This window comes from Bactrocera dorsalis, chromosome 1, assembly GCF_023373825.1.
Source record: "Bactrocera dorsalis isolate Fly_Bdor chromosome 1, ASM2337382v1, whole genome shotgun sequence".
Lineage (NCBI taxonomy): Eukaryota > Metazoa > Arthropoda > Insecta > Diptera > Tephritidae > Bactrocera > Bactrocera dorsalis.
The window spans coordinates 84,323,543-84,395,631 of NC_064303.1; the positions used below are offsets into that span (position 1 = coordinate 84,323,543).

General features: G+C 38.5%; 2 protein-coding genes across 2 annotated transcripts; one reads left to right on the forward strand and one right to left on the reverse strand.

The window, feature by feature from the left end:
• Window positions 1-19,823: 19,823 nt before the first annotated feature.
• Window positions 19,824-45,265, forward strand: LOC105233015 (cytoplasmic dynein 2 heavy chain 1). Its single transcript, XM_049461311.1, has 34 exons — window positions 19,824-19,980; window positions 20,312-20,658; window positions 21,106-21,190; window positions 21,332-21,461; window positions 23,781-23,914; window positions 23,979-24,305; window positions 24,370-24,731; window positions 24,805-24,971; window positions 25,040-25,463; window positions 25,532-25,764; window positions 26,080-26,433; window positions 26,492-26,738; window positions 26,796-27,871; window positions 28,038-28,254; window positions 28,327-28,578; window positions 28,700-29,350; window positions 29,510-29,692; window positions 31,717-32,684; window positions 37,174-37,299; window positions 37,360-37,491; window positions 37,559-38,060; window positions 38,117-38,551; window positions 38,619-38,735; window positions 38,801-38,914; window positions 38,994-39,096; window positions 39,161-39,393; window positions 39,456-39,678; window positions 39,737-40,080; window positions 40,152-41,125; window positions 41,186-42,507; window positions 42,584-43,764; window positions 43,821-44,039; window positions 44,090-44,398; window positions 44,851-45,265. Exons 1-34 carry the CDS (start codon window positions 19,926-19,928, stop codon window positions 45,127-45,129), a joined length of 12,825 nt encoding a protein of 4,274 aa, XP_049317268.1. The 5' UTR covers window positions 19,824-19,925; the 3' UTR covers window positions 45,130-45,265.
• Window positions 35,426-44,565, reverse strand: LOC125779976 (uncharacterized). The gene is made up of 2 exons (XM_049461347.1): window positions 44,515-44,565; window positions 35,426-37,065 (listed from the first exon to the last, which is right to left on the reverse strand). Exons 1-2 carry the CDS (start codon window positions 44,530-44,532, stop codon window positions 36,040-36,042), a joined length of 1,044 nt encoding a protein of 347 aa, XP_049317304.1. The 5' UTR covers window positions 44,533-44,565; the 3' UTR covers window positions 35,426-36,039.
• Window positions 45,266-72,089: the final 26,824 nt, after the last annotated feature.

Here is a 72,089-nt window from a genome sequence, read left to right on the forward strand (position 1 = left end):
CCTTCAAACGGATAGTTTTTGGAATCATTTCCTGCCACTCCCAAGTGAATGCGGCTCAGAAAACTTTCATCACTTGCGTGAACTTCTGCTCATGGCTCCATCCTCCACATCGTGGTAAACTAACTATATATGGCGTTTATGAATTAGCATAATAATAAAAATATTCCGCTCGGCCGATTTTTGTATATTTTTGTAATATGAATATTTAAGTTGGCTTGATTACTATTACCTTGGAGACAACCAGTTTTCGCATCGAAGTTACCAAACCTTTTCACATTCCGTTCCTAATTTAACGGAAAAACAAAGATCCTGCATCGCATCAATAACAGCCAAATTTGTTGGTTGGAAATTCAAGCCACATCCTTTATTATCCGAAAGTTATTCATAAAAATTTGTAAATAATGGAATTGGAAGTATTGACTCATACATTGCTTATTTCAATGGACTATTCATTAACCGGTACAAACAACGAAATGTGAGATCCAAAGTATACACCAAAAGTAGATCTTGTATCCGATGTTAAGTTAGGTTAGATTACGTCGTAGGGTTAATACAAAATGATTGAACTCATCGCACAGATTTTCATTATTTTTGTCACTCAAACAATTACTAAAATTGAAAACCAGATTATCATAGATCGAGAGACGTTTTGAGCTAACTGCATTATTAAGAAGGTTAATATCAGTCCCAGCCATTTCCCTGGCTTAGACAACCGTTCTACCGAGATATTTCAATCTCAGCCTGGCAAAAACAGGGTAGTGGAGGAAAATGTCAGAAGGTGTTCCAACTCGCCTTCTTCTACCTCGTCTTCTTGTATCAACTATAGCACAGAGCGTCCGACAAAATATTTAATCGCACCGCCTGTAAACCCATTGGACAGTGTTCAGTTAGAACACCTACAATTTTGACGAGATTGAATTTGCTAATTCAACGGTCATGGTTCACCTTGGGCCAGAATGATCACACAGTCGCACACATTCTAGTTGTTAACCAGGGCTTGCCGAACTCATTGTAGATCCGGATGAAGTTGGGGTAAGCATGTTCATTGGCTTTGCAATTTCTGGCGACTCCACAATGATGAGAAGAAAACTGGAAGAAACATGAAGCTTTTGCTAATGAGTTCATGTCCTCCTTGGCAAATTTTGACCGCACAGTCAGCGAGCTCAAAGTCAGTCTAACCGCTCGGCTATCGGAATGAATGCACACATCTATATGGAAGCTGCACTTTGAAACACTACAGCTACTGCTATCCTGATGCCAGCCACCTCCGCTTGAAAGACGCCACAGTGGTTGGCACTTTGAAGCTAGATGCGATGGACGGATTGAAACGAATGCTATAGGAATAGTGGTGAGTGGTAGTTTCAGTTTATTCTAATAGTAAATAAATATAGCTCAGTTTCGTTTGGATTTATGGCTAATCCTTTTCAATCTACTCATTTGGTCCACACTTACTTTTAGATAGCCTTGGGTAATCTCATAAACGGGGCTTAAGAATTTTCCCTCTATTAAATCAGCTATATCTAAATGTACTGCGGCAACCACCTAGTGGCCTCGTTCTGCAAGTTTCTTTAAAAGAGCGTTCAATACTTTCCGAAGTGCCCGTTCACTTCACCTCTCCGCCACAACCATTCTGTCGCAAAAGAGACCATAGATAGTATGCTTGAGATTAATTTCAACTTCAAAACTATTAAGAGTACCAATAACGGTCATACACCATAAAGATAGACACAGATACTATACCTATAGATACCTACTTAAAATCTACTCAATTTGGTTATGCTTTGTTCTTTCTTTCTAAAATAAATTGAGGTGATATTCACACCCTTACAAAGACAGAATTAAATGGATCATAAGAAACATTACTCACTGTGACAGATTCATATTTTATTTGAAATTTGTGTCAACATTCAAGGTCATAATATTCTTAATTTAATATTCTATGGTTATGAGATTTAATGTGAAATTAAATAAATATGCCTCCCATTATTTAAATTGTCACAAACACTAATGACGGAGCGTGGTATGACAGATACTCGGTGATGCTTTGTGATCTCATGTAATTTAGTATTTGGTTTATTTAGTCGTATGTACACACAACTACATATTAACAAAAAGCGAATTTTTACATGTTCTTTCCAGATTTTCTTTAAGGAAGCAGAAATTTACTTCTCAGGCAAAGGAAACTGCTCTTTCAAATGTAGATACACCCATTAAAATGTTTATATTAATTCGCTGAATTATGTCAATGTCATCGTATAACTCGTACAGCTCATCGTTCCATCGAATGCAATAATCGCCGTTGCCATTGCTCAAACATAAAAAAAAAATCTTCCGCAAAACCTTTCTCCCGAAAACTGGTAAGACCGACTCATCAGATGTTGTCATCGTCTATGCCTCTGCACCATATCGCAGGAAGGGTATGACGAGTGACTTGTAGAGTTTGGTTTTTGTTTGTCGAGAGAGGACTTTGCTTCTCAGTTGCCTACTCAGTCCGAAGTAGCACCTGTTGGCAAGAGTTATTCTGCGTTGGATTTGGAGGCTGACTTTGTTAGTTTTAATGCTATCTGTTAGTTTTAATATATCTGCTATTTACTATAATCTAATACAGATCCTCAGGTTTGCCTACAAATTAAAATAAATACATAAACTTCTTCAAAAGGAAGGCGGTGGTATTCAAAACCCATTTTACACAATAAAATTCAAAATATCATAATTTACAATAAAGGTTGAGTAAATGTTGAAAAATAATTCCACATATTCTCTTCTGCCAATTACGCTTCGATATTAACTAGATAAATGTCTCCCAGCGTGGCTCTGTGTACTAGATCACACAAAAATGTCGTTTAGCAGCACGCCAGCCATAAACCGACCCCGAAATCTACACAATTCAGCCACTCCCTGCAACATAAATTTCCATTTGAAGGCCAAAGCTCGTAAAATTGACCACCCATGGTGATACACAAAAAGAATTTAGCCAGCGGCTGCAAGAATTCAAAAGACAAAACAAACACAAAATAAGTTCAAATGCACGCTCATTGCAAGCAAGTTGAGGGTGAATGTGTGTGTGTGAAATGCGCACTGAGGAAGGCAGGTCAATTTTATTGCATTTCGAGTTAATAAAAGCAAATAATACGATGGTAATAAGTAATCGAGAAATAACTAAGGCCAAGCGAGCATCGCCCAAAAACACATACATACGCAAATTCAAGCCAGAGCTTCTCCCAGCCCCCCGAATATTATATTGCTCTATGGGCTTACTTTGCTTAGCCTTTTGTAGTGTTGTTAGCAATATTTTCTCGCCATTCAAAGCGCTTAAAGTGATGTGAATTATGTGTTGAAAGTTGTCAACCGCCTAAATGTATGCCACACCACACAAGCACACACACAAGTCAACTAAAACAGATACTTTTATGCCCTTTAGGTTAAGCGATTTATTTATTTTCGCCACATTCATTGCGCGTTTTTACTAATGCTCGTAAATATGCATAGGCCTTGGGGTGAATGGGGTGAAAGTGAAAGCGATATGAAATGGGTTGCCATAACACAAAAATTTCTACGGAAAAATAAATAAATAAATCCCCTGCAGTTGAAATTAGATGTGGAGCAGATATTAATTAAATTTGAGAGTTCGACTTCATTCAATTTTTCTAAATTCTAAGAATATATGTATGTATATTCGAAAACGTTGCAAAGTCTATGCAGAATACTATAAAATGGCTGTGTGCTCCCAGATAAGTCGCACTGAAGTTAAGATAGAGAGGTCTTGAAAATCAAGTAACCACATTTAAATGATAATCCATTTCGAGGTAAATAAACTTCATATTTAACGGGAACTGGAAAAAACATTTTTTAGCATTTTTTCTTGAAAATCTTCGAAAATTGGATTAATCGGGAGGACCATCTGAGACATAGCCGCGGCTAACATTCCTTCAAATTACTCATTCGAGCATTTCGACTGGTAACTGGGCTGAATCGAGGGGGGATTGTCCGCATAGATTTTAGACTTTACATATCCCTACAGGGAAAAGTCCAACGGTGTGATATTACATGATTTTGGTGGCCAATCGACCGGCCCAAAACGTGAAATTGTCTGGTCACCTAAGTGTTCTCTCAATAAATCCATTGATTGATGCTACATATGTGTGGGAAGGGGCGTCGTCTTGTTGAAATCAAATGTAACCGAGGTCACGAGCTTTAATTTCAGGCATCAAATAGTCGAATATCATGGCGCGATAACGGTCGCCATTGACGATTACATATGATTTCACCGCCTCACAAACTACAGCAAACCGTTGTTTTTTTCGAATAAAACGGCAGCTATTGAATCTCTTCAGATGTCTTTTTGTCCCAAATGAGGCAATTTTGCTTGTTTACATACCCATTGAGCCAGAAATGAGAATCGTCACTCAACAAAATTTTCTTGAAAACGACGGATCTTCTTGGAACTTTTCAAGGGCTCATAGACCGAAGCGATGCCGCTTGGGAAGATCAAGAGGTTTTAGTTCTTACACAAGCTGTATTTTATACGCTTTCAATTTAAAGTCTCTACGTAAAATGTGCCAAGTCGTTCCATACGTCAGTCTGTTTTGCTGGAAACGGCGCAGAAGCGACTCTCCACGGTCTTCGTGTACACTCTCAGTTACGGTTGCTTTATTTTCGTTCAGCTCTCTCCATAACCAAATTAAGCTTCTAAAATGTTCGACTGATAGTAGAGGAAGCTTCTCTTTCCTATTATTGATAGGTTAGATGAGGAGAGAATTGGACTACTGTTGTACTGCTGTGAACTTGGCTTACGTCGATTAGGTGACTGTAAAAGTGCGAACAAAAGTTAACATCACAATGTGACAGTATCTTAAATCAAAGAATATTCTTGAACTGTGGATCCGTAATCCATACTTTGTCAAATAAGAGAGAAATGTTCCTCATTGCTATGAATTTAAACCGATGAAAGTACAAATGTATTTTTATAAATGCCCTGCGAAGATCTTTTTAGAGTATGCATTCATATATTAGATGAAATATCATCATTTATTGCTAGCATACACATTTTGTAAACAAATGGCCAGCTCTTAGAATTAGCGAATCCTCCCTATAGGTTGTCAGACAGCCACTCTACCTACTGGGTCAATATCCACGCACTAAGCCCTAATAAAATGCTTTCCCTCAGTCAAAATAAATTCTTATGCCGTCGTGTATTATTTTTCTTCTGTCTGTTCATTCTTTGCTAAATTAACGCCTTTTGTTTCAGTTGGCAACTTTGTTTTAGATTTATTTATTTTTGTATTTCTTTATCTGCATATAGATATATTTAACTATCATTATCGATATGTACAAGTGAGTACATTGGCCTTCGATTGGATTTTTATTGTCGACGATTACAAGCAAATGAATGACAAAAACAAAAGTTATGGATTATCGCTTGCCGTTGGCCTTTCTTTTATACTTGCCCATTCCCGACCGACATTAAATACATATTTACTGCTAGTACCATTGTTGTTGTGCGCTGTTTAGGCTTTGTTGTTTGGTGACGATTTTCATGCGTTAAAGTATTTATGAATATACATTAATATTTCCGGAAACATTTATGGTACATCTCACAATGTGATTGAGTGTGACTTAGCGTTGGTGTCAAATACTTTCTTATTAGTTACTACATATTATGATAGGGCCCATCTAAGAATTGAATTTTTGAAGAATACATATTTAGTCTCATTTATCATTTTAAGCTTATTCCTACGTTTATTCCACTTTTTGCATTGAAAAATAACAGATGAAGAGTCGCTTTGGAACAAAATGGTTTTTCGTTTGGAAATTTGAAATTATGAATGACAAATAATAATGTTCAACAGAGGGATGTCAGCTTACTAGTTAAAAAATTTGCGGAACGGAATTACCCCTTGGGTGGTGTATTCCAATATATAAGTTTTAAGCATTACAAATACATTATTACATTATTTGTTTTTGATACAAAACAGTTGTTTGTTTACTGGTTTTGTTATGGGGAAATTTATAGCTCAAACATATATAAACGGGCAAACAAAGAATTTATTAAGACGGCGCTCAGACGAGGACTCCTTTGTCGCTCATTATCTTCGAATTCGTACGAGAGACACAAGTGAATTTTCTGCAAACCTATAAAGTACCATAACTAAGGACTAAATAAAGATTATAATTCCGCATCTCCTATGCGCGCAAGCATAATTCATCATTCACACGTTTTATCACAGATTCACACCGCTATATATATTTTATAACAAAAAAAAAATTCATTTACTTTACCTGCATTATTTAAAATAAAGATTCCCACTTACAATCACTCGGGCATTAGCACTTCAGTTGCAATTAGTTGGCAAACACTACCGACCACTAACAGCATGTTGGCCGTAACACTTAACCCACTTTCCTCATCCAATGCATCGATCGATGGTTTTTGCATTTGCCCCATTCAATTAGCATGAGTTGGCTTTTTTATGATATTCAAACCTTTTTTCGCGTTGCTTCTTAATAAATGTTGCATACTAAGCCGCAACATTGTCCTTTACTGGCCGCCAATAATAAAAACAATTTTGTTATTTTCAATTTTTAGTTTATTGAGTTTATGTATGCTGCTCTAGTACAGGTAAGGTTCAATATCTCCCAATTATCCGATTAACACATTTTTTTTATTAAAGACAATATATATGATATATTATAAATGAGTGTTACATACATACGTATTGAACCTGTTTTCACCATTACCATTATTAATCTGGTAATTGATACGATAGCAATTGAAGGTTTCAATTCGTTAATGAAATTGGATTTAATAAAATGTTTTATGCACCATATAGCAGGACGGGGACGATGGGTGACTTGTAGAGTTTGGTTTTTGTTCGTTGAGTGAAGACTTTACTTTTCAATTGCCTACTCAGTCCGTAATAACACCTGTTAGCAAGTGTGTGGATTTCGAGACTGACGTTGTTGTTGGTATTAATGCTGGTTCCAAGATATACCAAATTATCTAGGACTTCGAAGTTATGACTGTCAACAGTGACGGGGGAGCCAAGTCGCGGATGATACGACTGTTTGTTTGCTGACATGAGATATTTCGTTCACTACAAGACCCATTTGCTTCGTTTCTTCGTTCAACCAAGAAAGCAGAACAGATCATTGTTATGGCCAGTGATATCGATTTTATCCGTGTGTGCCAGCAGCTGTACACTCATGTAGAAGTTTGTGTTGAAGATTGAAGTAATTGCACGATACGGAGTCGCCTTGTCTGAAACCTCGTTTGATATCGAACGGCTCTGAGAGGGGTTTTTGATGAACAGTTTATCCAGCCGTATTAGTTTTGCGAGTATACCATCATAATTTCAATTAACTCACTGAATTTAATTATACGGTCGCTGAACTCAATTTCATGATTTTTCACAATTTTTTAGGTATTGCTTTCAAGCTAAGAGAAAAATAGTCATTAGCTGCAGCGGCCTTTGACGCCTGTCTTATGAGTAAGTTTAATACTAATACAAATTGATTGAAGAATCTAAGTTGTTCTATAAATAAATTAGATCAATATTTTTGAGTTAAACTGCTTTAAGCAATCTGCAGGGTTGATTTTTTTTTTTTTTTTGTAGTAGATTAATCTGATTCTCGCCAAGATGGGAAAGGCCTTCGGTGATAATTGTTTGTCGCCAGCAAGTTTTTTTGATTGTTACAAATAATTCGAAGAGGGTCGAAAACGCGTTGACGACGAACCACGTTCAGGACAGCCATCAACATCAACTGATGATCAACACGTCAGTAAGATAAAGATGCTTAAAAACGGATGTCATTGAACATATTAGTACTGGCGATAAGTCTTGAATACTACATGCTTACACGATCGGCACGATGAATCGGCCGAATATCGTTGCAAAGGTGAGCCGAGGTCGAAAAAACCCGTCAAAGCAGAGCAAAAATCAAAGTTATGTTAACATTTTTTTTTTCGATTATCGAGTTGTGGTGTATTTCGAGTTCCTTTCGACCGGTTAAACTGTCAACGAGTAGTAACGGGTGATTTTTTTGAGGTTAGGATTTTCATGCATTAGTATTTGACAGATCACGTGGGATTTCAGACATGGTGTCAAAGAGAAAGATGCTCAGTATGCTTTGACATTTCATCATGAATAGACTTACTAACGAGCAACGCTTGCAAATCATTGAATTTTATTACCAAAATCAGTGTTCGGTTCTTTTCTTTTTTATCGACAAATTTTGTTCAGCGATGAGGCTCATTTCTGGTTGAATGGCTACGTAAATAAGCAAAATTGTCGCATTTGGGGTGAAGAGCAACCAGAAGCCGTTCAAGAACTGCCCATGCATCCCGAAAAATGCACTGTTTGGTGTGGTTTGTACGCTGGTGGAATCATTGGACCGTATTTTTTCAAAGATGCTGTTGGACGCAACGTTACGGTGAATGGCGATCGCTATCGTTCGATGCTAACAAACTTTTTGTTGCCAAAAATGGAAGAACTGAACTTGGTTGACATGTGGTTTCAACAAGATGGCGCTACATGCCACACAGCTCGCGATTCTATGGCCATTTTGAGGGAAAACTTCGGACAACAATTCATCTCAAGAAATGGACCCGTAAGTTGGCCACCAAGATCATGCGATTTAACGCCTTTAGACTATTTTTTGTGGGGCTACGTCAAGTCTAAAGTCTACAGAAATAAGCCAGCAACTATTCCAGCTTTGGAAGACAACATTTCCGAAGAAATTCGGGCTATTCCGGCCGAAATGCTCGAAAAAGTTGCCCAAAATTGGACTTTCCGAATGGACCACCTAAGACGCAGCCGCGGTCAACATTTAAATGAAATTATCTTCAAAAAGTAAATGTCATGAACCAATCTAACGTTTCAAATAAAGAACCGATGAGATTTTGCAAATTTTATGCGTTTTTTTTTTAAAAAAAGTTATCAAGCTCTTAAAAACTCACCCTTTACAATTTGAGTGTTATGCGTCGCTTGGGGGAAGTTAATCGTAAAAGAAACCGGAATTATGGGTCGAAAACTGTTGCTTATAATGCACCGAAGCATACAGCATTTATTCTCCTTAATAAAGAACGTGTCGCAACCACAGTATTCGCCTGATGTAGAGCCGTGTAAATTCTGGGTATTCCTTAAGGAAACCGTTTTGAGTCAATTGAAGACATTAAACGTGAATCGCTACGCACATTGAAGGCTATTTCGGAAATTGATTTTAACAACTGTTTTGAGGATTGGAAAAAACTTTGGTTCAAGTGTATTGTGCCAAGGGGTATTATCTTGATGGGGACGAAATAAATTTTGAAGAATAAATTAAGAATTTTAAAATTATGAACAAAGTCTTACTATTTTTTGCTCATAATAGTAAGCTGAAGTAAAATGTTTTGATTTTAGTTCTGGTACATTGTTGGGAAAGGGCGCTTAAAATGTGCCTTTGATATTATTTAAGGATTCATGTAGTTTTCACGTGTTGGTTTTCAGGAACTTTTTGGCCACCTCTTTACTTTTGAAAAGCATGAAGAGACTTCCATCGCATAGCGTAACTAAGAAAATTATTTACTAACTAGCGTGCTGCATTGTTCTGCGAACGACATAGCATGAGCACGAGTTATATATTTTGGGTTTTGTGTTTGCACGACGAGCAGATCTAGGAATTCAATGGGAGTTTTTTTATTGAAGCACATATTCAAAATTCATATAAGTCGACATAAAGTTTGTCCCTCAAATTGGTTAAAATGTTTTAAAAAGAAATTCTTTAAACTTTTTCACCTTTATTATCCAAAATTGGCGAAACACATATATTCTTTCCTTAAATTTTATTGCTTCACAATTCCTCTCCCTCTCTCAAATATTCAGTTGTTATTTTCTTGTTGTACTTCTAAGTCCTCTCAAAAGTAAACTTTTGTTATTTAACTACATACCTGCCCAATAAAAGTTGACTAAAACTCCAGTCTTCTTTGACACACTTCCTGCTAAGGCCAAAAATTAAATAAAAATGCTAAATGTGTGCAGGCGCTCATCTATGTACAATATCAAATCTCGTTAAGCCAACAAATCCCATAAATAAGCACAAATCAGATTAGAACGCAGAATATCTTCATAAATGTCAAACAACAATAATAACAACGCAATGGCAAGTTTTTGTTTGGAAAATAGACCTGTTGTAAAAAAGAGCACAGAGAATAGAGGCGGTTGTCGAATAAAAGTGTGCATGCGTTGGGAAAATAATACAAAAGCGAGTAAAAGTGTGAATGAAAAAAGAAAGTTGCCTGCTGTTAGGCGCTGTGGCCGTTCGCAATCGCCCACGCACGGCGCCTTAAGCAACGACATGCATCAGATCTTTGTGTCGATGGAAAGTGCAAAAGAGTCACGTAGCACTTAGCACTCGACACTTTTTTGCGGCGGTTGGTGTCAGCGTCGCTTTCGGATTTTTTCGGATGTTCGCTCTGCTTTCCTGTTGATTGTCGCTGTCACCCTGAAAGTTCTACGCAAGCTGACTTAAAAGTCATATTTCTTTAGGGAAATGAAAACGGGAAACGACAATTGCAGAAAATCAGGAAAAATGCTTGGTGAAACTAACATTTTTCCTTCGGTTAACAGTATTGGTCAAGGGGGGTTTCCTATTTATGCCGGATCTTACGCTTTTTGGAAATTTTACTATTTAATAACGCATGTGACCTTCTCGTTTATATTCGTTTTTTATGAGGATATATTAAAGTCTAAAGAAAGAGACTTCCAGTTATAATATTCCAGAAAGTGGCGCCGGTATGAAACGCAACAATCTTTTTGATAGTATCTCTCTTCTCTATGGTGGTCAATATTTGTAAGTTTAAGGTTATTTTAATCGTTGATATTATCGATAATTCTGATATGACTAGCACTAAGGTATACCCTAATCACGGTAAGACAAGACGACAATTGAATCTTTCAAATAGTTTTCTCTCACCTATACCCTTAAGAAAGAGAGAGCACATGTATAAAACTATAATAAATGTTTAGAGTCGGCATTTCCAGCCTCCAAGAGGACACTTATGGTATCAATCTGAGGCTGAGATGGAATGGAACCATGGGTAGAAGTTCACGCAAGTGAGTAAAGTTCTCTGAGCGCCATTCATTATGGAGTAGCAAGAAACGATTCTTTTACATATGGCTCAGCCAGCTCACGACTTCCGGTTCATCCAAATGGATGAAAACACTCCAGCTCTGAGTCTACGCCAATAAAAAACGAAGAAGAATACAAGGCCATGTCACGCTGCTTGCGTTCTCATAAACTGAAAAGAAAATTATATAGCTTAGTGGAGAGAATGAAATTCTCAACTCACTGACTCTGAGGAGGGAAGCCAAAAGTGAATAGTAAGAGAGGTCTTTCGGTGATGAATCAAATTTTGTGCCTATTTGCAGGTTATGAAACGATTATGTTTAGAAAAAGTAGTATTTAAAGCTGTAAATTAAAATACTTGTATTAATACATAGTTTCAGGAAGAAGCGTGTGTTGTCAATTTTCGAAGCTGATGAAGTATTTAAATTGGTTAGAACAACGTTTTATGTAATTTATTCAGACATGTGTTTGCTATTCATCACTCAAATTTAAGGTTTTATTGTAAAACTTTTCCCTGTCCTTAATTCCTTGCTATTTTCATATAAAAACCCATCCTTACTGACACAGACACATTTCGCCTTAATTGTATCCGGAATTTATCTATTTGTTCTGCTAAACTTTTAATACACAAACACGCCTCCGGCCATTCAACCAAACTTTACTTTATTTGGTATATTCGAATGTGCATTATGTATTCATACAAATGCACAAAGCGAAACGATAGCTCATAGTCAACTTTTTTTGGCCAAAGGTAATGAAGCTAATTTGATTAAATTCGTGCCTGGGAACAGGTTTGCTCTTCTGCATGCTTAGTTACTGCGCTTTCCATTGCAGCAATCGAATACAAAAGTATTGTGGATTTAATGAAAAACGTGTAGCGTTTGTTTGATGTACATACTACTGTCCTATATACATTTATGTATATGACTATGTTCCACACAATATTTATATATAGTACTCGTACTATATTAAGTTTTTGCGGCTGTCTGATTTATTATTTGCATTCAAGGAACAAAATATATATTTCAGTGCGTATTCATTTTAGCAGCCAGGCGATATTGATTACCCCAGAGTACTAAGTAGAGTTTGAAGAACTTATTTGAAGAAAATGTACCGCAAATTTATAGAATAAACTAGCTAAATATCATCACAATCACAAATATATACTAAAATAATCCATCCTAAGCAAAAGTATTTTTCAAAATAGCGGTATGAAATATTACTTCCATACACTAAATACAGGGATTTTTGCATAGATGTAAGATATTTTGCAGGGTGTAAAAAAATCGCAATAACTTTTTTTCTGTGTAAGTAATCAACTTACTTTTTATTTGGCAGGTTGTTATTGAAATTGTTTTAAAAATGCATCAAAGATATACAATTTTACAACTGAGATGACCCAAAAGGACTTATACATTAAATACATTACCTAAAATACCACTCGAACTTCATCATAGTCGTGCAAGGCAACAAATGGATAAATTTTCCGTTGATATCGATTGGTGAATCGGGTTCCCTCTATAACATCAGTATGCTCTGAACCACCTTGGGTTCTACAAGAGTATATTCCGGTCTTAAAACCTTCCGCTTCTTTTCGTAGAATTTTCGAGCATTACCGGCCGGCATTGTCGGCCAGCTTCTCAAGCTCTTTATATTTACGTCTGCAAACGCATCTCGCTTCCTTCTTCAACTCTTGGTATCTATCCCATCCTGCTTGATTTCGATTGCAGCTGTTTAAAATGCCGTCCCACCGTCCCCTTCAAGTGCAAGCGTAAGTCGAACAGAAAACTGTTTCGCTGTCAGTTGTGATAGTAACTTCTCAGCGCCGTACTTTCCCTGTGTTTGTTGACGGACGTGCTTTGACGTACAATATAGTGGTCCGAGACACGCGTCAAGGACACGGGAGTCATGTCAAACAACAATCGATCTAGTTTTGAACTTTCGATCCGAAGACAGCCAAGCGTTTGATGAATTTTCTTGTGCTGAAATCTAGTACCACAGACAACTATACTTCGGGCCTGAGCGGTGTGGATCAGCCTCAACCCATTTGGAGAGGTTTTGCTATGGTGACTGAATTTTACAAATGTTTTATCGAAGATACCTTATTTACCACTCTGGTGTTAAAATCGTTATGCACAATTTTTACATCGTGGTGAGGGCAGTCGCCATAAGCCGCTCTTATAAGGCATTTTTAGTTATACGAGTATCGACCTTCTCTTCCGTCAGGGAAAATTTTGCTGTGATGTGAATTGTAGCTAGATGCTTATCCACCAGAATTCTAGGACTTGACGACTGAGTCTTTCTCCCATAACAAATCTTAACACAATTTGAGTTCCTTTACCATATTTGAGGCTATATTTAATGTGAAAAATACCTACTCGAACTACTGGTTACCTTTATACCGTATATATCGGTCAATATGTAAGACATCTTAGATACCGAAATTAACGTTACTTATTATATTAGATGTACCATAGTTTAAAGCCAAAAATATATTAAATTGCTTCAAGAATTTAACAAACTGTCACATAAATGGTTTTCGTTATTTTAACAAACCGAATATGTCGGTCAGTATTTGACCGACATAAGATGATAAAGAAAGTAAGTAAATATAAGCAGATCGAAAATTAAGTTTTCAATCTAACACTAAACGAAAGTTAAAGAGTACATTCCAATATTGGTTCCACATAACAAAATTGAATTTATGAGTCCCAAAATTTTCAATTGACTTTTCGAGTAAATAAGACTTTTTGTAATCCAATATAATCGATCTAAATATACTTGTCAGAAAATTTTACGAAATATCTTCATGAAATTTGGCACGAATTATTGATCAAGACAACAGTACAATGTCCGCAGAAATTGTTCAAATCGGACGAGTATTCTTTACGGAGTTGTCATACAAACTAACCAATAAAAATCAAGATGAAGATATTTTTGAAACCTTCTTGATTACGAGTATATGTATGAAATGAACCAGCGAAGGGTATTATGGCTTTGATAGAAGTTCAGAATCTAGTGCATTCATGCACACATACACACAAAGTAAAAGCAAAATTATCACGTATACGCAGTGGCGTTGCACAACCTTCACTAATTTATATTTCAAGCTCAAAATACCTGTATACCCTGGGTTTATAACATCGAAAAATTTAAGGTACATTTCATTATCAATAAATATGTATAAAGTGTGCATTCCCTGCCCTCTTAACCGTTATAACCTCAAAAGCTTTTACTGCATTTGTAGGTATGTAACTAAACTAACGTTCATTCGACATTATACGGTTAGAAAATTTATATTGCATTACAGCACATATGAGAGAATTTATGTTGTTGTTTCTGGCTGAAATTGGTGCACTACCACAACCCAAACCATTGCAACCGAATTTCGCACTACTTTTAAGGCCGAATATCGCTGGCTGCCTATGCCATGCAGGGCTTTGTGCACAATATCGAAATATTTTGTTGAGCTGACACTGTATTTACTTTCACAAGCTTAGTTGGAAGTCCACGCCACAGGTGCGGCATTCGTTTATGCAGCAATTTACGATTATCTTCGAATTTTGTTTATACGCCAATTTTACCACTTCAACTGGGGCAGCCACCATTCAAAGAGTGCATGCTCAGTGCATTATAGTAACCGTGAAAGGTCTAAAATTGATACAAAATTTTCTAATTTGTGAACTGTTTTTCCAACTTTAACCATAGCTCACTGATTTGTTGCATAGATTGTAGCACTTGTTAGATCTTTGTGTTAATGAAGTTGAAACGAATGTATTAAAAAAATATTTCAAACGATGAATCCCTCGAACGAACTATGAAACAGCGTAAACTTCTTTCGTTTATTTTAGAAAATGTCTTTAGAAGTAGTGAAATCCTTCTCAAAAGATTAAACGTAGTACAGAAGGATCTTGAAAAATCATATATCATCCAACTAAAAAGATATTTCCTTTCCAGGTTTCCTATGATCAAGATGAGGTTAGGTTATATCGGCCGTCTATCATGCCATATATAGACCTACTGGTCATTAGTTAGGTTCAGTTTAATTGTCCTTTAAACTCCGAAGCTCCTAGGTACTTGAGTCGATTTCTAGATAGCGCTGAACAAAGGCAAAGTAGGTGTTCCAGCGTGTTAAATTCTCTGCACTTTCTGCATGTATCGTTATTACTCATACTCACCCGACTTGCATGTGATGACAGTAGGTTGTAACCAGTCAAGAGGCTAACAGCCGTCCGACAGTTCTTTCGAGACCGTGTGAGTAAGAAGTGAGCGAGTTTTCCTAAGGGTATATTGCAAATGATGTTGGCGGTCCTGCATGTACTTAAGGCGTTCCATCTCACTTTTATTCGCCTGTTTTTAGTGGCTTTCGTATTTCATATACTTGTTTGGCGGCCAAACGGATGGCAGTTTTGGCAATGTCATAAGCTGTTTCGTTTCCAGGAACTCCTTTATGGCCTAGAACCCAGAACATATGCAGACACTTTCCTTCTAAGGACATTTTCTGACGTAATGCGATGTGGTATATCGCTGGCTTCTGTGCTATCCATTTTTCTTTAGTGGGACTTGCAGCCTTCTTTCCCAAATAAAAAGGGTGGGTATGTGGTCTAATTTGACCACCAACCCCCCGTTTATAGAGCTATGCTCGAAGGTCTTTGCAAAAAGCTCATCTTATACCGCTAATATTGCAGCTGATTTTGCCATAGAACTTTCTACTGTAATGTCGATTTGTGGTAGGTTGAGTAACCTTTCCATTGCCGCCGTTGGGGTGGTTTTTGGAACTCCTGTTATGCAGAGAACAGCGAGTAATTGTACCCGTTTTATCGATTTCTTATACGAAATTTTGTTCATAGCGGTCCACCAGAGCACCATAAAGTGACTACCGCTATATAACACAAAGATTGAGGCCAGATGATAACCCCAAGTAGACTCTAGCATTTTCATACATGGATATAGGACACCATGGGTATTTTTTACTCTCTCCTCCACATCGAGTTTCCACATCATCTTGCTGTCAAAAACTACTTCCAGCTCTTTGGTATGCTCCTTAATTGTTAATTTAACTCCATTGCGGCTCGGGAGTTTCCAAGGCGAGATTTTGTATCTCCGAGGAAATAATACCATATCTGTCTTATCAGCATATACCTCTAGGTTATCACCCATCGGTGTATGACCCCTAGAGCTCTCTCCATCACATTACGAGTACTTATTGTATTTAGGAATTTCCCTGTCTGCATAGGCTATTAGTTTGGGTGCTTTTCTTACAAATTTTTCCAAAAGTTCCATGATGACAATACTGATTGATGAAGAAATATTGTCAAATAAAAAAATTATCCTTACAAAGATTAGATTATGAAAAGACTGTTTGTATGACAGCTACATGCTATAAACGTTCTATATCGGCAGTTCCAACAAATGAGTAGCTGTTTTGGGAAAAAGGATATGTTCGAAATTACAAAGTGATATCTCAAACAGGGACTAGTTCGTATATATAATGTATAGACAGAACGACGGACGAATATGGTTAAAGCAACTCAACTCGTCACTGTGATCATTTATATACATATGTATATATTTTAAGGTATCCGACGATTCTTTCGAGGTTTTACAAACTCTGTGGCATACTTAATATATCTTGTTCAGGGCAAACAATTTAAATATTTATTAAAAGAAGTGACACTCACTTTAATTATAAGGTATAGAAATTTACGAGCTCGTAGCTAATTTGATTTTAAAGTATACACACGAAAAATCAGAAAATGAAAGCTTAGAAACAATAAAGATGTGTTTTTAAAGGCACGATACATAAGTAGCCAACAATTGTCGGAGCTTATTGGTAGCCTAATTGCACTTCTTCTCGTTCCACCCGCGAGTATGTGCACACAAGCTGACGAAAGTGGAAAACCGTGTTGCTTGCCAAAAGTTATCGTGCCATCTAACTGACAGTCTATGTATGTACATATATAATAATTTTGTGATTAGTTTAAAAGTCGAAAGATTTTAGTTTACCAATTAACTTTGCTTATTATTTAATGTCTGCACCAAATTGAAAAACTAGCTTATAAATATATTTCGCTTTCGAAAAAGAACTTTATTGTTGAGAACATTACGAACACTAAGTATTCTTCTAATATGGAATATTAAGTCAAATATATTTCAAGATTGTAATCTAAGAAGTTATTAAATCTTTTTCGGTAAGGAACTTGTCTACATTTAGCTGTATAATTTGAACTAATTGTTTGCAATTATGGACATAGTTTCATATGTAAATACTGCTGAAACCGGGTTGTGATCAGGAAGACTCCTAGGATGAGGAGCAAAGTATATTAAAATCTTAGAAATCAATTTGTGTCTGTATGTTTAAATTTCCTTAAGTTTGAACCAGGCTAAATTAGCAGATTATTTCTAGAGACGGAGCTACTATAAAGTGACTAGTGTGAATACTACGAACTCTGCGATGAAGTAATCATATCATAAGTAGTTTGGCAAATTCAGTTGAGCCAGTGACATAGGTTCCACTATTAAAATAAACTTCGGCCTTCTTAATCGAATCGAGTAAATGATAATTCAAAGAAATATATTTTGCTAAATTGGTTGGACTGTCCTCTTACTATGCCAAATATGAGCGCGATCTGTCAACCAATTTCTTTACAACAGCTGCTAAAGTCGTTACAGCTCAGTAGTGCGCTGCGATTTTTACAATGGATAAAATTATCGAAGAAAGAATTTGTCTCAAAGTTTGTATTTCTAACCGAATTTCGGATGCAGAATCATTGCGAATGTTGGGAACGGCTTACGGTGATTTAGTTTTATCAAAAACACAAGCCTATGAGCGGTACAAAGCCTTCAAAGACGGTTGAGAGATCGTTGAAGACATGCCTCGTTCTGGACGACCTTCGACCTCTTCAACTGATGAAAATATTAAAAAAGTGAAGGATATGGTGCTTGAAAATCATCAGGCAAGTGTTAGAGAGATGGCAAGAGAGCTCGACATCTCTTGTGGGTCCATTTGAATGATTTTGGTGGATATTTTGGATATGAAACGCGTACTTGCTCGTCTCGTCCCGATAAAGCTGAGTTTTTTTTTAAACGAGTGCTGTGAACAGGTGTCTTTGGACATGCTTGAGCGTGATCCCAGATTCATTGAGAGCAGTATAACTGCCGATGAGATATGGGTTTATAAGTTTGACATGCAAACAAGTCGACAATCATTCGAATGGAACCCGTTTTCCGTCGATCGAAGAGATAAAACAAAATTCGCCGAAGGGAAGGGAAGCTAATCCCAAAAAAATGGTTATGGAAAGTGTTTCGAGACTATATTTTGGTCATAATATATATATGTATATGTACATAGTTTAGAGAAACCTTGCCGTATATAAGGGCACAATTGTCATTTTCACAAATTTAAAACAAGTAAATCGAAGGCTGCTTGGTTTTCAAACAGTTTTCATTTATTTCAAAACTCGCAGCGGAGCAACTATTCGAATTTTCCTTACAAACCGATTATTCGAACAATTGGCTTTCAGATTATTCGAATAATTTTAAGAATACTATGGTATACCATAGCTAGTACAGTTCTACTAGTTTTATTATAGTAGCTGTCTTCGATTCGCTTTTTCTCAGCTCGTTATCTTTACGCACTGCTCTCTTGTCAAAAAAGAACAGAAGTAAAAGCAACAACAAAATTAACGAGTTGAATTCGCACAAGAGAGTAAACGGATACGAGTACCTCATTAAAGTGGTATAACCGTTCTCTTCAAATCCGACCAATTTTGTTTTGTGTATTTTAGTCCAGTTCGACCATTATGAATGGCTTAAATGACAAATTATTGACAATAATTATTACAAAAGCATTTTTTTGTCTTTAAATACTTATGACTAAGTACATTTTTTTTTTTTTTAATATGACTAAGAAGGAAATTAAACATTTCTTTACGCGGAAAGTAGATTTTTTCCACTAAAGGTGTGATCGCAACATAAGCTACAGCAAAATAAGCAATGGCTTACCACCTTCCACTTAAATTGAATTTACTTTAATTTATGAACTCGATAAATGACAATATTAAATTTAACCTTTTTTACAAGTTTTGTGAAAAATTTATGTGAAGTCTAAATTATACGCAGTTGAACAGCAAGCCTTATGTAAATTAAGATCCCCTATTTATTTTGCTCCAAATAGTATGAACTCATTCATCATACAAAAACTTTTTTACACTCTCAAATCCTTGTACAATAAAACCCGAAAGAGAGAACATTTTATTTTAGCCTTACTTCTAAAAGAAAAAATTAAATTTATATAATTCTTTAGGCAAGACTAGCTTACGTCCTTAACAAATTAATTACAATACGATTGTGCTAATAGAACCAGATGTGTTTCTGTCATACTTATAGGTCTTACTGTTGCCCTGCTCAATCCGGACAACATAAACCACCCCCAAAAGTGTTGATCAAAACAAACAAGCTAAGCAAACAACCTGTATACTCGTAGCTTCAGCAAGGACTGCGTACTGTTATTTTTGAAGTAGCTATCGCCTAAAAATTACACTATTTGTTTACAGTGTCACGTTTTTTAGGCGGAGGACAACAGGTGTTGTTTACTAACACTAAATTTCACCGGAAAGCGGTCGGCAATACTGTTTGTTTTTCAACACCATGCCAACAACGGTTGCTAGCCGATGCAACCAGGGCAACCTTTAACCATAACAAACAATTGACATTTGTAGTTTCATTAAAATATATTCACTCAAAGCTAACGTGTAGTATTTCGTGCAAAAATTTTATAAAATATCTTAAAGTTTCTCGGAGAAAAGTAACACAATTTCGCAATGAGCAACAACATCCTCAACAGCAATAAGTCGAAGTTCATAATAAACACTTCTGGTGAGTGCTAAGCCAACAAAAAATTCCAAATTAAAATTTCATTATAAAAGCGACTCACCGCACCGTGTGGTAATACGTGGAACACAGTGTGGTACAAATCTAAATTTATCGCCCTCAAAGACTCTGGAGCTAAATTTTGCGGCTACACCAAAGTAAACTGCAGAGTACCAAGTGTAGCAAACCGTTCGCAACAGTCACGTGGAGTAGCGGTTTACAGTATTTTTTTCGTAACTCCTTATTTATAATTAACCCTATTATCTGAACTCCTCACTGCGTTTCTTGGCTTGAATAACCCTACTAAATTTCTCATCCACTATTCAACTATTCACAGTTGAGTATTTTGCGGCTAGCGTAAGCGGTGGCCCGACTGCTGACGAGCATCTGTCTGCCGTACAGGAGTTCCTCGAGAACGATGAACTGACCATCATTGCAGCGGTGCATAACAAATCGGATGGCAGCATAAAATTTCATCATCGCATACCTGGTGACGAGGTTTGCTTGCTATTTTACAAGATACCGCAAGCCGGCGGCGGCAAGAGTGGCGCAGCAAACATTTTAGCAGCGAGCAGTGGAGAGGCATACGACCAACCGCTTGGTATTTTGACGCTCGAGGGCGGATTGGTCAAGTCAATTTACAATTCCGTTTCGCGTGTATTCTCACCGCAAGCTGAAGCCAGGGTAAGTTAACGCTGCAATATGGTCACTTTTATGTGCTTTTACAGAGAATATGTAGAATTTAGTTGTTGGCGGCTAAGCCCGGCTTAGTAGTTCACTCGTACATACATACATACATACATGTACAGTTTTGCACAACTTTGTACATGGATAGCCAGTGGAGTTCTTCTCTTACGTATTTCACTTTACTGCTTGGCTCACCGCTTTCCATGCACTAAGCTAGCGCACTTTTATTTTAATTGACACATAACTAGTTTACGGTTCTGTGCGATATCGCCCGAAGAGATGATATGGGCGTAGAGCAAAGTCGGGCAGATGTATGGTTCTGCTTATAATGTTTCACGGTAGCATGCTCACCACACACACATGCACATTGAGCATTAAAACTTTAGTTCACAACTTCAACTTCTCACAAAGCTTTAACATGTTCCACCTCTTCTCTTTTGCAAGAAAACCGAATACAGTTCCGAGTTGAGCGGTCTGCTTGAAAATTTGCATGTTTCTTTGGGTTCAACTTTGGGTTTACCGCAAAGTGGTGAGTATAAATTAATGCCCATATTTCAGAAACCACATACGTGCATTACTAATTTGAAGTACTATACATTTAGTATATATGTATATACGCCTTTTATAATGTAATGCTTAAAATATGTGAACAACTTTTCTTCTTCCACAGGCATTACATCACTGAAGGATGAAATTAAACATTGGCGACAAAAATTAAATAATAAGTCCAGTTCTCGCATTGACCGTGAAATGTCGCAAGCTTTTATTGGCTTACTTGAGAATATTGACAAACAGATGAGGTAAGCTGCGACCCTTCCGAAATATACCTCGACATACATCGGATGGTATCGAAGATTGGTTAATTACTTTTAGTCTAACGCTTCGCAAAACGTAGTTACCTCGCAGGGCTCTTAAGTCCAGCCCTATTCTTTCAAGAAATAACCAAAAGCATTATACTCGTACTTTACAGTTGACAATTATATAGTTTTGAAAGCTTAGACAGCTTGAATCTACGAAAGCCTTGGAACTCAAAATAATAGATCTGTTTCTTAACTCCCTACTATCATTAGCAAGTCTGCTGGAAAATCTTATCTTAACACAAACAAGCAATAAATCGGCGGTTCTGACAAATTAGGAGCTTATTAGGAAGAAAAGACGTGTGCAGATTTTCCGACCGATATTTCAAAAACTGATGGACACCTTATTAAAAGCGTAAGAAGAAGAGTTAGGTAACGCAGGATCCAACTTAAGCAGCTGTGAATGTCGTTTGTAATGTACAAAGCTCATAGCGATGGATCACTAGGCCCTTATAAACCGACGACGAGTTTTCATTCCACAAAAAATGTCTTATGGTGGTCATGTTCGCCGAAAGTATGGCTATCAGGTTGTTTCAATATTAGTCTAACGGAAGCTCGACAATGGAGAATAAAGTTTCTGGATATTTTCACCTGGATCTTTACTATAAAATTTTGTCCTCACTGTATGTGAGATGAAAAGTCTTATTTCAAGAAATCTCATCATTATTATTTTATGTTCACCTGAAGAAATATACTACAAAGCACGTAACCAAAGAATGTCATACGTAGGACTCAATTATTTCCGACCTGTTAGTGTGACCAAAATTAGGAATATATAACCGGAGGTCGCGGCGAACACTTAATTCAAACTTTTTAAGTAGTTTCTTAGGATGTCCATTAAGTGAACGCTTAAAGCCGCGTCAAGCACCCGTTTACGCAACACGCGAATTTAAGCTCGTGTCAGCTTTGAGCGTTGTTGTTGTTGTAAGAGGTTCCTAATCCCCGATAGGATGGTAAGGATTAGCTATGATGTCGTCGACGTCATCCAATGATAGGTCCAAGAAACGTGGCCTTTCGACCACGTCTGACCAAAATTAGAGGGATGTCAGATGAGTAGGGTTAGTGAGGCTTGTAAAGAGGTGGCCAGTGTCATGCGGAGACTCATTACTCGCAGGACATATATTAGATATGTAAGGGCCTATTCTGAATAAGTAGGAGTTTAACCTGCTACAATATCCAGAACGAAGCATCGCAAGGGTCACCCTTGTTTCTTGCGACAACTCGAGCTCTTCGTCTGCAATGGGTGGTGGTTTCACTCCAAGTACGCCATTCACTGAAAGAGAGTCAGTGAAAGTGTTGATGGCTTCTCTGTGAAGCGGTCAGTGCATGTCGGAAGTTAGTTGCGACCGAAGTGTGGTCGCCGTATTGTTTGATGTCCTCTACGTTGTTGAGGAATGACCTCTTGATGCTTCTAGGAGGCGGTTCCGCTCCAAGCAGGTGCGGGGATTATTTATACGAAAACACCTCAGCAGAAACTACTTTGAAGGGAGTTTATTATGCTCCTGGGAACATACGGGTCTCACAATGAAGATTTTCGATAGGAAACATCAAAAGGCATCCTGTCGTAGTTTGGAGTACATGAACCATTTCGTTGAGGCGTAGTTAAAGACCGGCCACCCGATTGCCTTGTAAGTTGCCAAAAACGTTTTTTTGTATATTCCCCATGTGCTGCCGGCTAACGACTTGGGGATTTTGTTGCGGCTTTGTACTTTGGCGTTAATCGCGGTCGTATGATAAGTGAAGGAACACAGACTGTCAAAATTCACAGTAAAATTTTAGGATTATTGACAGTCGGAATCTTGACGCCATCGACTGCAATATTAAGGTAAAGTCTGTACTCCTTCATCCTGTTTGTAATTATGGTCGCTGTGGATTTAGTGGGGAGAGTGTTAAGTTCTGTGCAGCGAGGAAGCGAGAAAAGTCGAAGATATAGCTGTTTACCTTTGAACACATGCCATCGATTCCATTGGTACTGAAGTCTAGCAATCATCAGCGTACGAAGTGATAAAAACTCCCTCTTGGGGTTGTGAGAGTTTCGAGATAAGGAAGTTAAACAATAGGGGCTAGAGGACACCAGCCTGCTAATTCTTCTTAGTGTTGAGTTTTTACTTCGAAATAGTACAGATGATTGACAACCGCTCAGGTAGTTCACGATCCACCTCTTTGAGCTTTGAGCGTCCACTCTGCGGGCACCGTTAAATCAACTATATATATTAGAAATATGCGCCCGAAATGGATTTTTAAATATTTCAATGATTTTAGTTCGATAGATTATACGAACACCGGCACGAGCATTGAAGAGTTCTTAGACAGTTCACACAATCTTCTAGATGAGCTGTGGCGCTTACCATACCAGTATCCACAGGCACGTATGGCTGACTTATTGGATATCATAGGTAATAAATGTTAACACAGTTTCAGAAAGTATTGTTAACGAAATAATTTGCTCTTCGTAAAAAGGTAATCGACTGATAGCAATATGTGCAGAACAACTTGTGATGGAGGATATTTGGAGTTTGAACTCACATCACGTCAACCCGCAAATGAGTCAATGTATAGATACAGCCGAATCCTGGATGCAGCTTTGTGACTCACTAACACGCCTCTTCTGGCCTAATTATGTGCAACATCCATGGGTTGGCGAGCCACACGTATCTAAGCGAGCACAACAGTTTAAAGAACGGATTTTAGAGATAAAGAATATCAGGAATCTCTACAAACAAATTGCCACCTTATTAGATGATGAAGAGATGCAGAGCATGCTATATGAGACTTCGCCATTTAAAGGTAAAGTATTTCTCTTTCCGATTATTTAAAGTCAAATAATGCCACCAATTTATTTGCGCTACAGAAGTCAATATTTTCGATACCACCCCATTGGGTCAATCGAGGTGGAATAAAGCTTTACAAAACTTTGAACAAGTGCTGCAACCCATAGACGAACGCATTGCCTCTGCACTGAAAGCCCAACTTCACAACCATCTCAGTAATCCACGGCAAGTTATATTCATTTTCTCAAAATATGAAACACTCATACAGCGACCAGCTGTGCTAGAGCTATTGACGATCGAACGCGAACAGTTTCTACAGTCCTTGCAATTTCTGCTGCAAGATTTACGCAAAGCAATGTCCGACACGAATATGGAGCCCGATACTGGTCATCTATCGGTGATTTGCAATGAGTGCCGTTGGTTAAAGGTCGTGCAATATCAGGTGATGACGCGGAAATCAGCGTTACATGCAAATAGAGTTGAAATTTTATTACTAAAACATTATTGGTTTACAGATACAGGAAATTGAGACAGTTAGTCATTTGATCAGTGGACGTGAGGGTTTCGACAAGGTTAACAAAGCAGTGCAAGAGATCAAAGAGGAGACAGAGTCTTTACTACGCACCAACTTTGAGATTTGGTGTGGACAGTGTTCCACAAACGTGAAGAGCGGAGAGTTAAGGTACTAGCATTATCCAAGTAATTTCACTTAAGAGTTTCGAAATAACATTCAGCACATTCGTGTTACAGATTGCGAGAAGATCAACCGGTCGTCAAGTTCGAGAAGGAAGGTCGACAGTTAATGCGCGTTACATTCAATCCGAAATTGGTTACTTTCTGTCAAGATGTTCGAGAGTTCGAAAATCTCGGTTACAACGTGCCTTCAGAACTGCGTTCATCAGCTGCACATGCCGCCAAATTCATGAGCTATGCACGACGCCTGCAACAGATCGCAACGTTTCACAATACAATTGGCGATCGCATGATACCATGTGAGAGACCGATCATGTTGAAGAATGCGGTAGAGTTGTCGAAAGTAGTGCAGAGTGAGACGGTAGCCTGGGATGATGAGGAGTCAGTGCAACGGTACATAGATATGCTGCAAAGTGCTGTTTCGAAGCTATCTGCCGATAACACCCTCCTAGTGGGCTACCATGAGCAGGCCAAAAGATCGGTGTGTTGTTACTGTTACTTTTCCGTAACTATTTTAATAAAAATTTATTCTCCCCGTCAAATAATCAGGTAATTAAACTCATGAATACCGATTTATTCACACAAAACCAAGTGTGGAAGGATGAAATGCGGCATCTGCGCGAGCTGGTGGCAACAATGGAGCGTCAAGGATATACCAACTTAGATGCTTTCAAATTACATTGGGACCATCAGCTCTATAAGGTTTTGGAATACCAGTACATCATCGGCCTGGTAGATATGAATAATAAACTGCCCGACATACACATCGATATTTTATTCAGGTATACTTACCGATAACGATTAAAATGTGTGAAATTGTTTCGTCTGATATGAAAGAGCATCTCATGAGCTCACTTCCGTAGTTGGTGTTAGATAAACAGTAAGCTCGGTGTATAGGCAACCGAGAACATTTACGCTGTAAGAGCATTTGATTATTCGCTCCTTCCTCAGTCTGTCTGCCTAATCTACTATTAAACCAAAAATAAGTGGTTAGCATAGTCAACGAAGTATTCAGTTGTTATGATCTCCATAGGCAATACTAGATACTAAATCGGATACCATTTTCAAACACTTATATTTATTCATTTTTGTCTCAGGCAACGTCAGCTTTGTTACCGTCCACCCGAAGAAGAGATACGCGAAAAATACTTCACCCAACTTCGACGCTTTATCGAACGACCCAGTAGTTTTCGTGGACTGTCAGACAACAGTACTGAACTATTCAAAACTATGATTGAAATTAATCGCCGCTATTTCGGACCACTCTTCGAACGTGCCGAGGAACTATTTCGGAAGCTTGAAGAATTCAAAAAGATCTGGTTGCCTTGGGTTGCATTAGGTTGTGTTGATATAGAGGAGTTATCTGATATACACCTAACAACATCGGAGGATTGGGATCGTGAGTTTAGAGCATGCAAAACTTTCAGCCAGAAGATTGCAAAAATACAGAAGTAAGCACGGATGTTGAAAAAATTCAAAACTTTATTAAAAATTTTCCTTACTCTATAGCTCCGAAGAGTCTATTGACTGCATCATTATCAATACTTCGCCTTTGCGTTCGGAAATTGAGTTGATTAGTCGACGATATTGGGAATCATTGACCAATAGCTTGAGAACGGCTATTGTCAATGACGTCACTGTAGTACAAGAGTTTTTGCAGAACTCACTACAGTTCCTGAATAATGTACCCATGGAAGAGACTTCGATAACTGAGTCCGGCATGAAATACGAAAAAATGATGTCGGAACTACCGAAGGTTAGAGCGTATATCTTTACAGTGACCGCTATAAATAATACACATTACTCCTTACAGATATCAGAAACGCTTAATTCGGTAAAAAGTAAAGACGCCTGCCTCGCCGGTTGGTGCAAAGAGCGCGTCACCGCCTTGGCTAACATTCTATTGCAGTGGGAACGGCTACAGCCACTTATTGAAAATCATGCGGTGGTACTTCAACGGCAAGTCGATATGCTGAAGGATCAAGCGCACTCGCAATTGCAGAATTTACAAAATGAAGCCGAGAAATTTCTGCTTCGCTGGGAATCGACCATCAATGAACTAGAGAGCAATGAAAACGCCACCCTAGAACTATTCAAGGAACGTCGTGAGCACTGGCAACAAATAAAGTTGAAGAAAGCGCAATTGCTGGAGGAATGCAGCAAATTTAATATGCAATTTCCAACGGAGTTGCTTGCTCCATTCGAGGAAATTGAAGAAAAAATGCTGGCACAGTCGAAACAGTGGGAAGTTTATGATAACTACCTTACTGAATTGAATAGCATTACCGATGAAGAGTGGGCCATCTACCGTCGACGACCTTACGAGCTGAATGAGTTCATCAACAAGTGGGAGGGTTCAGTGCATGCGTCCATCGATCTGCCTTCCAAGCGCATACGTCAAAGTGTGGAGCGGCTACAGGAGGTTATGCCTATATTACAACAATTGCAATCCGATACTTTAACGGAGCGCCATTGGGCTCGCATTTTTATGCTGTTGAACAAGCCAGATCCAAAACCTATGCACACCCTGCTTTTGCGTGATGTATTAGAAAATTGTGGAGCTCTCCAACAGGCCTCTGCAGAAATCACAAAACTCGTGAAACAAGCAGCTTCGGAGCAAATTGTTCGTCAAGCCTTAACCGAATTGGATCAGTGGTCTGTAACGGCTAACCTAAAGCTGATAAATCACAACGATTCCGACGGCAAATCATTACCGCTTATTAAGGACTACCAGGAGGTGTTAAACAAAATTGGCGACAATCAGTCCCTTTTGCAGTCAGCTAAGAATTCAGCAGCCTTTGAGACATTCTCAGATCAGGCAGACTTATGGGAGAGTCGATTAAATACATTGGATACGCTTCTAACGAGCTTAAGTCAATCGCAAAGGCGGTAAGCTAAGTGTTCAAAGAAAATAGCCCTTGATAATGAAATCGGGTCCTCTGGAATGGTTCTCGAAGTTTTTAGTTTTTATCCTAAATATAGTCTCAATATTATCTTGTATTTACTCATACACATTATTTAACTAATCAAAGCTTTCTGATATTTTCCGAAATAGTTGGGTGTATCTGGAGCCTGTTTTCGGCGCGGGCACCTTACGCAATGAGGAGGCACTTTTTCGTCGCATTGACAAGGATTTTCGCTATGTGATGCGTGAAATTCAGGCAGATCCTCGAGTGATATCACTTACCAAGATTAATAACATATCAACTATTGTCAATTCACTAGAAACGCAGCTAGCGCGTTGTCAAAACAACCTCATGACCTACATTTTGGTAAGCTTGTATGGTAAGCTATTCACTATACCTCTTCTAATATGCGACGTCTTCTTCCCGGCTTATGTGTAGGACAAGCGAAACTCATTTCCACGCTTTTATTTTCTTGGTGATGATGACTTACTCGAGATATTGGGACAGGCCACAAAGGATGCTGAAATTATACAAAAACATATTAAAAAGCTCTTCCCCGGCTGCCATAGCCTGGGCACAGCCAAGTCACTGAGCAATGAACCGACTGTGTACACCATACAATCTGTGCAAAGTGCCGAAGGCGATGTGCTGCAGTTGCAACAAGTCGTGCCTATGAAGGGCCCCATTGAGGTTGGTGTACAAACAAGACTTTGGCAAAGCAGACAAACACAAAGTTTCCACTTACGACTTTGCACTCACCAATCCTTGTTTGACTTTATCCTTCTTCTTCTCGCATGCTACTTTTCGACAGGATTGGCTCAATCACTTAGTTAACTCCATACAGCGTACACTCAAGGATGCAATATTTGAATGCTACACAGTCACAGGGGCCGACAAATTCTCCGAGTCGATGCTGCGAAAATACCCCATCCAAGTATTAAGCACCAGTCGCGCCATCCAATTCACCCACGAAGCCGAGAAAGCCATACAGTCTATGTCGTTGCGAAAACTGCATCAGGCGTTGAACACTGAAATAACACACTTCGCCAATATGAAAAACCAAACAAACGACACACTGCTGCAGATTAAACTGCGCGCACTGCTCTTCGATTTGGTGCACTACGCAACGGTGGTGGAGGGCCTACAGCAGCATAATGTTATGCACAGCAGCGATTGGCATTGGCTGAGCCAGTTGAAGTTCTATTTGGCCGGCACTGACGGACGCTTAGTCGTGATGCGTATGGTTTACGCTGAGTTCGAGTACTCGTACGAATTTCTCGGCAATCCCAATAAGCTGGTGAACACCAAGCTGACGCACAAATGTTATCTCATCCTCACACAAGCGATGCATATGGGCCTGGGTGGCAATCCGTTCGGACCGGCTGGCACTGGCAAAACAGAGTGTGTGAAGGCGTTGGGCGCCATGTTGGGTCGCTTAGTGCTGGTTTTCAATTGCGATGAGGTGAGTAAAGGGTGTTGCGTTATTCACATGGTCTCGGATAAGCAAGATGCTAATACAAGCTTCCTTTTACTATCTTTTCCAACAACAAAACGGCAAAACGGCATACAAATGCAAATTCAAACCGCACATTGTATGGTTGGTTGTGGGCTTTTAAATCAGAATGTGGACACTGAATCGATGAACCTAATTTTAACTGGACTGGCGCGATGCGGCGCTTGGGGCTGCTTTGATGAATTCAATCGTCTGCATGAAGCAACGCTCTCGGCAATTTCTATGCTAATACAACCCATACAGATGGCTTTGAAGGATAAGGCCGATGTGGTGCAAATTGGCGAGAGAAACGTAAGTATCTGTGGTCGGAAGCGCTTGATACACTTAAGCTCCATCAAATGCATTTTACTGGTCGCTTTGAATGGCTTTGAATACTCATACGAACTAATAAGCTAAAATTCTGAAAAATTCTGCTTATCTGAACTATTACGCGAAATACTCAAACAAATGTAGTATTGAGGCTATACGAGTATGTTGCATGTATAATGCAGTCGCCTCTCTATCCGCAGTTAGTGAGTATTTTTGACTTCCAATTATATAATCAGAAGTCAGTGATGCAAATGAACTTCTTAATGTTCCTCACATCATTGAGATAATTTTTTTTGTTGAGGTTATGCCATGAATAGACATAAGAAAGACCCAATGCTCCCTTTAAATACGAGTATATACCAATTACTTAATTCAAAATGTAAGGAACCTCGACGAAGTTGTGAAAACCCTTATCTGTTGCATAGGGATGATAGTGATTGTAACTTCGATTACTCCCAAAACGGATTTTATCTTTCTACATATCGCCATTTTAAATCTGATAGGTGAAGCACCAACAAATAAAATTTAACTGACATCGGTTTATATCCTCCAATAGACCCCGGCTCTGTTCCGTCTCTTAATGTTGTATAAAAATTACAACCCCTATTATGGGTTAAAGCATCAATCGGTGGAATTGAAGTTGAAGCAATTCAACTTCAGTAGTTCACGCAAGTGAGGAAAGTTCTCTGAGCGCCATCGACTTGGGAGTGGCCAGAAACGATTTTTTTACATATGGCTCAAGCGGCTCACGACTTTCGGTCTTGGACGAACCAAGTATCTTCTGGGTAGCCAAAGAACATCCCTATGAGAGCAAGCTGTAGTAAGGAGGCGAACCGTCGCTTCCCAGGGTTATGTGCAGGGTTTGGGACCCTCCACGTAAAAAACGTACCCAATGAAAAGGAAAGAACAGCTTTGGATGTATAACCGCGTAAGCAGTGTTTACACCAATAAAGAACAAAATAAAGTTATGTTAGTTATATTATATAAATTCAAAATCCCTGAGGAGCACATACCACTAATGGGGTGAGGGCATCTTCGACCTGCTGAAAGTGTTAAGTATCTGTCCTTGACAGAAAGATACCATGGAAACCAAACTTAGAGGAACTTTTGCAGGGGAGTCATTGACAAAAGAAGGGCATTCTCACAAAAGTTCCTTGATTCAATGAAACAATATTTAAGCCCGCAATATTCTACGGAAATTTCGTATGATTTACATACCTTCGAGGTGGCCATGGAGAGGACTCGAAAAAGGGAAAGGGTGATGAGATCTTATACGAATGGATCGGAAAATTGCGGGGAAATTTGTGGAGGAGTACACAGTTGGGAACTTTCCATCAACTTCAATTTTACGCAGCCTGATCACTGCATCGTCTTTCAAGCGAATATAGCTGCCAGAGAGGTAGCAGCCTCTTTCAGAGAGGTAGCTATCCTCTCTGATTATAGAGCAGCGACATTAACTTAAAGTTAGCTGACCGTGTTCTCAAGACTAGTGAAATAATTATGATTAGACTGGTTTGGGTGTTTGTCCACAGCGATATTTCAGGAAACTGTGTAGCGGATGATGTTGCTAGGACAGGTATTTTAACCTCAAGAACTGCGGAATGGGAACGGGTAGGAGCTCCGTTGGTTTGCTACTTGACCGCAGGGCCTCAGACCAAGTCAGCAAGCGTTGGTGAGCTCGCACCAGCTGTACAGTCGCAGGATCTTTCAGCCAGGTGCACCTTTCAATGGTTATAAGAGTTCCCCATCGGGATTCCTGCAGCAAGATTGAACATCTTACCAGAAAACAGACGCATCAGCCGTTTGAAATAAGATTAGGTAGAAACACGCACACACACTCGCAGTACCTCCTATACCGACCACTGATGTAGTAAAACACCATCAAAATCTATCGATCTTTGAGACAACACAGTAAACGAATCACAAACTATATTTTAGCTACTTTATAAAACTTGTCGTTTCTAATACTTCCATAAGATTTCTTAACATTTTTCTGCCTTCAATAGGTCAAGCTCAATCAGCATTGCGGTATTTTTGTCACATTAAATCCAGCTGGCGCTGACTATGGAGGCCGCCAAAAGTTACCCGGGAACATACAAGCGCTCTTTCGGCCAATTGTGATGCAACAACCAGAGCCGTTGGAAATATCACGTGTCATGCTATTTGTGGAGGGATTTCAACACGCCAACGAAATTGCCGAACGCATTGTCGAACTTTTCGATTTGTGCACAAAAATGTTATCCGCCCAACGCCACTATGATTGGGGCTTACGCGAGTTGAAAACCATTTTACTAGCTTGCGGCACTGAACTACGTGCTCAGTTAAGCAACAACAAAAAGCTCAAGAGCATTGACATTACAACAGCAGACACTACGGTTAACAGTGTGAATATGGAAATGTCAACTGTAGTATACATGTTACGCATGTCCATTCTATCGAAACTCCATCTACACGATGTGGCGCGGTTCGATATGTTAGTGACAAACGTTTTTCCGGAAATTGAAAAAGTCGTTTTTTGCAAATCTGAACTGCAACAAGCGTTAGTTGAGGCCTTTGGGAAACTCGGACTCTGCGTCAACGACATGCAAATCGGAAAGGCGTTGCAGTTACATGAACAGCTGAACAAGCGTATGGGAGTGGTGGTAGTAGGACCTCCAGGGTGTGGAAAGTCGACTGTAATCACATTGCTAAGACAAGCTTTGATGTCGACTGCCATGCAATTGACAACAACTGCTATGACGGCAATGAGCGCGACACAAATCCGACTACATACAATCAATCCAAAATCGATGAGTCGCGTTCAACTGCTCGGTCGCCTTGACCCAGACACGCGTCAATGGATGGACGGCGTGTTGACCAATACGGCTGTAACGGTGAATGCGGAGCCGTCAAACATTCACTCGTGGATAGTGTGCGATGGCAGTATTGATCCAGAGTGGATTGAAGCTTTGAATTCCGTGCTGGATGATAATAGGTGAGTGAATGAGTATTAAGGTCATAAGAAGTGGTTAAGTGAGTCAATGAAATGTCAGCGAAAGTGGCTTAGCATATAGTCAAGCCAAGTGAGTTAGACAGCTCTTAGCTGTTATGTGGCGGTTGGACACTTAAACTGCGTACCAATACCAAGGGATCTGTAGACAAAGTATGGAAGTACGAAGTTCTGAATGAGTCGGATATAAGGCACTGTTAACAGTTCAGTGCGGAAAATTAATGTAAAGCAAAATATTATCACTCAATTTTATTAAGATATCCCACAGAAGGGAGTCAACGAAAGGAAATCTTAGAACAACCAACGGGAATTAAAAACATCTTACATATAAACTTAAAGGTGACATTAATTGAACACCTGGCAGCCTTTAGTTAACGGATACGGATTTTTCCAGAGGGGATACCATAAAGTTAGTATATGGTACTAAAGTGCAAAGTGAGGGAATCCAAAACATTTTCGAAAGTCTGTCAAATTATCTCTTTAAAATGCCGCACATGCCAGGGTGGGGAAAGCCAGGAAGGTGTTAAATGTTTAGTTTTGTGGTTATTGTTCTAGTAAAGGAATGTTGGCGCTGAACGAAGTTTGATGTTTGACAGATATATATTTAGATTTCTGTGCCTTACGTTGAGTAAGATAGGACGTAGAAACATATGGCTTCAACTCTAGTATCTCCCTCTATAGTCGCGTATTTAGAACAATCTTTACTTTTTTTTATAGGAATCTCAGGTAAAATAAATATTTTGACGGCAACACTGTACATATGTACATATCTTGCCGCTTCAAAATATTAAATTCCACGCTTCAACAAATAACTTGGCAAGTTCTGCTTCTTTTAAATGTAGGCATTTAGGAGCCTCATCGTGAATTCGCCAAGACTAAAACCACTCTATTATTTACCCTCTGTATCACTTCGTGCATCTGATAAAGCTCATCAGTACGAAAAGTTTTATCTCTGCAATCGCCGAGACGTCAGGAAACCCTCGACAGTTAATTGCGATACTTTTCTTATACAAAGTCTTGCATTCGCATAGATGTTTTCCAGGGTTTGTCCGGAAAGTAATAGGGCTGCTTTTCTTCTGCTGCGACTGTATTTCGGAGTATGCGCGCACCGACTGGATTCGGTAGAGGGCATTTCTAGCTAACGAACGAGCGTCAGTTGTCTTTGAGCACCTGGAGTGTCAGAACCAACATTTTCGCGTGACGTGTTTCCGTAAGTGGGACAAGCCAAAAATGCAGCGTTCGTTAGAGCAGAGGTACGAGATTAAATTCTACGTCAGAGACGTTTGATATGATCAAATCCAAAGTGAAAACGATGCTCATTGTCTTTTTTGACATCAACAGCTTCGTTCGCTATGAATTTGTTCCTCCTGGACAAACCGTCAACGCCAAGTTTTACGTAGATGTCCTAGAGAATCAAACGAAGGATCAATCGGGCCCGACAAGACATCGCAGCTTATTGGAAGGTGCACCACGACAACGCCCCGGCTCACACCGCCTTTCTTGTGAACAGCTACCAAACTAACGTCGGAATCCCAACGCTTCCGCAGACACCCTACAGCCCGTATGTGCCACCGGATTTTTTTTTGTTTCCTTGCCTGAAAAGGCCGATGAAAGGCAAGCATTTTAAGACGACAGAGGGGATCTAAGCAGCTCGGCTCTCAAGGCTATTCCGGAGAATGCCTTCCATGACGCCTTTAATGTTTGGAAATCGCACTGGCAGCACTACATCGACGCAGGAGCTTATTTTGAAAGTTTCTAAAGAATTGTAACAATTGGTTCAATAAATTTTTTTAAATCGACTCAGTCCTATTACTTTCCAGACAAACCCTGTTTAGTGTCCTTTTCTACCTCCTTACGACTTTTGCAATAGTCGTTGTATGACGTTCCTAGTCTACTGGAATGTCTGCTAGTGACCTATTAGTACTTCCACTACAGACTTATATCATTCCTTTTAAGTTTTAATAGTCGGCATGTGCGGTCCTTACTATATTCCATTCATGCCACATTTGCCTGCTTGTCGAACAAGACAGAGATTGATTCCACCGAAACTAAGCTATATTTTAACATGTTTGTCGATTAAATATTTGCATTGCAAGTTAATCGCGAAATATGATTTTAGATCCACTAAATGATCAAGGCATTCTTTCACACTAAGAGACTTTAGTAATTTCAAAACCGCCTTGCTATCTGTATATAGATATATCCTTTGTTTTGAGCACACTCTTTTTTAGAATAGGAGGACTTTCTGTGATTGCTGTGATCTGCGCTTGAAAGCCACTGCAGTGGTCTGGTCGAAGGAGGACGCTTTTGGTATCTAGTTTTGCTGAAAAGCCACCACTCTCCACTTGATTATCTAAAACAAGTAACTTTCTGAAGTGTTTTCGTCCATTCTCGTCTCTTAATTCAATCGTCAATGTCGTCGTATATCTCATACAGCTTATGACTTATAGAGTTTGGTTTTTGCTCATCGAGAGAGGACCTTACTTGTCAATTGCCTACTTAGTCCGAAATAGCGCCTGTTGACAAAAGCTATCCTGCATTGGATTTCCAGGCTGACATTGTTGGTGGTGTTCATACTGGTTCCAAGATAGACGAATTATCTACAATTCTAAGAGCTCCACTGATGCAAATACTAACTGTTTTTTTGTATTATTTCCATACGTCTTAAAGACTTTAAACATGAGTTTAAGAAAATTGAACTCGATTAAATTCTGAATAATATATCTTTTGTTTAAATTCAGATTTATTTTAGTAATGATAACTCGACTTTTGGCGAGTTTATATTTATTTTCGTCAAAATAATTCTTCGGATAATTTTAGAATATTTATCCGATGGATAGATTTTTTCGGATTTTAGGATACAATATTATTATAATGAAACACTTATAAACTAAGCTTTAACTTACAATTGAAGGTTATAAAACAAATTATATGTAAAATGATGCGTCGCATATTGCATTTAAATGTTTTAAGCACTAAAGCGTTTTCTCTTTAATACATAAAATATTAAAACTTTACCCTTAAATACGATTTTCGAAATCAACAATATCATTCTTAAACATATTCTCTCCCTCGTGAAAACGGTTAATGTGTATGCGAATCAGCGAATTAGTGAATTCAATTCATCGTAATGAAATGTGAGTTAATGTAATTTTGAGGTTATGTGAATATGAAAATATCAATTTATCGGCAGCGCCTGCTGAACAACAATAAAGAATACTTAATCCTAAGGCTAATTGCAAGTAAAAAAGTTGTTTATAAAACGATTGCATTTGAAGGATTTTGCTTGCTTTTAGCTTAAATTCGCAACGCCACGCTTCTGCTGCTGTCGCCTACGGTACTAAGAGCCTTTGTTGGCCGCATAGTGTTGCATTTGTTGTTGCTGCTGATGGTGCGCATGTGTGGCTGGCAGTGGCGGTGGTAGCGGGGCATGCGTGCGCATCTGTGACATGTGTGCCTGCGGCGCCATGTGCTGGAACATACTGCACTGTTGTTGATGCAAATGATGGGCGTGCGCATGAGCATTCTGGAAGTGGTGTGGCGCAGCAATTATATCGGTGGAAGTGTGTAAAATAATTTCTGGTTCAATTATTGCTAAATCACGATCTTCAGCCACGTTGGTCGGTCGCGGGGCGCGTGGCAACTGAGAGTTCGCGGTAACAGGCGTTGATCTGGCCGAAGTTTCCGCATTATATTCCTGTTTGATCGGATGGTATTCCTGTTTAATGCCATTGGTGGGATACAATGAAGCGCCTAGGTTTTGATGTAAAATCGGATGGCATAATTGTGGCATTAGCGATACACCAGCTATTGGTAGTGGGTGGTGTGCGAAATTCGGTGGTGGATAGAGTAGACCTTTATTCAGTTGCGTCATGCGCGTAACCGGTGGCTGTTGGTGTATATTACCACTCACCGCTGAGGCACTTGACACCGCCGCTGCACTAAGCGCTGCGGTTGTTGTGTTAGCAAGACCGTTAGTTGACGACGTATGGCTGGCATTATGGCTAGGTGTGCTCACCCCAACGTTGACACGTTGACGACTGCTATTTTGGGTGGGAGCGCCGGCATCGGGGGGCAACGGATCCGAAATGATAATCTCCGGTTCAACAGGCACTGGTGGTACATTCGCAAATTCGACCTGCAGCGACTCTTCGCTGATGATACCCTTTTTGCGCTCTTTACGTATCTTATCACGTAATTTCTCCAACTGTCGAAAGGCCTCGTTGGCGCGCCGTGCCTTTTTTCTATCACGATCGCGTTCCTGTTCCATGCGTCGGTACTCGGGGTTGAGACGCTTCATGCGCTTTCGTTCACGATCGCGTTCGCGCATCAACATCTTATTGCGTGCCTCCTCCTCAGGGGTGAGCTGGAAATTAAAATGAGTTAAGAATAGATTTAATTACTAAATTTTGACAAGTGGCTGAAATCCGTCTTCGAAATTCAATTTATATTATTATACATAATTTACTTGCAGATTGCTTACGCTGCCTTCAGGTTGGCGCATACAATTCGGCAACAACGTGAACTTTATTTTCGAGACCGATGACGTACGACACGCTTCGCCAGCGACCATATCGCGTATGGGCATTGTGAACATGAAGTAATAATTTTGAGAATCTCTACTTTTATGTAAATGTATGTATGTTTGCTCTTACAACAGCGCCGCCGACTTTCCACGTACAGAAATACTGGACTCCATGCTAGGCAAGGTCGAGTTTGGCGATTTGCTGCGCAGCTATATTGATGAGCAGTTCAAGCCAGCCGCACAATGGGTCGAAAAGGAGTATCTCTAGTAAGTCTCCCTGAACAAAAATATTTTCAAAGCCATATTTACGTAATCTTACACATAAACCCAACAGCTCTTTACCTGCGCTAAACACATGGAATTTACTAAGCACTCTGCTGCTGATGCTGCGCGACGTACAGAGGCGTGATGAGTTCTGTGTAACATTATGCCGAGCGTTATATGGATTTCTGCCACCCGAACGCCACAACGAACTGGCCAATTATGTATTCGAACGCGCCAATATTTACATCAGCAATCCGAATCATGCTGAACTGGCCTACTTTGAAAACGAACGCGGTGCGATTGAGTTCTATGAGTCAGAGAACCTACCGTTAATGGGACTTAGCGGCGCGGTTCAGCTCATACAAACTGCCGCCGTCAAATCTTATTTGAGTAGCTTACGCAGCTACCTAAGCGCATCCGCCAACACACCTTTTCTGCTTGTGGGCCCCACAGGAGCGGCCAAGACGCTGTTGATGCAACAGGCTGTACAGGAATATGCCGGCTATGATTTAGTTGTCATCAACTGTTCGATGCAACTAACCCCCGCCTACGTTTTGCATTGCTTGAAGCAGGTAGCTTTACTAAATTTTCGACAATTTATACGCTTTTAACGGTTAATATTCTCCAGAACTGTGTGGTTGTGAGCGGCTTGCGTGGCCGCGAATTCAAAGCAAGGCAAACGCGTGTGGTTTTGTTTCTGAAAAATCTGGATCTCTGCTATTTTGACACTTGGGGCACAAGTGATGTTATGGAACTACTACTGCAGTTGGTGCAACGTGCCGGTTTCTACGCAGACAATTTGGAATGGGTACATGTTAGTGGTGTGCAAATATGTGGCTCGGTCTCACAGGCCACGACGTCAGTAATGAGTGGCGGACTGCATAAGCTACCGCCACGTTTTCTGGCGATAAACAAATTCCTGCGCGTCAGTTACCCGACCGATGCAGATATGTTGACAATCGTGCAGAGCCAGTTGGAACCCATAATGGCAAGCGGACACTTTAAAACGGCGGGAGTGAACGTGCAGTATGTGGTTGAAGGACTCTTGGAATTATTTAAGAAAGTAAGCGTGCTTATTACAATATAGTTTATAACGGTAGTTGGATAATATATCATTTCATACCACCCAGGTGCGTGCAACTTTTTCAGCATCGTCCCATGTGTGGGAGCATTACAATTTCAATCCAAAGTTTATAATGAAGTTACTACACAATCTTAAATATTATCCCGCCGAAACTTTCAACGAGGTAACTAAGTTAACATAGAGTCCAAGAAATACGTTTTTATAACTGTACAATTTCAACTAATTTAGGCTTTATGTGCGGAAGTGGTATCCATATTTGAAGATCGCTTGGCCAGTGCGTCAGATGTGCATGAATTTCAGAGCATATTCAGACAGACAATGCGTAAATTCTATGGCAGAGAGGTAACCACACACAAATAAAGATTTCTATAACGGTGCAATTTCCATTTATAAACACGCTAACTCTACTTTAAACACACAGAAGGTATTCTTCGTGCCCAGGTCGACGCAGCACAACGCTGAGCTTCGCGCGCTCGCGCATGATGAGTGGTTAGAAGAGTTGCAGAAGCAGATAACAATATGCAGTAAATTTGAATGAATATTCGCTCATTTATACGCACGTCTGCTAACTTAATTTTCGCTACTTAGATGCCGAGTCCTTCGTGATTGACCAACCGATTACCAGAGAGCTACTTGATTTGACAGCAAAAGTGGCACGAGTGCTAGCGCGTGATGAGACACATCTGCTGATGCTTTCGCGCCCGGGTAGCAGGCATGTGGACGCGCTCTACGCGGCAGCCAATTTGCAGCAAGCCAAAATTTATATCACACAGGGAGGACCTGGATATGGCATACAAGATTTCTACAACGACTTAAAATTGGTAAGATAGTTTGACTAATACTTTGTAATTTCTCACTTATGTAAAACAAAAATCGCACACAGGCCATGCAAACGGCAGCGCTTGAGAATCAGTGCACTATACTGCTCATAGAGCACTGCTGGATCACGTTTACACCCGATATTTTAAAGCCAATTGAAGCGCTGCTTGAGGGCAGCGAAATACTGAACTTATTCGGCGAAGATCTAGAATCTATAGCAAGTTCACTTAAGCATGCTGCACAGTTGGAGGGTTTTCAGGAGTCTATAAGCGCCTACTTTTTGAAAAGTATAGTTATTGCCCGAAGTATTTACTGTTTTTGCTTAAAAATTATTTTTAATTACAGAGGCTAAGAAAAATTTACATCTCATCATCGCGCTGGATCCAGCTAATACCGCGCTTAACGGGTTGTTTAGCAAGTTTCCAACGCTTTACCGTAACATGGAGTTGTATTTCATACGTGCACCCTCCACCGAAACACAAAATCAATTGCCGAAGAAATGTATTGAAATGCTTGGCGAGGCTACGGGCAGCAGAGGCGCTGTGCCCGTATTTTCTTACTTTACCGACGCTGTAGAAAGCTTGGTAATGCAGCAGGCACCGAAGCGTTATTATCAACTGATATGCTCCTACTATTATATTTACACCAATTTTGCAAAGGACATAAACAAGAGGCTGGTCAAATTACAGGTAAATACATCTCCACTAACTTATGCGCTCTAAATAAACTCAAACTGTGCTCCAATTTCACTTCAACACAGCATGGCGTTGACAAACTGGCCGCGGCGCACAACGTTGTAGACACGCTAAAATCGAACGCCAGTCAACAGGAGGAGGCGCTCGCTGATAAACGCAAACTAGCCAACGATGCGCTCGAAATGATTTCAGCAACTATGCGTAGTGCCAACGATCAGAAGACCAACATGCTGGAACTGAAGAAGAAGACACAGGAAAGCAGCGAACAGCTAAAAGAGCGTCAGAAGGAGATACAAAAGGAACTCGCCGAAGTGGAACCCATACTCGCCGAGGCTAGCACGGCAGTGGGTCAAATAAAGTCGGAAGCGCTCTCCGAGATACGCTCCCTACGTGCACCGCCCGATACTATACGTGACATACTTGAGGGCGTCTTGCGGCTGATGGGTATACGTGATACTTCGTGGAATAGCATGAAGACCTTCCTGGCGAAACGTGGTGTAAAAGAAGATATACGCTCATTGGATCCGGCTCATATAAATCCGGATAATTGTGCCGCTGTAGAAAAGTTGTTGGAAGCCAAAGCAGAATCCTTTGAGATGAAGAATGCCAAACGCGCTTCGGCCGCTGCAGCACCACTTGCCGCCTGGGTGAAGGCCAGCGTGCGCTACTCGAAGGTCATACAAAGCATACGTCCACTTGAGCGCGAACAAAACGAACTACAGCGCAACTTAGACGTAGCCGAAGGAGAAATGCAAAGCTTAATGAGCGGCTTAGATGATGTGGACAATCGCGTAAAACAGTTATCAGCTAAGCTGAATGCTTACACACAGGAAGCAGCAGTACTGGAGATTAAGCTGGACGATGCGCGTAAAACCCTGCATGCAGCCGAGGTGCTAATTGAGAAACTTAACTCTGAGTTCCATACATGGAGCATCCAACTGGAAGAATATAAAACATCACATAAAACTCTGGACACCAAATCGCTGTTGATTGCGCTAGCCATCAACTACTTTTCACATCTGACTTTGGAGCGCAGAAGGTAACATTTTATGAATATTTCAGTTGGCAACCACATTTTTACTATTTCAACATATTTCAGCTTCAGTATGGATCGTCTACTTGGCGAACTGCAGTTGAGGCCGTTTGATCTACGTAAGAGCTTACTCACTGAGCAGGAACAAATTATTTGGGAGAGTATGGGTCTCGCATCTGATGCGCAGATAATCGAAAACGCTGCGTTACTACGTCAAATGGTTGACCTGCCTTATGGCAGTTGCCCCATACCTTTGGTGTTAGACCCCACACAGACAGCCATCAAATGGTTGGAGGAATATTTGCGCTCCAAAGCCAAAGCTTACGACATCACTACGCAAAACAATGAACGTTTGGGCTACATGCTTGAACTGGCCGTGCGTTTTGGCAAAGTGCTCGTGGTGCAGGATTGTCAGCAGATACGTCCGCCACTGCTACACTTACTGCTTGGACGCTTTTTCGTCAAGTTCGGCAAGAAACAGGTAGAAGTGGGCTCAAAAATGATAGATCTACACGAACAATTTCAGCTTGTGCTCTTTACGAAAACTAATAAGTTGAACATTCAACCTGAAACTTTGAGCTATTTGACTTGTATACCTTTTACTGTTACCGCGATTGGCCTAGCGGATCAACTCATGTCAAAAGCAATAGTTTTGAAGAATCCAGAACTGGAACGTAAACGTATAGAATTGTTGAAAAATGAAGGTGTGCTCTTGAAGCAACGCATCGAATTAGAGGATAAACTGCTGGAAGAGCTTTCAACGGCGCAAGGTGACATTTTGAAGAATGACATGCTATTGAGCACGCTCAATGAGGTCAAAGAGAGTAGCAATGTCATTGATAAGTCTCTTAAGGAAAGTGCGCGCGTGAAGGAGTCACTTCTTTCAGACTTTACGAATCTACGAGGGCTTTGCACTCAATCAGCGAAATTTTATACGGAACTCACCGTAACGTACGAATTGCCAGCCTTAGCGTACATTCAACTATTTTTGAACTCACTGGAGACTTTTGAAACTCACAACGCCGTTACTTCAAGCGAAAAACGAATCTATGAGCAGTTGGTCGCAGCGACTTTTCAATACTTGGCGCGCGCAATATCGCGTTCCAGCCATTTAACGTTGGCGTTGTATGTATGTAAGTGCGCCTATCCAGAGCGCATACCTGCCGCTGAATGGGAAATGTTCGTCACGAACTTTATGGTCGCAGCTGACGCCAGCATGGGCAGCGCAGATTTGGGCTCAGCACAAATGCCAGATTATATGTCTCAAGAAGCAGTAATTAAACTGAGGATTTTGCTGACACAAGTGCCACAACTAGAAGAGCAATTGCAATTGCAGAAGGATTACGCCTGGCGGAGTTTTATAGTAGATCAGCTGCAGGACATTCCAGGTAATTATTGTGAATTTCGCGTATCAAATTTTGCTTTTATTTCAATGCACAACAAATCTGCTTCTAAATTTTCTAGGGGACATCAAATCCGCTTTTCATCGGGTGCTTATCGTGCAGATATTCCGAGCAGACCTTTTGTTTCTGCAGTTACGCCGCACAGCTGTGGATATATTAGGAATTTCCCCAGATGCTGTGCCACAGCCAACTGTGGATCAACTTGCGGATGAAAACACTGAAAACAAACCCATTCTTGTAATTACACAAACAGAAAATGATCCAGGCACTGAAATTAGGAGCGCTGCGATCAAAAAAATTGGATTGGAAAAATATACAGAACTTTCCGTTGGGCGTGGTATGGAACGTCGAGCACTAGAAGCTGTGCGACAAGCTGCTGAGGTCGGCAAGTGGATTTGCATAAAAAATGTGCATTTGGTGCCAGATTGGTTGTCAGAGCTAGATCGTGAATTTGAGCTTTTGAAGAAACGTGATGGCTTTCGCTTATGGCTTACTTGTGAATCAACTAGTGGCTTCAATGAGACGATTATGTACAAGTTTGTAAAAATATTGTATGAATTTCCAAACGGTATCAAGCAAAAGGTTCGACGTATGTTACAAAACTTTATGTTAAGTGAATACCGCAGCATTTCGAAGGACGCTAAGCTAGTTAAAATACGAATTGTGATTTTCATCGTTGCTGCCGTGCTGCAGGAGCGGCGCAAGTTCATACCACAGGGTTGGTCCAAATACTACGAGTTTGGTGAGGCTGATTTGAAAGCTGCAATGGAAATCCTGTTATGGTTGGATAAAACTATGAGCAGCGGTCGTTGCGATTGGACGATTTTGCAACGTTTGTGTGAAAATGTAGCTTTTGGTGGGCGCATAAGCAATGCACGCGATATAAAAGTGTTGAAACGTTATTTAGAAGAGTTTTGTTCAGCTGAAGTTTTAAGCAATCGTTGGACCCCATTAAATACTAAAGTTATTGTACCTACAAGTTCACAAGTGCTTGATTATATCAGCGCAATTTCGAAATTTCCCGATTCGGATGAACCAGAAGTATTCCACTTGTCAAACTATACAAACATTAATCGTGAAATTGAACATTCTAAGAAAATTATTAACGAGTTACGAGCTTCTTACTACAAGAAAGCCGATAGTGCAGAAGAATCAGCTGAACGTGAACAGGAAAGCACTGACTTAAAGAAATTAGAAAAGCAAATTAAACCGATATTGGCACTTTGGAAGAAACTAGCTGTTGTAAGTTTATACCGAAATTATAATGAATTGAATACACTATTGTCTTTATGCTACAGAAATGTACAATTCAAAAAACTCTCGAGGATATGAATGCTTCTTCGCAACTTGCATCACCATGGCAACTATTCATTGCCACTGAATTAAGAACAGCAGCCAAGTGTTTCCAAGAGGTGCACCATACGCTGTCACTCGTACATAATTGGCTCAAGGCTGGTTCTAAAAATACCAAAACCGCGGTAGACGTTAATTTATTACAAACCCTGGCGGAAAATCAAGTAATTATAAATATTTTATTTTCCACCTGTTATACAATTGTATTTTTCAGATACCAGCCTCTTGGCTACGCTGCTGGTGTGGCCCAACAACAGCAATTGATTACATACGCGGCCTAGTGTTACGTGCACAAGCCGCAGAAGTGCGTTATCGTTCAGACATGCACTTGGAATTTGGCCAGAAAATAGACCTGTCCGCTGTTTTCAATTGCGGCACCTTACTCTCTAGCCTCAAGCTGACAAATTCAGTACAAATGAAAACTTCTTGTAAGGATCTTCAGCTAGTCACCAACGTAGTTAACAGCAGTATGGAACATAGTGGACAAGCAGTCGGTTCTATTATTACCGTAGCACCGCTGAAGGTAATTAAAATTATTCATTTGTCTCAACTCTTGTTTATTTTGTTTTGGCGTAAACAATTAGACGATGGCGTTTTCCTGTTGTAGCGGTTTTACTTTTGTTCTCTTTTTCCACTCACCTTTCCCATTTTGGCCATAAAATGATACTCCACTTTTAAACAGATTATATATTCCTTCTATAAAAGAAAATATATAGTTTTTAGGCTTTTTGCCTTGAAATTCAAAGAATTTGCAAATATTTTAACTGGCAGGCCGTCTAGGTTTTGCTTTTGATTGACAGTTCGGCAAATTGGATGACAATTATTGTAATAGATTGTATTTTTTTTCTTATGTTGCCACACTTGTAAAAATTAAAAATTTTATAAAATCTATTTTCTTTACATATATTTTATTATGCAAAGCATTGCAGAAAATGTAAAACAAAAAATTCAAATATTCCTCTCATAATTTTATAGGTGGATGGTGCAGTTTTCACTTATGGAAAACTTACAATAAAAGCAAATGCAGATAGTCGATCAATGGATTATAGATCTCCTGAAATTTCATTTTCCTTCACACCCTACACCAATAAGAACACCCCGACTATACAAAAACCAGCTGCTGGTTTTCTAACATTACCTTTATACTCAAATGTTAGTCGTGAAAAATTGCTTTGCTTGGTAGACATTCCAACTACTGAAGCTGCGGATTTGGTGTTATTATCTGGAGCAGCACTCATTGTTCCTGATTTCTAAGTAAGCAGGATCAACGAAAGTATTTTTATTTGCTTAATAAATTGCAAATATTTAAGACTAATTTATTGTTAGTGGGCTTATTACGATTAATATAATAAATTTACATTGAAAACTGGTATAAAATATAATTAATTTATATTTCGATAGATTCCTATCGAATGTACTTTTACCATGAAATCAGATTTTACAGTCGTAAGATATATTTTCAAATAAAATGTGTCAAAATGCATGTTACGAATATGTATATACATACATACTTACATATATTATCGGCAACAGTGTAAAAGATTAGAAGTAATCGGAGCTAGCTAATTACTTCCCAATTTTTGATATTTCTAGCTACTTCTAAAACCATCTAACTGTTTATCAAACTTTGGAACCATGGTAGAATTATAGAGTGTTGCCATCTTCTCTACAAAAAATTCTTGCAGTTAACGTGAACGCATTTTCAAATACGTTCTTACGTTCAAATACGATAATAGGAAAGAAGGTTTCCTGACAACAGACACTTTTATAGGGGGAAATACATAACAGAGAACGTTTATCATAGACAGAGAACGTTCATCATATCTCTGGGTTTCCCTATATTTATATGTATTTGAATATTTGTGGTGAATTGTTCAATTTACATACAAACGGTGGGTTCATGTCTTGAATATGATAAAGTTCTCCGTCAATTCACAATGGTGTTGTTTTGTTAGTTCAAATGCAATAACAGACAACGGATTCGTTTGATTTTAAATACAATATAAACAAGGATGTATCGGAAAAGGGAAAACGAAGGTAAAAATTAAAAAAAAAATATATGTATGTATATAATTAAGTTTTGGAAATTGTTGTTGAATAGTTGTTTAAGGAAAAGACTCAGCAAAAATAGTCACATGAGACAAACCTAGAAAAGAAAATTGTATAATTCAATTTGTCAAGTTCCGAGTTATTGTCAAGAACCTGTAGTAATCATTAAGAATAATAGAAAACTTCTACGGTATTAGACCTTACTGTTCTGCTTATCTTTTCAGGCGAATTTTTCTTCATTTGTCAACTCCGATGCAGAGGTTAATCGTAGCTCTAGGGCCAGAGTAGTCTTTGGCAATAAAATTGTTAAAAAAAACAACGTTTGAAACTGTTTAAAAGGGATCAATAATAGTTCCCACAAGAATTCACACTCTCCAATACAAAAAATAAGGTTCCTCTTTTACGATTTTATGTTTTCAACTCACGGAACATGTTGTACATTGTACTTACAAAGCTCTAGAGCTATATTAATGGGTGAAATCGGGGAGACTACGGTATAGGAGCCGGTGTAAAAATTTGACAATGGGCGCAGCACTTTCCGCATTTAAACGAAATTCCAAGCCTCAAGTACAATTTAAGTACATAACATTATCCTGTCCATGTCTAAAAACTGTAAAAATCGGACCATAAAATTTCAGATATACCAGATATCGAATATGTGGACCCCAGTGCCTATTGTTAATTTTTTACCGAAAAATATAAGTCAATCGGCACCGTTGCACCTGAACTTGGTTCTTCCTTACTTGTTCTGTTGCAGTTGGCCTATATTCTTTGTCACATCAAATACTTCTCTGAGTTTGAAGAAGCTTAGTTAAGTTTCGAGACATTTAGATAACTGTATACAAAGAGAGAGCGCGAGAGTGAACTGAGGACTAATAGTTTCTATTACTAACTTGAAGGAATTGGCTGCTTATCTTATCTGCGATGGGAAGATAATAGATTTATGCTTAATTCCGCATTACTATTAAAAACCCGATTTGTAGCCATCTACGTAGCCTTGGGTTTCTTCTCTTGGTTAAAATGATTAAATTGACGTCTTTTACTCTTAGACTGTTGTCGGAGATTCAAAGTGAAATTTAGAGGATAGAGTCATTTGTAGATGACGACCACTGCAAAAGCATTAAAGAATACGATTTAAGGGCTTGTACCTGGAATGTCCGGCTGGTGGTGGGAGAAAAACGCCGTCGCCGAGACTTGGCATTCACCCCGGTGGATGAAGGTCTAGCCATAATGCGCATCAAAACGAAGTCCTTCAACATATCGCTGATTTGCGCCCACGCCTCGATGGAAGGGAAGGACGATGTGAGCAAAGATGTTTTTTATTAGCGTTTGGAGTGCATCTATGAGAGGGTGGGCAGAAAAGAGATCGTTGACCCAACGGACGGTAAATTCAATTTTCATGATGAAACATCTCCAACTTCGCCGGCGCCCGAAATGTTTTTATCTGTTGGCCAGCTCGAGAAAATTCATCAAGCAACCAGACGTGCGTACGTTTCGAGGTCCTAACATTGATTCGGACTACTAGTTATCTTGTTGCAGCCAAGATACGCTCCCGCCTCTGTGAAGCTCGGGAAGCTATAATCATAACAGACATACGGCTTATTTTCTATTCGACTTTCTGCTCTCTGAGAGCGCTCATCAGCAACTTGGTATAAGGGAAATGTGGAACGTCATTTCAAGCTCCTTACGTACAATTGCAATTGAAACCATTGGTTTTCAGGAAGATTCAAAAGAACAGCTGGTAAGATGAAGACTGCCGCGTCGCAGAGGATAGAAAACATACTGCCTACCACGCAAGGTTACAATCGACCACAACACGTGCTGGATGAGATACATACCGAGAGTTGAAGAGAGAACCGAGACGCATTTGCAGACAGAAAAAGAAAGAGGCCGAAATGCGTGAGTATGAAGAGCTTGATAAGCTGGCCGAAAGGTGTAATGCTCGAACACTCTACGAAAAGATGCGGCGACTAACAGAAAGTATCAAGACTGGAGCATATTCTTGTAGAACTTCCAGAGGCGACAATAAAGGGAAATAAGTATGTGACAGACGAATACATAGGCAGAGACTTCGAACCAGGGTCTGCATGTATGATTACGATGGAAGAGGAGGAATGTTGTGAAATGTGTTAGTAATATACACTCAGAGTTAAATTTGAAGTCGCATTTTTTGTATCTAACAGGATTTATAGTTATCCTTTGTAAAGTTCAATATTAAATGAAAATAAATGCAATTTTTGCAAGAAGCTACTAGAAATACTGAATACTCGTATATATATTTAATAGTTATGTATGTATGTATATGCTTGAAACTTTAAATATTTTTAACCCGGAAGCGACCTTAATCCCATTTAATTCTTAATCGATATTTAAATGTATTAACCCACCACAATTATTTTAGATTTCGCTCAGATTAATCGCTTAAACTTCAATGCCAAATACAATTAGGGCCACTTTGACACGGTCAACGGTTTTCCGTGTAGATTAATTTAAATGAGTACCATTAAACTCAGACAGTTGCGTGAAAATCTTCCCACACACAAGCTTAGGCACTCATAACTGTAAATTACAAATATACATATGCAAATTTAACTCCTTCTCTGTGAGCTTACCTAAAGCCGCGTATGATGTTGAATGGAAATGACAATTGGTCTTACTCAACCTCTCAGAATTACAAACTAATGCTTGCACGAAGGAATGTTTTGTTGTAAAGTACATATCACGGCTGAGTTGTGGATTAATCGTTTCGCCTATGCCATCATTGAATTTTAAACGAAATCACTAATTATTGGCGGGTTCGCAATTAAGACGTAATATCAGCATTAAGTTAGCACACCGTAACGGCATATTGCGGACATTGAAGATGGCTTTGGAAACTAGTAATCCATGGAGCAAAACATCACGCATGTCATTACCTAGTTCTCAGTCGAAACGCTCGAACGAGTCATCGAAAATTGGACTCAAGGGATGGACCATTTGAGATGAAGCCGCAGTCAACATTTGAAAGAGAATATCTTCAAAAAATAAATGCCAAAAATGGTATTTCGAATGATAATAAACATTCTCAATTAAATTTGAATTTCTATGTTTTTATGTAGGGAACCTTGAAATAGATAACCCTTTATGACGACCCAAATATTCAAACAAGCAATTTAAACATGAAATCAGCAAGAAGATCTCATTTTATTTTTGCCAAGCATTTTGTAAAAAAAATATCAAGAATGAAAGACGTCAGTATTTTATGCAACATTCCTACATATTCGAACATTCTCTAGAGGGTCTGCTAATAAAATAGCTCTTCAGCTCTCCCCCCGTCGATGAGTGCAAAACTCTGGGCACATTACGCATTAATTCAGCGTCAACACAAACATCAGAACAATATTGCTGAGCTGTCAGTAGCAATCACGCCCGTTAGAGGTGCAAATATGCGCCTACATACACTGTCTACTACAAGTCAACGGTTAGACCGCCATACAATCAAGCCAAGTGACAAACGCATTAAATACAAATTACACATTCAATTGAATCATCAAAGTTTTACAAATATGTTACGCTTGTGTAATTGTTAATTTATGCCAGTGTATTGGCAACAAACATTAAACGTCAGCCAAATAGGTATACGAGTATACTATTTAATAACCCAGCAGGGAACATAAAGTAAATGGAGTTGAAATTAGGCCTAAAATATGAAGGTTAGTAATTAAAATAATATTAGGTAAGTATAAAGCTTTTACTATTCCATCGGTATGTGCGCTCTAAGAAGACCCCGAAGACAGTTAGTTTACATGAGAAGAAACATATCCGTTAAGCTTGGTAGAGTCTAAATTGTCATTCTAAATGAAACCTTTGATATATTAAGAGTATCTGCTATCTACATTAAATTTTTTGAGTTGCTTTTTGCAACCGAAAAAAGTGTTTTTTAAACACAAGTCATTTTTTTATCCACTCTGTTCAAGTGTGGTCCATTCGGAGGCTCCCTACTTTTTCAAAGAAAAAACATAGATACTTCGAATTAAGTGAGGAATGTTTATTATCAATCGAAAGAACATTTTTTAGCATTTATTTTTTGAATATTATTTCTTTCAAATGTTGGTCGCGGCTATGTCTCGGATGGTCCATTCGTTGAGTCCAATTTTCGATGAATCGTTTGGACATTTAGACTAGCAACTGGCGAATGGCACGTTTTGTGCCAAGGCCTGAATCGAAGCGGGATTGTTAGCATATATAATACTTTAAACTTTACATATCTCCACTGGAGAAAGTCTAACCGTCACACGATCTTGGAGGCCAATTGACTGGCCCAAAACATTAAATTATCTGCTCACAGAAGTGTTCTGTCAATAAATCGATTGATTGATGAGATGTGTGGGAAGTAGTGCCGTCTTTTTGAAACTAAATGTTGCCGAGATTTCAGGCATCAAATAATCGGTTATAATGGCTCTGTAATAGTCTCCATTGACGGACACGTTCTCATCGACATAATTATTGTAAAAATATGAAATGAATGATTCTTATGCACCACAAACCACACCAAACCGCTAATAACAGCTGTTGAATCTCTTCAAGTTGCTCTTCGTCTCAAATCTGGCAATTTTGTTTGATTACATACCCATTGAGCCAAAAATGGGTCTTATCACTGAACAAAATTTGGTTCGGAAACGTCGGATCTTTTTTGAACTTTACAACAGACCATAAGACGAAGTGGTGTAACTTAGGAAGATCGAGCAGCTTCAGTTCTTGCACAAGCTATATTTTGTACACTTCAATTTAAGATCTCGACTTAAAATGCACCAAGTTGTTCCATACGTCAGGCCGAGTTACTACGAACAGCGCCGAGACGACCCTCCATGGTCTTCGTATACACTTTAGTTACGGTTGCTATATTTTTTCACTGCGTGCTGGACGAAGTCTATTCAGTCGAATTTTTTCCAATAATGAATACCTGGTTTCAAGTTGGGTTGCGAAAAAAGGACCTCTACTTGAATCACCCATTACATGCGTATACTCAAACATATACGAGATAAACATGCATGATACAACTAATGTTTTGAAATGTGTAGCACTTGTCTGATATTTATATTTAATTATGCCCAACTGTCAGCGACAAATCGGCGAACTCGTGTTTATGGCTTTCTTTAAGGCTCATTCAAATGTAGTCATTAAAAAGTGAATAAGTGAGTAGAGACATAAATAAACAAAAGTTTTGGTAAACCACTGGCGACATTTAATTACTTGTATGAGATGGTTGTTATTCACGGCTTGATGCCGTTATGCTACAGTGGAGCATTTGCTGGTCGTGAATCATAAAAAGTGAGGAATTTGTACAAGTACTACATACTAGTACAGTATAATGACAATAAAGAATATTTGGAATTTGGATTGCGATTTTTGACTGATGTCTAAGATAAGGGTTCAACAAGTTCAAAGATGCACCTAGTAGCCGCCTTAAATGCATTAACATTATTCATCTTTTTTTTAACAGAAATATACATTTGCCAAAAAAAATTTTGTAACAATGAAGAAAAGCCAACGGAGACATGGTGAATATGAGATAGCTTCTTCGAGCATTATTTTCATATACCAAAGTAGTTTCTTCCTTCCCTTCCCTTAATTAAGTAAAGTCTCCCTCGACCACCAAAGACCCAACTCTGCAAGTCACTGCTCATCCCCGACCTGCTATATAGTGCAGAAGCACAACATCTAATAGGTAGGCGTTACGAGTTTTCGAGAGAAAAGTTCTGCGAAAGATTTATGGTACTTTGGTACTTGCTTTATTAATATAAACTTTTTTAAAATGACCTCTGATCATGTACTTCCCCGAAAAGTTTTTAACATTAGAATATTATTGAATGTAATATCGGTTAATTTTTCGACATAATCTCCGTATATGCAATGAATATGTATGTTGAAAGACGGTCACTAACATTTTGATACTGATTCTATGGTGTGTGGTTTCGAGCCTTTTAAAATAGGCGTTTGGTTTCCATCTTGATCTCCTCATTTGAGTGAAAAGTTCGAAAAGAGGAATTGGTCGTTGCCATACCTTTAAGCGCGGTGAGTGATGTACCAGTTTATAGCGAAATTCCTTTGGTCGGTCGCATCACACATTGAATATGCGACGATGTTCAGACTCAATGGCAAATGACTCAATGATCATACAAATTTATTTTCCTCTGAATTTAAAATCTTGACACTTTAAACATTTACTACTATAAGCAAAAAATAGTAAGACTTTGTTCATAATTTTAAAGTTCTTTATTTATTCTTCGAAATCTTCCTCCCCTTCCTCAAAGTAATCCCGATTGACTTAAATACACTCGTGAAACGTTTATTACAATCTTCGTAACAGTGGTTAAAGTCAATTCCGGAATAGTTTTCAATTGACTTAAAGGGGTTTCACGAATACGGTGCTTGTGGCACGATAATGGTTGAAAATTTAGTGAAAAACTCACGAAGAGTCAAAATAGTATGCGACGGTGCATTATCGTGGTGCAAAAACCAAGAGTTGTCAGCCCATAATTGCGGCCTCCTTTTACGAATAGTTTCGCCCAAATGACGCTAGACCCTCAAATAGTATTCATTTTTGATAGATTAGCTGGCAGGTAGGAATTCGGAGTGCACCATACCTCGATAATCAAAGAAAACTGTCAATATAGTCAAATGACTTGCCACGATGTGGTTTTTTCGACTTCGGCTCACTTTTGCTACGATATTCGGCCGATCGATCGCCAGTATCTGCGTCGTAAGCATTGTTTCATGACTCACCGCCAATAGTGCTTTCACTTTTCTGAGGCTTAAATGATCTTTCAAAATGGTTTTCACTGATCCTCAAATATTCCGTCTCACTATTTTTTGCCCACAGTTATAGAAAAGAAAAATAACGTACATAATATAACAATTTTTAACTCCAATTTGTAATTAGTCGCAAATTTTTCCTTCAGATTTGTTGAGAAGTGTGATTTATTCATCAAGAAAAAATCGTAACTCAATTCTGCAGACGTTCGAAGATATTTTAGCGCAGCACAACAAGTACTGTCCGTTGGTTTGAACACCTGGTATTGCTTGTTCGATTCGCTACTTTCTAATCCTTGCCAAATTACTAGCTCACTCAATTTAATTTTACGGTTACCCAACAAAAATTCTTGAATTTTCGCAATATTTTCTGGCAGAACTGTCCCTTGAGGCTGAGCGAACGCCATTATTTGTGCTGACATATACTGAGAAAATTTAATTAACTTGTACTTGACTGTTGAATAAGTTTTACAAGGCAGACTTTTATCAAAACACGAAATTTAATCCGTTCAAAAAAGGACGAGATAACGTCACCGAGGTCAAAGATGAAGAGGAGGGAATGTTATCGAAATTTAGTAGTATTCTTGTCCACATTTGGATAAGTGTAAATATTTTTTATTAGGCGCGTTCTCTTGATAAGGTCAAAGACTTTTTAGATCAGGTAATTTATATAAATTTTATGGGTTCTTAACAGTGTTTTTAAAGTAAAAGTCTTAATGGCGGTGTTTTATAAATTTCTCGCATCTTTTTCAGGTTTATGCCACTGTGATTCGCCAACTCTCCCAACATAAATATGTTAATAAGCAGAACATTAATACAAGTATATATGTATATACTTACATCTTTAGAATACAACAACACAAAACTAATGCTAATATTCCAAGCGTAAAACAAACGTACATTTAAAGAAAGAAAAAGCAAATGGCTAAGTTTCGAGACGCGCTGCCACATGCAAATACCCACACACCCAAACAATCGCACCGACGCTCACATTAACGCAAAAGTATTCCGTTAAATGCAAGCAAGCGTAGATTTTGTTTACATCATTAAACTAATTTTATGCCTTTGTATGAGTGTGTGTATGTGCGGTATGTAAGTACAAGTGTATTTGTGTCAATATGGCTTTTCACTTAAATTACGGAAAATTTCCGTCGAAAAGTTTAGCACTTAGCTGAAAGCATTTAAATGAAATCAAACTTGGCGCACATTATTTGTTTGCTCGAAATCCTTGTTTTGGACCACACATACCCCCACCACCTTGCTGGCGGCTCAACACAGCTCTGCCCATATGATAAAACCTTTTCTAGGCATTTGCGCAATCATACATATTACTTATATTATAATACTTATGTTGCAACGGATGCTTGTGTATGTATGTACATATATACGAGTTAGAGAATTTGAATAAATTTCTAATTTTGAGCTCTTACATGAAGTCCGTCCCTTCAGCGCTCTTTGGGCTTTTGTTTTATGGTTTACTGTACATACAGATGCTTTACATGCATGTATACATGTGTTTGTATTTAGCAGTTAAGTGCTTATTAATTTATAGTGTTTTGTTCTTAACCCTTTGTCCGCCCGTTGGGCCACGCCTTTGCATGTTGGCCATAAGTTGGCTAATTCGATTAATTTTCGTACAAAAGGATTAAGTTTGCTAAAATGTTTCCATGTTAGTGTGCAGTTTGTTTGCCCCTTAAGTACATCCGCCAATTTGCCGAGATTATTGTTTACCTCATTCTGAGTGCATTTTCCGACCGTATCTTAATTATGTTTGATTGCCTTTGTTTCGGAATCCACTCGTTTCTCTGGCATTTTCCTTCAATTACTTACACTTGAGTTCAGGCAAACAAAAATGTGCAGTAGAACTAACCGAATTCCATAAAGGCGAACTCAATTTAGGAATTTAAGCAACACATGAGTAAGTTTGAGATACAACAACATCAAAATAAATAAAGAAATAAAGAAATAACGATAGTTTAGGTAAATATGTATTTAAGCTGCTAATTCGTTCGAAAATAACATGTGATCCCTTGATTGATACAATAAATTTGTCGACAATTGTGATCAAAATCACAGTTAAAGTAAATGATTCTTGCATGTCAACCTCGCATGTTATTATAAATACAGTAACCAAACCTAGTGTTCTGTGAAATTCATATGAAAGAGCGCATCTGCCTTGGAGTAGACTAATAACGCTTGTACGTTGCTGCCCACAATTTGTAAGCAGATTCAGCTCTAAGACTGAGAGAATCCTGACTATTAGTTGCCCGTAATAAGTAGCATTCGAAGATACTTAGTAAGTTGCCGTTTCTACCCAATACCAGGGATTTTCGAAATCCTATAAAATTAAACTTAAATCAGACACATAATAATGCCTTCTCTGCCGAAGAAGGGCGGGAAAGAGATGAGGTAAACAGAGACACAGGGGTAAGTATTTATATGAATGGACCCAAACTAGATAATCGAGTGAGAGGTTGGATCTTTTCAGCAAAATTAGATACCATAATCGCTTCTGGCTTCCAAACCACTGCAGTGTCTTTACAGTGGAGAACACAGTAATTACAGAAAGCTTTGATATCCTTAATATCTAACATCTTATTTCACGATAAACATGCAACGGGGTCCAGTATATAGTAGTATTCCTGGCAATTGTGAAGCCGGAATAGGCACCATCATACAATTCTTCTTCTTTACTGGCGTAGACACCGCTTACGCGATTATAGCCGAGTCAACAACAGCGCGCCAGTCGTTTCTTCTCTTCGCTACGTGGCGCCAATTGGATATTCCAAGCGAAGCCAGGTCCTTCTCCACTTGGTCCTTCCAACGGAGTGGAGGTCTTCCTCTTCCTCTGCTTCCCCCGGCGGGTACAGCGTCGAATACTTTCAGAGCTGGAGTGTTTTCGTCCATTCGGACAACATGACCTAGCCAGCGTAGCCGCTGTCTTTTAATTCGCTGAACTATGTCAATGTCGCCGTATATCTCGTACAGCTCATCGTTCCATCGAATGCGATATTCGCCGTGGCCAACGCGCAAAGGACCATAAATCTTTCGCAGAACTTTTCTCTCGAAAACTCGCAACGTCGACTCATCAGATGTTGTCATCGTCCAAGCCTCTGCACCATATAACAGGACGGGTATTATGAGTGACTTATAGAGTTTGGTTTTTGTTCGTCGAGAGAGGACTTTGCTTCTTAATTGCCTACTTAGTCCGAAGTAGCACCTGTTGGCAAGAGTTATCCTGCGTTGGATTTCTAGGCTGACATTGTTGGTGGTGTTTACGCTGGTTCCAAGATAGACGAAATTATCTACAACTTCAAAGTTATGACTGTCAACAGTGACGTGAGTGCCAAGTCGCGAGTGCGACGACTGTTTGTTTGATGACAGGAGATATTTCGTCTTGCCCTCGTTCACTGCCAGACCCATTCGTTTTGCTTCCTTGTCCAGCCTGGAGAAAGCAGAACTAACGGCGCGGGTGTTGAGGATCATCGGCCTCAATCAATATCATCGGCATACGCCAGCAGCTGTACACTCTTATAAAAGATTGTACCTGCTCGATTAAGTTCTGCAGCTCGAACTATTTTCTCCAGCAGCAGATTGAAGAAATCGCACGATAGGGAGTCGCCTTGTCTGAAACCTCGTTTGGTATCGAACGGCTCGGAGAGGTCCTTCCCGATCCTGACGGAGCTTTTGGTCCCGCTCAATGTCAGTTTACACAGTCGTTTTAATTTTTGTGGGGATACCAAATTCAGACATTGCGGCATAAAGGCAGCTCCTTTTCGTACTGTCGAAAGCAGCTTTAAAATCGACGAAGAGGTGATGTGTGTCGATTCTCCTACAATTAGACTTCGGAAAAGTGGAATTGTGTATGCCTCTGTCTACTTGTAGCTTTTTAATGGACAAACATGTTATAGATATAGCAGAGTCTCGGCGCAGTAGATCCATAACTTGCTCATAAGCAAATGTGGCATGAATAAAATGTGAGCCGAACATGCCGACTATGAAAATTCAAAAGGAATGACATAAGAACTCTAGTACCATACAACGATTATTATAACGGGTGATCCAAATGGAAGTACTTCTTTCACTAGCTTGTTTGAAAGATCACACGTGAATCGTGTTAAGCTGTCATGTTAGTTTTTTAATATTGTTAGGAATTTCTTCATGGAAAGACTGAACAAATTTTACAAATCGCTCAACTTTATTACGAAAATTGCCGTTCTGTAAAGAATGTGCTTCGCTTATGGTTAACGTAATGGGCCTACTGAGCGTACTCTTCACAACACCATCATCCATATTGAGGCTCAGTATCCCTTACTGGATAATATTCGACTGAATAGGTCACGCTCAGCACGCAGTGAAGAAAATATAACGGTCGTAGCTGAGATTGTACACGAAGGCCATGGAGGGTGCACAAAACATAGCTTGTGCAAGAACTGAAGCCATTCGACCATCCCAAGCGACATCGCTTCCATCTAGGAACTCTTGAAAAGTTTCATGAAGATCCAACGTTTTCGAGCCAAATTCTGATCAGCGATGAGGCCTATTTCTGGCTCAATATATAGGTAAATAAGCAAAATGCCACATTTGGGATGAAGAGCAATCTGAAGTGATTCAAGAGTTGCAATCCAGAAAAAACAAAGGTTTGGTGTGGTTTGCGGGCCGGTGAAATCATCTTATTTCGCCCATATTTCCTCAAAAATGATGGCGGGGAAGACGTAACCATCAATGTCGAACGTTATCGCGCTATTATAATTGACTATTTTAAGCTTGAAATTGAAGCTCGTAATCTCGGCGACATTTGGTTTCAACAAGACGGCGCCACTTCCCACACGTCCAATTAATGGATTTCTTAGGAGACCACTTCGATGAGCGATTTAACGTTTTGGGCCGGATTCAATCATCAATGTCTTGTGATACCACACCGTTAGATTTTTTCTTGTGGAGATATGTAAAGGACAATCGGAAAGGACCCTTTTTCTTCAAAAAGTAACCTCGAAATGGATGATCTTTTAGAAGATGTCAAAAGATAGAAGAAGAGACTATGGAACAGCTTGAATGCTAATGCAAGGCTTTGCAAAAATAACACTTTTATTTTGATGAACTTTATCAGGACGCAATAGAGTCATTTTAGCACCGGTGGTTTCACAATGGACCTCTTAAAGTCCCAGTGGCGTCGTCAGACATCCACTCTACTTACTTGAGGTTCAACCTAAGTTCATGTTTTTTGTCGGTAAAGAAAGCCTTGGTGATGCGTAATAATCTGAATAAACAATAACTTGCAGTATATTACTGACAAATAGCTATGACAAGTTTAAAATGCATATATTTTTCATCCGACGGTAGAAGTCTGAAGGTGAAGGCCTTCAAAAAGGCGAGTGTAATATATGAACAACTGATTATGATCTACGTTTAGTTACATGGACGTTATGTAGTTATAGATATTTAGCACCCCAGACAGCTCTTATTACGAATTTGCAAAACCGAATGAGAAGATAGACACCAATCATATTTTCTGAATTTGCTGTGGCGATTTCCAATGACAATGATTCGCATCGGTTGCATATTGAATAGAAGAAAGCACCTATTTAAAGTATTTTGCTCAAAATAATGTTTATATAATTTCTCCCATTTGATGTTGATGACGCGTTATTCACTTTAAAATTTGAGGCGTCAATTTAATTCAAGTTACCTATTGCGGTTAGTATACAGCATAAACCAGTAACGACCCCGATTATTTAAAGGTGTTACAGTAAACTCTCTGTAATATGTTTCAAGAGTATAAAATAACTACTTCCTTAAGGTTAAAGATTAAAACTCCCGGCTTAGAAAAATGTGTACGTATTACACTCGTATATTTTGTTCTGCTTTTTCATATAATTTGAATATACATTATATTACGTATACGTCACGTTGGACCGGTACAATTAGTAAATTGTATTTAATAGTCGTAAATTAAGTAATTGAAGTTGCTGCCTGCTGTTTTGTTATCTTAGTTGTATTCAGTTATAATCTGTTTCTCTGGATTGTGCCCAATTTTTCACTATACTCTGTATGCTTGCTGGAGGATCTTCCAGTCTTCTACATGATACGGCTAAACCTTGAATAGTGTTGTGGTCTGAGTTGATGATTTTATTGTTTTAATTAAAATATCTGAAATTCAAATATGAATATAAGCTTTCAAAAAAACAAAAAAAAAAAGAGTGTCTTGATTAATCTCTACGTGTTATTTAAATATTTGAGTGGAATATGTGTTTTTCGAATTACTCTGCATTGATTTGATGGTGTTAAATAGTGTTTGTTATATTTTAAATTTACAATGGTATTTACTTTGAATAAATACGAATGCGCACATAACAGTGTAAATTGTATTATTGAATTGGTAAAGTAATAACAATAATAAAAACAAAGCAAAGGGGACACTAACTTAATGTTTTATTTGATGTATTCATTGGTGCTTGATACGTATACTGGAAAGTGAAAAAATAGTATGGAATTGAAAATATTGGTTGTAACAAAATTTCGATTTTTCCACTGTAGCATAGGATTGTCAGGAAAATGTTATGGTCCTTAGTTAGTTAAAATTGCTTTCCTTTTCCATTTACACACTGTCGGAGTTGATAACAATAACATTTTTTCTCAGAAAATTTGGTTGATTTGGCTTAAGTGTATCTCTATTTCTTTTTCTCGAGTAGTTTTAGAGGATGCAAACAACCGGTTGGTGAACAAAACTGTTAAACTCTGTAGCAACATGCTACAAGATCAAGATTCGGAGAAATTTCATGCCTCTGCTCGCTATCTTCCGCTCTGCGCTATTGTTAAAAATGAAATTCCATGTAAAAGCAATAACAAAGTTAACCAGTTGAATTCGCATTAGAGGGCATGAGGATACCTCATTTTAAAAATAATTTATTACTTAAAGTACAAAAGGCGTTACTAAAATGTTTTCAACGCGGAAAGAATAATTTCTCTACCAAGAAAAAATTGTAATACAATTGTACATGCGTCAGAACACAGGTTAGCGCTGGTTTATACCATAAGTGCTGACTGCCTTTTCGAATATCTGGTATAGTTTGTTCGATTCTCTACTCTCTAAAACTTAAAAAATCGAAGGCAGCTATTAATTGTATTATTGGCGAGATTAAACTGTGGTTTTACGACCACATGCTAGAATTTCTGTTTAAACACTAAACGAAGCGCATTTGAGAAAAAAATGTTTATACATTTATTACCATATAACTAATTTATATGATTTTATCGTGCTAAGAAAGTTCTGACAAAAATGTGAAATGAATTTATGAGTTTCTCACGGGTGATCTAAGTAAAGCTACCTTTTCCAATAGCCTTTTTTTTTGACAAAGCGCGCGTGAGTCGTGTCAAACTGTCTAATTTTTTTCAGTATTATTTGGCATTTCATAGTGAAAAGGCTTACGTCTGACCATTGTGTTTCGCGCACGAACATAATCGGCCTACTGATCGTACTATTCGCAACGCCATCACCCATGTTAGGACCCAGCATTCATTATTGGATAATATTCGACCGAATCGAACACGCCCAGCACGCAGTGAAGAAAATATAACCGAAGAATTCGATTTGTTAGACTTTTTCCTGTGGGGATATGTAAAGTCCTAAGTCTATGAGGACAATCCCGCTCCGGTTCAGACTTTTGAAAAGAACTTGACGCATGTCATTCGCCAGTCGAAATGTCCGACCGAGTCCTCAAAAATTGAACTCAAAGGACGGACCATCTGCGTACGAGCCGCGGTCAACATTTGAAACAGATGATCTTCAAAAAATAAATGCCAAAGAATGTTTTTCGAATGATTATAAATATTTCCCATTAAATTTTAAGTATCTATGGTTTTCCTTTAAATAGGTAGGGAACCGCGCAATGGATCACCCTTTATTTTACAAAACTATTATAAATAAATTAAATGAAATAAACTGCCGACTTTGGCCAGAGAGCGTAAGACTTTTTAGGAAGTTTTATATAAACTGACTTTAAGAAAAATTTCGATAAAGTAAATCTCTCGCGCATAAACTTGACCTTCTAAACTGTCAGTCAAGATTTCTTCAATGGGTATCTTCTTATCTTTTTAATAGAACGCAAAAAGTGATCTATAATGGCACTCTTTCAGGTGCAATTAGAATCTCTTTATGTACTCGGATATTTTTTTTCCTGTATGTATAGTCTAACAGTTATTAACAGCCTAATCTTAGTTTTAGTCTACATATTAAATGCAAAATAATTTAAAGATCCCTTTGTTACTAAAACTCTTTCCACAAGTTTGGTTAGGCTTGTATAGAAATATGTCTTCGTGGCCGAGAACCCTCCTTTCTTTATTAGTGACATATTTGTTAGTTTCAAAAAAAAATTAAAAATTGAAAATCCAGAATGGAATAGTTTGCAGCTCTTTAGACGTACTGTTCCAATCTTGTAAGCCAAATCGTGAACTAAACGAACCTTTCTGCAGTAGATATTGTGACTTTATTTCTTCTTCCTGTACATTTGATTATCTTACGCACTTGTCAAAATTAAAATATTATTTTGCTTTTTCCTTAATAAATAATACCGTCAGTTTATTATACGGTAATTTAAATCCTATCTTTCAACAGTTTTTGTTTCTGTAGCTCAGTAGTTTTAGATCTCAACGCTGAAAAAACTGTCTTGAATTTCATTACCCGGCTGATGTACTCGTATGTGTGTGGATTGCACCGCTTGCGTCGCTTGGATGGGAGGAGGGTAGTCGTTGGGTTATTATTATAAGGTTGTTGTAATATAATATTTTGTCCTTCCTTTTACGAGGTATATGCTATGCATTAATATTATCATGTATTTATGTTACCAGGAAAAAGTCAAACTTTCCTAAATTTTGACACATTGCCACATTTTTATGCGGCTTACTTACCTAATTGAAAGTATCCGCCTGGTTTATTAGTATTCAGAAAGGGATATAATGTGGTCACAGGATACGTTCGGTTTTTTGCACTTTCTTTAGTTACATATCCGTGTGTGCGTAAATATGACTTACATAATAACGTTATCCAAATTCCATTAAAAATTTACATGCCATTGTATTTCGGGCTTATCTTCCAAAACGTATGCAAATACTGTAACACCGACCAGTAATAACATGAAAGTGTATCCTGTGAGGAAATTCTAGTAGAGAAATGTGCAGTTTGGAAACTGAATGAACGAAATTTTTACAAGTTGGAACCTAACAAATCATATACTTCAAGTATCGAAAATTTCGTTAATTTGAAGATAATAAATGAACTTTTTTTTTTGGATATTATGGAAAAAATGCTATTCATACCGAATGTGTGACTTTGTTTATTGATAAGCGATTTGTATGATCTGTGGTGATCATAGGAGCACCGGCAGACCTCGAACTTTCGAGTATATTACAGACGAAAGCATCAATAAAATGCAGAAAATAATTTGAGATAACTGTAAAGTAGCGTTGATCTAGATTTTTGGCTCTCTAACGGTATGTAGCTAAAGAGTATAGTTCTCGAATATTCGGGTATGTATACAAAGTAAATATCGCGCGAGCTCACAATCAGAATCAATGAAAACGGTCGCGAAACTGCACAAAATTTACTTTCATCGCAAATGTTTTCCGGATACGGCCCTCAGACATTAAAATAAAGCCCACTGCTTAGTAACCGCAGTTCAGAGTTAGTTCTATCTATTACATTTCCCTAGTGGGTCTGCATGTGTTTTGCAACATTTGCGCACTTGTAATGGACCAAGCCACTTTTATGCTACTACTCCTGGTGCTGCTTTGCAACAAGAAACTTTTCTACTATAAATCTATTTACGAGAGCGATAACTTTTCCCTAACACGTTTACTAAAATAGTTTTTTCGGAGAAGGTACTCGTATGTGCTTTTTTCAATCGGCCAAGCTGTGAAGCATATAAAATATTTTAAATTTCATGTTTATCTGGAAGGATAAAATACACAGACATGCATTTTACCTTCATTTGCATATCAATTTTGTAACGGTCACCAAAAGGACTTTATGGAGTGTGAAAAATCTCACCGCAACTTTTTATTTCGAGTCGTTGTGTGTTTTTCCGCAATTCCGATTTTTAGTGTTATTATTATTTTAAAATTTTACACATTCACATTTTGTATGACAAGCTATTTATGTATGTACAATATTGTCAGGCCATGCGTGTTATGAAACCCCAAGCAAAATAAATATGTAGCTCATATACACAAATACGAGCGTGTACTTACTGTATTTATATATGGTATGAGCATGTGTTGTGTATTTTTACGAAAAAAGGAATCCACATCACCAGGCGACTACTCTGGCGATACCACTGACAGCTGCTGACGCCGGTCATGGTACTTGTAGACCAAACACCATGTGTGTTGTTAAATTGAAGTTGACTTTTGGTTGTGGCAAGGTGATATGACAGAGTAAAATGGGCTGTCAGGCAGGTGCTTGAGGTTGACGTGGTCGCTGAGGAAGCGGTCCTCTTGTAGAGTGTGCGATAAAGCTTACAAGTAGAGTGAAGGTTTTGAATTCGCACGAATTCGTATATTAGATGCGTTGGTATTTAAATAAAATATTAAGGAATATCATACATTTTCTCCGAGATATGGTTGATTGGAGATGTTTTTGATCAAAATATCACTTATATTTGAATCTTTCATAGTTTGGGTAGTTGTTTAATCGAAATCCATATTTATCATACAAAAAACGCGATAATAAAAGAGATCTGAGTCCAAACATGCCATATTATTTCATTATTAAGGATTTAACAAAGTAAAGGAATTTGTTTCAGAACATCAAAAAGTCCGAAAAAATGTTATAATCATTGTTTGATCCAATGTGTCTACTTTGATATTTACTGTAATTTATTTTGTGAACTACTCTGGTACGAAAATGGTATGAAAAAGACGCCTTCCAATTCCGCATTTCCAGAAATGACTACTTCAATTAAAACGAAAGGAAAAGTATTCAAACCTTTGACATATGGCATATATTATTCTCTTTTTGTTGTTAAAAGCCGACCACTTATGCCCTAAACATATTAAGTTTGTCACGAAGTTTGTACCACTCAAAAGAGAACGTCGAAAACTCCATAAAGTATATATTGCATAAAGGATGATCCATTTCGTGGTTCCCTACTTTTTTTTAAAGGAAAAACAGAAAAACTTCAAATATAATAGGGAATGTTTATTAACATTCAAAAAAACATTCTTTAGCATTTACTTTCTGAAGATTTTCTCTTTCAATTGTTGGCCGCGGCTACCTCCCAAATGGTCCATCCGTTGAGTTGACTGAAAGACACGCGTAATGTTTTGCTCTAAGCCCTGAATCAAAGCGGGATTGTCCGAATATACTTTATTCTATATCTATCCCCACAAAAAAAAAGTCTAACGGTGTAATATCACACGATCTTGATGGCCACTGAAATTATCTGCTTGCCGAAGTGTTCCTCAATAAAACCATTGATCGATGAGATGTGTGGGAAGTGGGGCCGTCTGGTTGAAAGCAAAAGTCGTCGAGATCACGGGCTTCAACTACAGGCAGCAAATAGTCGGTTATCATGGCGCGATAACGGCCGCCATTGACGGTTACTTTCTCACTGTCATAATTTTTTAAGAAAATTGGGTCGATGATTCCCCCGCTCCACAAACCACACCAATCCGTTGTTTTTTCTGGATGAAATGCCAGCTCTTGAATCCCTTTAAATTATTATTCGTTCCATAATAGACAGATTAGATGAGACGTATACGCTTTTTGAAACACTTATTCCATTAGGACCATATATCTATTTTTGAATCGGACCTGCTGCCCCACGGTGCAGGCATGAGTAAAACGCATCACTAAATGACACTTTAGACCAACGGAAGAGTGAATGAGCGAAGCCTGCGTGTCGGCATAATATTATTTCTTTTTGCTCAATGTATGTGCTTTGATCTGCCAAATATAATTTTGGTACATCGCCCATTTGCATTTGCAATGCCACGAGGGCTGGCGGCAGCGCAGGAAGCACCCCTTTGCTGCTACCGGTGACACCGCCGCTCTCACCTTCGCTTTGCTGGCTGCGAGCGCTTGTGTGCTGTGCCACTTTTTGTTGCGGCCCGTACGTGCTGACGACGCGTTGCAAAGACTTTCAAAATAAATTGCATTTGTTTTGCGGCAATGAATTGCGCACTTTGTTCTTTGTTCTCTGTTTTCTCTTTTTAGCTTTCTTATTTGTTTTACAGTTAGGTAGCTTTTCAATTTTTGTATTTTGCATTTCACTTTTCACGTACACAAATACGGTGTCTAGTCAAGTTGAAGCCGAGTGCCTGTATGTGTTTGTTGGTTGGGAATGCGCATCATTTTATCGCTTTGTGCATTTTGTCATACGAAATGTCACGTTGCAATCAACGGAATTGCAATCAGCTGTTTTTTCTCATTACTTTCCGCAATCAGAATTTTCGCATAAACTTTTATGCAGTTAACTGGAATAACTATACCACACTCACACACATGCGCACCTAAAACGCACCTGCATAATGCATAATGTCATGTCGCCGACTCACGCGTGAGCGCGTGGAGTTTACACAAAATACCGAAATTCGGTTTAATGTAATATTGTGATGTTGAACTATTTTCTTTTAATATATTGTATATACTTATATATCTCATCCTTCCTCATAATGTCATCTGATTTTATGACGAAATATATTTATTGCGTTAATGCGGTATTCCTCGCAATTATTACTACATTTAAAAAGTTTCAGATTCAATTAGCTCCTTCATATCGTCACCTAAAATGCAAAATTACGTAACATCACTTTTCATAATTTTACAGGCGAAGGAAAAACGATATAATAGAAATCACTCATAACTAAACAAAATTTAAGTTTTGGTGATAAAATGGTTATATATTGGTTATTATATTTGACAGCGATTTTCGATATTTTTTTGATGATACGCTGATTTGCATTTTAGATGATATACTCTTTCAGATCGTCCCATACTGACTAATAGAAAAATTGAGTGATAATTTAATATGTGTTCCTCGACACTCTGAGCCTGACAGAATCGGACTGCAATCACGCCTCTAGCCGTTAGTTTTCAAAAACACATAAGGGACTCCAACTTTACAAAGCTAAATGTCCATAAATACAGAGGTAAGAACGATAAGTAATGAGACTATTTCGCGTAAACTATGGATGATTGGGATAATCAACAATTGAACCATAAGACGGTCTTTTGTATGTGAAATATCTCATCACACAAACAACATGGCCGATTCATAATTTTGTTTATTTGCGGTGTTCCAATGTACTATTCAAAATTTTTGCTTTCAAATTCGCGTCACTTCAAAGGTTACAATTGTATTATAAAACGATTTCAGATCTTTTTAGTGACTATGCGACGAACAGATGCATTTCTGGGGATCCAGAGGACATAGCAAATTTGCGATTGGCTCAAAGTGCTGTCGCGATTTATGAGGGTCTTTTGGATAAATTGTATAGTAGTTCTAGGTATCTCAACGGAGCGAGCTATATGCTGTGCAAGTGTAATCCCTGTTAGAACCGACCTTTTAACATAACATAATTAAAGATGATAACCACCCTTACTACTTATCACCATTTTGGGACTTTAGATAACTCAAGCACCAATTAATGTAACTTTAGGCCATATACGAAGTAGTCTCTCCAATCTAAAGAATATTTATTTAACAAGGAAAAACGTTAACTTGGGTTGCACCGAAGCTAATATATCCTTCACAGGTGCATTACTTTTAGTATCTATGTGTTTAAGTAAATTTAAAGACGTAACCGGCCAGTAGTTTTCATCCAAAGGAAAACATTTTACTAGTTCTTTTTAGCCAGATTGTTTGCTAGAAAACTTTAGGTTATTGAGTAAAGAAAGTGGATCTTTTAGACGTTTTGTTTGGCATTATTATCCAACCTGATAAATTTCTTCAAATATTGTAGCGTTGAATTAGAGAATAAACCACTAGGAATTTGCAGAATATATCTAGTTAACTGAAAAAGTCTCCAATGCAAGTATTTGAGTCCGATCATTCAGTTTGTATGACAGTTATATGCTATAGTTAACCGATCTGAACAATCTTTTCGGAGATTACATTGTTGCCTTAGAAAATAATATATACCAAATTTCGTGAATATATCTGGATAAATGTGAAAGTTGTCCATACAAGAACTTGATTCCGATCGTTTAGTTTGTATGGCAGCTATATGTTATAGTGGTCCGATATCGGCCGTTCCGACAAATGAGCAGCTTCTTGAAAAGAAAATGACGTTTGCAAAATTAAAGACTGAGGGACTATATATACAGATGGACAGACAGACGGTCATGGCTAAATCGACTCAGCTCAACATACTGATTATTTAAATATGTAGTATATACTTTATGGGGTATTCGACGCTTCCTTCTGGGTGTTACAAACTAAACTTAATATACTTTGTTCAGTGTATAAAAACCATTTAAAAGTCGAATTTTGAGAACAAGCCAAGCCAAGCGAAACGTTATTTTATATTAACTGCCCTGAGCCTTTTTCTGTAAGCAACTGACAACGAAGTTAACTCCTAAACTGAGGGAATCTTTTCTGGTAGTCATCTGTAATAAGGAGCATTTTAACCTTTAAACGCCTGGCGGTTCCTCCAGGCACCTGATGGTTCCTCAAGGGACCATTTAAATTTTATTTCATAAAATTTAAGTTTAAATTTGTGAACTCTTTCAAGACTTACATCAAATTAAATTGTAATAACGATGAAGAATTCAAATGTTCAGCACTAATTAACTATTATTTCACAACAGTCACTTGAAAATACAAAATTTTCCTTGACATTATTTTGTCGTTGCACTGTTACTCAAGTCAAAACGTAAATGACTGCAAAGCTCACACAAAAGTGGCGACTGAGCTAAAATATAATGGATATATCAAAGCAACGTGTGACGTGATGTAATATTTAAAAATGGACATTCCTACAGGAAAATTTTACAAAAAAGTATTAGTATTGATGAACTTCATCACGACACAGCAACACAGGGTAGTTAAGGAGAAGACATAATAGAGTGAGGCGATTTTAGTCTAGGTGGCTTTAAAATGGGTCTCCTAAAGGCTTAGGTGCAACATCAGACATTCACCCTACCTACCCAGAATTTTAGCACTGACCTCCAGCCCATAAAGGACACAGTGACCTTATTTCCTAAGTAAAAGCTATAAATTACAGCTTTAAATCCAATTCGAATAGTCATACGCATTCATACAAAATCGATGTGTCTCCATTGACGTTTGCTGCCTCAGCTTAATGTCTATATGCATTTTCTCATCAAAATAAGTGAAATTTATTGCTCCACATTATTTACACAGTTTAGAGGCGTAAAATTGTTTATAATTGCAACTGGCGTTAACGAATGCGAGGGCGAGGCTTCAAGCATGAATGTATATATGCATGTATGTATGTACATATGTTTGCGTAGAAATAAAAACCATTTTAAATTAGGTACACAGATTGTGCAAACTCACATAATTTTCAATTGTTTGTGTTTTATCGGTTTATGTTATGTTGATACATTCATGTTTATTGAATTTTCCATTGACCGAAAGGAAAATCACGATGAACTAAAAATTAAACAGTTTTAATGCAAAATATGAGGGTGGAAAAAAATGAAGCGTAGCGCTTTTTTTAAATTATATTTTTTATTTAATAATAACTTTTATATTGTCAATTTTGACAGATATTTGACATTTGATCCATTGGCCTTAGTAGGTAAGGGTTAGTTTGGGTTTTATAGATGGTCTTAGAAATGAAGTTTTAAATAAATAACAGCAGCCAGAAATCCAGTAAAGCGAATATGATCCCTCACTCTGCGAATAAGATCTCTCAAATCAACTCAAATGTTTTATTTCGATTCCAGTAAGCACTTACTGATAGTTGTTGGTTTGAGATCTAAGGTGTTTAAGCCTTGATATCGCAAATGCTGGTTGATCAATGTAACAGGATTTTCAATAGGGACGCTACAGAAGTAGATCGATGGGGACAGCAAACGACGCCATATTTTTCCCTGCTTTTTTGACATTTCCCTTCAGTAAGGCTTGCCATTTAATCATGGAAAGATATACATATTATCCAATTAGGAGGCAGCGGCCTCAACTTCAAGTGCAGGCTTTTCAATGGTGACTCATGAAGTACGTGCGAATATACTTTCACAGGTCTCTTATTGAAAACCCCACTAAAAGTAACGTTTTCATTAAACCCTTCATAATTAAGAATGATCTTTACCGAGAACATAAAGCGCGATCAAACTATCCAGTAACAAAATGAAGGAAGGTAGTGGGGCTCCAACTTCTTCCCAAACCGTTGAAAAAAAAAAATGTTCGATGAACCTTTGCTTGGAAGTTTATCAGATATACAACTCTTTACCATTGTACTGTGGTCAGACACCTTTTCTAGTCTTATTATTAAAGCGAGGTTAAGCGTTCTTTAATTAATCCGAAATACTTGGTCATTGTGTTCATGAGCAGTATCGCCTTCTTACTACCACATTGCGTGCTCACTTCTTTGAAGGAGGTACAATAACGGTTCTACCACTTCAATAAGGCATTCCATCATTTACTTGGAACTGGACTCCGTAAAGTAAGTCGAAGATGGTGTATGATCGAACGTATTAAGAAACTCAAGTTGAACGATTTTTAAATCTCACTAAATTACAGTCTCACCCTTGCTTGATGCGAGGCGTACTTTATTATCACTGGGATTCACAATTTCGCGAAAATAAACAGGCGAACAAAACATGAGTAGAAATACATTTTATATACAGACATGCACATACATATGTATGTTTGCAACAAATTGTATTGAATATGTGCACATTAGCGTAAGCACATAAATTTCCAAACGTGGCAAGGCCACATATGTGACGAAGTCCATATTTTGTGTTTACCAGCTACCACTCATTCCTTACACACCAATTTTCCATATTACATTCATACATATGTATATTGTAAACATGTAACGCTGTATGTAATTCAAGTTGATAACGCTGCCTGTTTTCCTGTTGAACAAGGGGAAATATAACACAATTTATTATCTAAGCCCGGAATAAATTAGCGTCCAAATAAATGGCAAAAACAATGAACAATAACAATAGCTTCCCGCCGTATCGTCATTGGCCCATGCGCTTCACTTCTGAACACAACAAACCCTTGCAAAGCTAACTAAAATTACAAACAAGAAGAATTTATATCATATACATATACGAGTATATATATATCGGTATCTCTACTAACGAAATAAAAAATCAGTACAGGATAATAAAATCAAAGTGTCATTTATTTAGAGCGGGAGTGGGCGGCAGGAAATGGAACGGGAATTGTGGAGATATTTTTAATGCGGAATAATAAATTAAACAATTGACAGGAGTGAACTTTGATTGACGACATATAGAAATTTGGAAATGAAAGCCACCAGACTCGCAAAGCGTGCTTAAAAATTATTGTACACTTCGTTACTGGATGCCACAATTTTCATGTTAAAACAGATCAATTAGTGGAGCAAAATGAAGTGTTACGTACATATTACGTATATAACGGGTGATTTTTTTGAGGTTAGGATTTTCATGCATTAGTATTTGACAGATCACGTGGGATTTCAGACATGGTGTCAAAGAGAAAGATGCTCAGTATGCTTTGACATTTCATCATGAATAGACTTACTAACGAGCAACGCTTGCAAATCATTGAATTTTATTACCAAAATCAGTGTTCGGTTCGAAATGTGTTTCGCGCTTTACGTCCGACAAATTTTGTTCAGCGATGAGGCTCATTTCTGGTTGAATGGCTACGTAAATAAGCAAAATTGCCGCATTTGGGTGAAGAGCAAACCAGAAGCCGTTCAAGAACTGCCCATGCATCCCGAAAAATGCACTGTTTGGTGTGGTTTGTACGCTGGTGGAATCATTGGACCGTATTTTTTCAAAGATGCTGTTGGACGCAACGTTACGGTGAATGGCGATCGCTATCGTTCGATGCTAACAAACTTTTTGTTGCCAAAAATGGAAGAACTGAACTTGGTTGACATGTGGTTTTCAACAAGATGGCGCTACATGCCACACAGCTCGCGATTCTATGGCCATTTTGAGGGAAAACTTCGGACAACAATTTCATCTCAAGAAATGGACCCGTAAGTTGGCCACCAAGATCATGCGATTTAACGCCTTTAGACTATTTTTTTGTGGGGCTACGTCAAGTCTAAAGTCTACAGAAATAAGCCAGCAACTATTCCAGCTTTGGAAGACAACATTTCCGAAGAAATTCGGGCTATTCCGGCCGAAATGCTCGAAAAAGTTGCCCAAAATTGGACTTTCCGAATGGACCACCTAAGACGCAAGCCGCGGTCAACATTTAAATGAAATTATCTTCAAAAAGTAAATGTCATGAACCAATCTAACGTTTCAAATAAAAGAACCGATGAGATTTTGCAAATTTTATGCGTTTTTTTTTTTTAAAGTTATCAAGCTCTTAAAAAATCACCCTTTATTAGTAGGAACAAAATAGTGGTGAAGGATTTTTGGAAAATGTAATGCTAGATCACTTTAATATTTATAATTGTAGAGAACATTTTTCTTTTGCTATGTGGTGGACAATCTCTTGTAGAAGTTAGAAAGTACAAAGTCTGTTTTAAGCAGTTTTTAAAAATATTTAATCAAGTTGCTTCGCTTGACCGAAAGCTGTCAAATTCCGAACATTGTGTTTTATGACGAAAAAATTTTTCCAATTGAGCAATTCGTAAACTCTCAAAGGATAGGGTTTACTTGACCGACCCACACAAGGAGGCAGCACTCGCCACAAATAATGGTTTGGGCCGCTGTCACGACAGATGGGCGCTCTCCAATTGTTTTCATCGAGCCTGGCGTCAAAGTAAATGCGACAAACAAACATTTCGGTCGCAAACCATGGACGTTTTAACAAGACTCAGCACTGTCTCTCAAGCGGAGGGTGAACCAAGAATGGCTGAAAAACAACGACCATATAATGGCTTTCGAATTCACCAGATGCGAATCCAGTAGATTATTCTCTCTGAGCCATTTTGGAGTGCAAGGTCCGAAGTAAAAAATACACCAGTCTCGAGATGCTGAAGAAAGCCATTGTCCGTGAGTAGGCCAAAATACCGGCAAGTCACATTCGGGCAGCTTGCCATTCGTTTTTTTACCGTCTCAAGGCCATAGTTAAGGCAAAAGGTGGTCATATCGAGCAAAAGTGAATAGATACTGAATTTATGATTATTTTCACACATTTTGTATTTCAAAGTAAATAAAAATAATTTTTCCAACTGAATATATGGTTTTGTTAATTAGTTACACCTCGAGTGCCGGAGTGTTG

Bases quoted from the DNA above. Each gene is read 5' to 3' on its own strand.
- LOC105233015 (XM_049461311.1), top strand. From the start codon at position 19,926: ATGAGCAACAACATCCTCAACAGCAATAAGTCGAAGTTCATAATAAAC. The intron at 38,552-38,618 runs GTAAGCGTGCTT...CATACCACCCAG, and splicing joins TCTTGGAATTATTTAAGAAA to GTGCGTGCAACTTTTTCAGC. The intron at 40,081-40,151 runs GTAAATACATCT...ACTTCAACACAG, and splicing joins AGAGGCTGGTCAAATTACAG to CATGGCGTTGACAAACTGGC.